The 72,089-nt window shown below is 37.3% G+C and overlaps 2 protein-coding genes across 7 annotated transcripts in view; both read left to right on the top strand.

The window, feature by feature from the left end:
- The window catches only part of srgap3 (SLIT-ROBO Rho GTPase activating protein 3), a 92,041-nt gene extending 83,694 nt beyond the window's left edge, over positions 1-8,347 (top strand). For both annotated transcript variants that reach the window (XM_058055004.1, XM_058055002.1), the window contains exons 19-22: positions 1,078-1,258; positions 1,352-1,501; positions 1,583-1,898; positions 2,966-8,347. In XM_058055004.1, coding sequence (XP_057910987.1) covers positions 1,078-1,258; positions 1,352-1,501; positions 1,583-1,898; positions 2,966-3,412 — 1,094 coding nt within the window. In that variant the 3' untranslated portion in view covers positions 3,413-8,347. The remainder of the gene's footprint in view (positions 1-1,077; positions 1,259-1,351; positions 1,502-1,582; positions 1,899-2,965) is intronic.
- Positions 8,348-14,237: 5,890 nt separating this feature from the next.
- rad18 (RAD18 E3 ubiquitin protein ligase) lies at positions 14,238-52,562 on the top strand. 5 transcript variants are annotated; one of them, XM_058055682.1, is made up of 13 exons: positions 14,238-14,390; positions 15,884-15,962; positions 17,693-17,754; positions 19,479-19,549; positions 24,762-25,156; positions 26,292-26,391; positions 29,506-29,684; positions 31,488-31,558; positions 31,735-31,795; positions 38,184-38,315; positions 42,587-42,713; positions 44,173-44,214; positions 51,828-52,558. In XM_058055682.1, exons 1-13 carry the CDS (start codon positions 14,283-14,285, stop codon positions 51,937-51,939), a joined length of 1,539 nt encoding a protein of 512 aa, XP_057911665.1. In that variant the 5' UTR covers positions 14,238-14,282; the 3' UTR covers positions 51,940-52,558. The 5 variants fall into 5 exon arrangements, with proteins under 5 accessions (XP_057911665.1, XP_057911668.1, XP_057911669.1 ...); XM_058055685.1 differs by lacking the exon at positions 51,828-52,558 and adding an exon at positions 44,836-45,069; XM_058055686.1 differs by lacking the exon at positions 38,184-38,315 and having other exon boundaries at positions 51,828-52,562.
- The last annotated feature ends 19,527 nt before the right edge of the window (positions 52,563-72,089 follow it).

Genomic DNA, 72,089 nt, shown 5'->3' with positions numbered 1-72,089 from the left:
CTTTCTACTAATAAAAAATGACTATCTCCAAATGAGGCCATAGAATCCATCATTTTGGCCTAAATTGACTGGCCTTTGTTGGCTTTGCTGACAAGGCTGCTACTCCACATTACTGAACCATTACTGCCCTCTGCTGGTTGGGTTCGCAAAATACACTAACAGGACTTCATTTTTAGTTGGTCATATTTATTTTAGTTTCTGTATTTAGCCATTTTTGGTTTTATTTAAATTTTCGAAATTTTTTAAAATAATTTTTAATCACAATTTATCATGAAAAATTGAAAAATACATATAATACAAATACAAAATTATACAAAATTTTACATCATTTTAACTAATTTGTAATATTCATTCATTCATTTTCAATGATTCACAATTTTGACAAGGTCAATAATTTAATATAATAAATATATTTAATATTTATTTAATATAATGATATATAATAATATAAATTTAATATAATACATATTTTATTATATTATATATAATAAATATATTTAATATTTATTTAATATAATGATATATAATAATATAAATTTAATATAATACATATTTTATTATAATGTATATTATTATACATTATTATATATTATATATTATTAACATAATATAATAATATATAATATAATAATAATATAATTTGTAATATTCATTCATTTTCAATGATTCACAATCTTGACAAGGTCAATAATTTAATATAATAATAATAATTTTTATTATTATTTTATTATTTATAATATAATATAATAAAATATAATAATAATAATATAATAATAATACAATAATAATATATAATATAATAATAATATAATTTATAATATTCATTCATTTTCAATGATTCACAATCTTGACAAGGTCAATAATTTAATATAATAATAATTTTTTTTTTATTATTTTATTATTTATAATATAATAAAATATAATAATAATATAATAATATAATAATATAATAATATAATAATATAATAATATAATAATATAATAATATAATAATATAATAATATAATAATATAATAATATAATACTTAAAGTACTAAACATGATAATAATGTGAACATTTTGTGTTGTTATTCCCAGAAGTGGAACAAATCGAAGCCATCGCCAAATTTGATTACGTGGGCCGCAGTCCGAGAGAGCTGTCCTTCAAGAAGGGGGCGTCTCTGCTCCTCTATCACCGAGCATCCGAGGATTGGTGGGAGGGTCGACACAACGGCGTGGATGGCCTCATCCCTCATCAATACATCGTGGTGCAAGACATGTGAGTTCCTTGCGACGACGTTGCAAAGATGCGCTGATCAATAAAAATAAAACTCACCGTGTCAAAATGGATGCCATGTTTGTCTCCACTCAGGGATGACGCCTTCTCAGATAACCTCAGCCAGAAAGCAGACAGCGAAGCCAGCAGTGGGCCCTTACTGGATGAGAAAGGTTCATCCAGGAACGAGGTTCCGTCTCCGTGCGAACAATCACCTGAGTACACCTTCGGAGGAGTCATGGGCAGGCAAGTACCGTAAAGACCAGTCTATGTGCCCCCCCCCCCCCTCCACACCCAAAATCCATCTGATCTGATACATATTCTTAGGGTCAGACTGCGTTCCGACGGAGCCGCCATCCCACGCCGCCGCAGCGGTACAGATACTCAGAGCCCAACCAGAGGTGCAGATACCCCCCCGCGGGCCGCCGCCTGTCCCAGCAGCCCACTCAAGGTGTCGGTCGGTAAGCCGCGCATGGAAAGCCCGGAAAAGAGGCGACTCGGGACCTTCGGGAGCGCAGGAAGTATCAACTACCCGGAGAGGAAGGCCTATCCTGAGGGTCACCCGCTGAGGCCCATGTCGGGGGCCACACGGCACAGCAGCCTCGGGGACCACAAATCCCTGGAGGCGGAGGCTCTCGCTGAGGTGAGCGGCATGCACCAAAACACCAAAACACCAAAACTAAGACCACATAAATCCTCCTGACCTCCATAGCGGCACACCGGCTGCTCGGAGCATGTGTCCGAATACGGTGCACTTTGCTGGGCTGCAGCAAGTGGCTCCTTCCCCCTCTATGCTCCGGTTGTCCTGATAGTAGTTGATATTTGATGAGGTACAGTTGGTCAAAACCTAATTTGTTCCAGTCCTTCTTACCTCCAGGTTTGCACAAACTACATTTAAATCTGAATTTTGAAAAAGTAGATATTGAAAGGTTATTAAAAAGTACAAAGTTATTTGGAAAAAAAAAGCCGTTGTGCATCAGTGGTTAACAATCAGTGAGTATTTGCACCTTATTTTTATTATTTTTTTATTTTTTATTAATGTTTTTAATTTTTTTAAAATTTTTTAAATTTACAATTTTTTAATTTTTGTATTTTTTTTATTTTGATTTTTTAAATATTTTTAATTTTTAATTTTTAATTTTTTTTATTTTTTCTCAATTCTTTTAATTTTTTAATTTGTATTATGTTTTTTATTTTTTTTTATTTTTTTATTTTAAAAAAAAATTAATTTTTTTAAAAAAAATTTTAATTTAAAATTTGTTTAAATTTTGTAATTGTTTTATTTTTTTATTTTTTCATTTTTTCATTTTTTCATTTTTTCATTTTTTTTCTTTTTTTCTTTTTTTTTCTTTTTTTTCTTTTTTCATTATTTTAAATTTTTTAAATTTTTTAAATTTTTTAAATTTTTTAAAATTTTTTCTTAATTTTTTTCTTAATTTTTTTGTAATTGTTTCATTTTTTCATTTTTTCATTTTTTCATTTTTTCATTTTTTCATTTTTTCATTTTTAACATTTTTTAAACATTTTTTAAACATTTTTTAAACATTTTTTAAACATTTTTTATTTTTTTTAATTTTTTTTAATTTTTTTTTAAATTGAAAAAAAATTATATATTTTTTTTAATTTAACATTTTTTTTATTTAATTTTATTTTTTTCACATGGAAAAAAAAAAGTATTTGCACCTTACACGTCCATGTCTCCTCAACCAGGACATCGAGAAGACCATGACCACAGCTCTCCACGAGCTCCGTGAGCTGGAGCGACAGAACACGGCCAAGCAGGCACCCGACGTGGTCCTGGACACCCTGGAGCCCATGAAGAACCCCGTCAGCTCGGAACCCGGCAGCCCCCTGCACACCATCATGATCCGCGACCCCGACGCGGCCATGCGGCGAAGCAGCAGCTCCACCTCCGAAATGATGACCACCTTCAAGCCGGCCCTCTCGGCCCGCCTCACCGGCACTCAGCTACGCCCCCCGCCTATGAGACCGGTGCGCCCCCCTCCGACTCAGCACCGCTCCAGCAGCTCCAGTTCTTCCGGGGTGGGCAGCCCGGCCATAACGCCCACCGATAAAATGTTCCCCAGCAGCAGCCCGGCGGGCGGCGCCGGCGTGAACGTGTCAGGTGACGGAGCGGACAAGTCCGGCACCATGTAGCAAAGGTGGAATCCGGAGCACAGGGCAGGAAATGCGGCTGCAACTCAGGATTATTTTCCGGTTTCCGACCCGAATGTAGCGCTGAGTGATCCCCGACATTTCCAACAGCTCAGGGAGACTTCAGCTTTACAGATGCCATGTGGTGCTCACAGTAATGCTGATGCTAATGCTAATGCTAATGCTAAACAGAAGGAGGCATCTCTTGGAGGAATCTTCTATTGGAACAGGGGTGTCCAAATTGAGCATGCGGGGGGAGGGGGGCACCAATCCAATATAGTCTGTGCATGCTAAGCTTGTGATCCCCAACCAGTACCAGCACCAGTACCAGTACCAGTACCAGTACCAGTACCAGTGCCAGTGCCAAACCAGCCCGTACAAAAAATCAGTTCCAGTAGCTCCAATTTAAACCAAAACTGACTTTAACCAAGGCAAGTATCCCTATATAAAAATAATGTAAATGCAATTAATTAATTAATTAATTAATTAATATTATAATTAATTAATAAATGCAATTAATAAGTAAAATGTTCTACTTTTTTTTGTAGACAATAATTATAGTTTTATGTGCAGAAAAAAATGCAAATAAATAAATATAAATAAAATATGAAAACAGGCATACAAAGGTTTTAGTTATGAATTTAATCACTTTTATTAAATTTAATTAACTACAAATATTTTAATAAGTTTAATAAGTTTTTTATATTTAATAATTTTTTAGTTTTAGTTATTAGTTAACATCATTAATTTTAATGAAGTTAAGATGAGGCAAGTATCCCTATATAAAAAATAATGTAAATGCAATTAATCAATTAATTAATTAATATTATAATTAATTAATAAATGCAATTAATAAGTAAAATGTTCTACATTTTGTAGACAATAATTATAGTTTTATGTGCAGAAAAAAATGCAAATAAATAAATATAAATAAAATATGAAAACAGGCATACAAAGATTTTAGTTATGTATTTAATCAATTTTATTAAATATAATTAACTAAAAATATTTTTATAAGTTTTTTATATTTAATACATTTTTAGTTTGAGTTATTAGTTAACATCATTAATTTTAATGAAGTTAAGATGAGGCAAGTATCCCTATATAAAAAATAATGTAAATGCAATTAATCAATTAATTAATTAATATTATAATTAATTAATAAATGCAATTAATAAGTAAAATGTTCTACATTTTGTAGACAATAATTATAGTTTTATGTGCAGAAAAAAATGCAAATAAATAAATATAAATAAAATATGAGAACAGCCATACAAAGGTTTTAGTTATGAATTTAATAAATTTTATTAAATTTAATTAACTAAAAATATTTTAATAAGTTTAATAAGTTTTTTTATATTTAATAAATTTTTAGTTTGAGTTATTAGTTAACATCATTAATTTTAATGAAGTTAAGATGAGGCAAGTATCCCTATATAAAAAAATTATGTAAATTCAATTAATTAATTAATATTATAATTAATTTATAAATGCAATTAATAAGTAAAATGTTCTACATTTTTTGTAGACAATAATTATAGTTTTATGTGCAGAAAAAATGCAAATAAATAAATATAAATAAAATATGAGAACAGGCATACAAAGGTTTTAGTTATGAATTTAATCAATTTTATTAAATTTAATTAACTAAAAACATTTTAATAAAACTAGTAATTGTGTTATTTTTTAGTTTAAGTTATTAGTTAAAGTCATTAATTTTAATGAAGTTAAAATGAAATAAAAAAATAATCAAATTACTTTATAATAAAATATTTATACAAACGTAAACTTTTGTGTTGACTTACATATCTCATCTTTTTTTTTCCGTACGTAATTAATATTAACTCGAAATGAATATGCTAATTTTTGTGTTTTGTATTTTTGGTTTACATGCACTGTCCTGGTTTTGGTACAAACTAGCAATTCACTAACCAAACTGTTGGCAGCTTGTATTCTACTGCGGTGTAATACATTTCGTTACATTCGTTAATTCCACGTATGGATTATTAATTAATATTTGTCATTATGCCAGGTACAAGTCAAAAAGAGCTGTGGGCCAAAAAGGCCCCAAAGTGTGGTGCTGCACTTTGGACACCCCTGGATTTTTTTTATTTTTTTTTGCACTTAAAAAGAAAATTGCTTGATAAATTAGGACCTTTTTTTTGGCCGCCTGACTTGACTCGTATGTTGAGGTAGGTCCTGAAAATGTGTTGCCATGGTGATGCGGAGGCGGTCTGGGCGCTGCCGAGGAGCCGTCCTTACGAGCTTTGCCTTCTTTGAAAAAACCGTGTGGCGGCGGAATAAATGTGCGTAACATGATGCATCCTTTGAGTTTTTACCTCAAGGTCAAGCGTCGGCCATGTGATTGACAGACCGACCGACTGACTGATTGATTGACAGACAAGCGCTGAGACGGACGCTGAAAGACGCAGCCTGCTTGTGTTGCCGAGCACGTCCGCTACCTGGTGTAAATATGCTCGTTTGTTCATTTTTGTACAGACTCCTTTGGAAATGATTGACATGATGAAGGGTACTTGAAAAAATATCTCAACCAAACGATCTTCTTCCATACGATACAAACATATGTGTCAAATCTTAACGTTGCTCTACTGTACCGTGTACTCTTTTTGCCATATGTCACTTCTGCTCTTACTTTGAAAATCCTCCAACCGCTTCCTGTACGATGATATCTGACAAAGTGAACACGCCCTATTAAAATGTCATTCTTCTCAACGGACGATACTACAGAAAAGTAAACCCGGACACTAGAGTAGTCAGTGTACAGCTGGTACGCCTTGATCCTCTTGGGCGTGGAATCCAGCGTAGCTGCGCGTGACATCACTTCCTTCTTCTTAGCTGGCTTTAAAATCTATCTCTCTGTGTCTGCTATACAAGCTGTACACAGACTACTCTAATGCAAGTATTATTGGATTTTTAGTGATACCACTATACTGCATATTGATCTCAGTAGTCAGCATCCCAAAGAGATTACGCTCTAATGCATGCATGCATTGCACTGCAACGGTACACTAGTACACTAATATTGCAGTATCAGGCTTTTATTGAGAGGGGGGGGGCACCTATACATTGGTTAATGAATTTGCTTGTAGGAATTTGCTCCTGTAGAATAAAATATAATATTTAAGCATGTAAAATCCGTTCAAGCGAGGAAAGTCATGCAGTGCTTTTTGCACCCCCTGCTGGTCACTAATGGCACTGCTGTCATGAGTCATCAATTGTAGAGGAGTCATTTGAATTCTTTACATTTGAAAAACACACTTTTTCAAACATTGTATGCATATGTTCTTGAGAAATACAAAGAAAGCACATGTTTTTTTATTATTATTATTTATACAGTAACATCTCCAGTGCCTTTTGTGCACCGCTTTGTAACTTTTTCTTACTATGTTTTCTATTAGTTGTCATATTTATTATTCTGAATGTTACTTTTGTATGCTTTTATGTTGTCTAGACTGCTTTTCCGTGTTCGGGTGAGAGATTTTAAGTAAGGGTGCACGATATCAGCTTGATATTAGGGAGTTATTACGTCCGGAATGGCTCCGATAATTGATAATATAAGAAAATACGTTCCAATGAGGCAAGATTATCCATACTGTGCCGGTGAGCAAATCAAGCGTTAATTTGTTTAAAAAATTGTAATGCTTGAAAAGTGCACCATGACCTCCGTGGCGGCACACAGAGCTGGTCGGAGCATGTGCCCGAATACGGTGCACCTTGCTGGGCCACGCCAGGTGGCTCGCTCCCCTGTTTACTCTGGTTCTCCTGATAGTAGGGATGTGGTAGAGCTAATGTTATGATATTTGATTAGAATAATTTAAGAGGTACACTACGTCAAATCTGAATTTATATCTCCAAGTGTGCACCATCTACACTGAAATATAAATTGAAAAAGTTATGTTTTTTTTAAGTAAGGGTGCACGATATCAGCTTAATATTAGGGAGTTATGACGTCCGGAATGGCTCCGATAATTGATAATATAAGAAAATACGTTCCAATGAGGCAAGATTATCCATACTGTGCCGGTGAGCAAATCAAGCGTTAATTTGTTTAAAAAATTGTAATGCTTAAAAAGTGCACCATGACCTCCATGGCGTCACACAGAGCTGGTCGGAGCATGTGCCCGAATACGGTGCACCTTGCTGGGCCACGCCAGGTGGCTCGCTCCCCTGTTTACTCTGGTTCTCCTGATGGTAGTGATGTGGTAGAGCTAATGTTATGATATTTGATTAGAACAATTTAAGAGGCAGACTTGGTCAAATCTGAATTTATACATCCAAGTGTGCACCAGCTACACTGAAATATAAATTGAAAAAGAAAAGTTATGTTTTTTATGGATATTGTGCATCTCTAATTTCAAGTAAAGAGGGAGAAAAAAAAATCAAACCACTATGCATCCAATCTGCTGCTTACCACTTGAGTAGATCTGAGCTGGGAATATTTATTCCATCTTTGTGTGGTTTTCCTGATGATGTGTCTGTGCTGTGCCTGAGCCATAATGTCCTCTTCTTCATCCAAAAAGTATTGCAGTATTCTTAACACACACCAGTGTTGGGCAAATCACTTTTAAAAAAAAACCACTGGAGGGACATCTAGATTGTTGATATCCATATCAGAGCATTATAACGCACCGGTACAGTAACAATAACAAATATTGTTTCAACACTATTACTCTGACAAACACACTAAACCTACTATAGGAAGTTTTCCATTCACATGATGTAAAAAGTCATTTTTCCCTGACCTGGTGTGACGTAATCATAATAATAATAATAATAATAATGATAATAATAATGTCCTGATGCTAATTGCTGTAAGAGAAATGATGACTGTGTTGTGATGCTGGAGTGTGATTCTGTTCAATTGTCTTGTTGATGATGAGTGTGTGTTGGTGCATCCAAATAAAAACATTCATGCTCTTTTTTTTTTTTTTTTTACTTTTTCGGTTTGTTTTCCTTCCTCCCACATTCCAAAAACACGTTTTTGGAAGAAAAAAAAAAACGTTAACAAGCTTTTTATTACACAACAATAATGGCTACTGTCGCCACAGCTAGCAACTCAACGGTGCTTCCGCATCAACAACACGTCCCCGCCCCTGGTGCATTCACAGTCCCCCGGAACAGTCAGACACTCAAGAGCACAACATGTCAACATGAACACATCAGGGTCGCTACAGTATCAATGCTTGTTTGAATGTTGTTTGGCTGGACACCAGTCCAGAGTGTACCCCACCTCTCGCCCTAAGACAGCTGGGATAGGCTCCAGCACCCCCCGCAACCCTTGTGAGGATAACCGGTAGAAAATGAATGAATGAATGGTTTGTTTTCCCCAACAATAACACACCTTTGTGTTTGTAAGCTTGCAGTTTGTTTTGTGGACACATGGGGGCGACATTGCAGCATTTGAGCAAACTAGGGCAAGTTCTTGGGAGATTTTGGTATGGAGCCGATACCGGGACCGGATACGGGACCGGTATAATGGTCCTGTAATGTAGAAGATCTTTGACAAGCATCTTAAAAACAGCAGAGCACTTCTGTCATGTAAATTACCTTTAAAAAAGATATAAATAATCGTTGACAAGCATTTTTGCTGTTTTTTTTATTAGTTGGTACTTAAAAACAGCGGAATGGTCCTGTCATAGACTGGCATTTTTGTTGAAGGTCTTTAAAAACTGGACTCCTGTCATATAGAGGATCTTTGGCTTGCATTTTAGCTGGTGGTGCTGTCATATAAAAACATGCTATTTTACTTATTTTTGGTTTTTGCAGCAGGTCCTTAACAAAAGCAAAGCACTCCTGTCAAATGGAGGATCTTTGACTAGTGGTGCTCCTATCATATAAAGGATCTTTGACAAGCATTTTGTTGGTCTTGTTGGTCTGTCCTCAAAAACAGTAGAACAGTCCTGTCACATAAAGGATCTTATACTAGCATTTTTTTGAAGGTCTTTAAAAACAGTGGAGTACTCCTGTCATATAGAGGATCTTTGATTGCAGTTTTGCTGTTGGTCCTGTCACATAAAAAATGCTCTTTGACTTTATTTCGTAGGATTAGGATAGTAGTCAACGTAGGATTTGACTACTTTACCCTCCATCAAAGGTAAAAGCTCTTTAATCACCACTCCAAATTAAAACTGACTTCCATAAATTTTTTTTAAAATAATATATAATATTAAATTAAAATATATAAAATATATCATATTAAATATTAAATTAAACATGAAATATTAATTAAAATAAAAACACAAAAAAGTGTCTTTAAAAAATTTGAAAAATTATACAGATAAAAGTTAATATAAATGTCTTAAATAATAAATAAAAATAAATAAATAAAGTGTGACAACACTTTAAAATAAATTAAAAAATGATACTGAATTAAATAAAACAAAAATAAATTAAGTAAAAGTGTGAAAAAATAAGTAAAAAAAAAAAGACTTAAATAAAAGTGTTAAAATAACCTGAAACAAAGGTTAGTTAAATAAAATTAGTTAAAATTAGTAAATTAGTTAAAAAGTGAAAAATCTAATGATAAAAATTGTTAAAAATACTGAATTACATAAGTGTTAAAATAACAACAATGAATTAAAATGACTTAATTAAAAGTGTGAAAAAATAATAAAAATAATTTAAGTGTAAAAAATAACACTGAATTAAATAAAAAGTGTTAAAATAACAAAAGATACATCCAAATTAAAATGACAAATGTAAGCATGATAAAATTATAAAAATAATTGAAGTGTAAAAAAATACTCTGACCTTTATAAAAGTATAAAAATAACAAAAACATAAATAAAAATGAAAACAACTTAAAAGTACGGGAAATTATTTAAGTGTAAAAAAAAAAAAAAAAAAATTGGCTTTAATGGAAATGTTAAAAATAATAAAAAACCACAAGCCAATGTGGTTGAGACCAGGTGAGAAGCCCTGGTTTATCATGTGGGTGGACCAGCCAGGACACCAATAAAGTCTCGCTATGTCAGCATCGGTACTAACTACTTTTCCTACACGCTTCTTTCAGTCCATTTCAAGAGAAGATATTTGAAAAGTTTGATCAATTTGGGTCTCCGCTCGTCTTTGAGGTGTGACGGTGGCCGCCGCAGTCAAACCACTCGACAAGCACCGACGTCCATGACCGTGGCATCCAAAATGAGAACAATATTTACAGAACAGAAGAAGCTGGGCCCTCGAGTAGATGAAGACATTGGACGTTGATTCTCAGTTTGCGTCAGCATGGATCCGAAGCCTTCCTGCTCAAGGATTTTACTTTCATGCCTTTTAACGTTAACTCTGCTCTCGCTGAATGGTAAAAGCTTCTTAATTGAAATGAATCACAAGTCGCTTCAGTGGAAAGAGTCGTGGTGCTTTCAAGGACTGAACATTGACACCCTCGCTCTCTCGTACACGCACACAATGACGTAATGGATGCACCATGGAGAAATGTCATATTTATTATCAATAAAATAACACCGTCAATGTCTATAAATGTCTCTAAAATGCACTTTTACATATACATTGGCTTGGTTTGATTGGAATAAAAGTGTAACACAATACAAATATTTTTTTAATTGCATGAATGAATACATAAATATAGAAATAAAATTGACTTAAATGAAAGTGTAATAAAACAATAATAAAACAAAAATAACTTCAATAAAAGTGTAAAAAAAATACAAAATAAAAATGACTTTCAATAAATAAAAGGAAAAAAACATGTATGACTTCAAAATGATATAAATAAATTCCAAAATGACTTCTATAAACATGTAAAAAATACTACAAATACTAAAAATACTCAAAATATTAAAAATACTAAAAATACTAAAAATATTAAAAATATTAAAAATACTAAAAAATATTAAAAATACTAAAAATATTAAAAAATACTAAAAATACTAAAAATGTTAAAAATACTAAAAATATTAAAAATACTAAAAATACTAAAAATACTAAAAATGCTAAAAAATACTAAAAATTGTAAAAATCGTAAAAATTGTAAAAATACTAAAAATACTAAAAATGCTAAAAATACTAAAAATACTAAAAATACTAAAAATACTAAATACATGATAAAATAATAAAATAAAGAAAAATAGAAATGACTTAAATAAAAGTATGAAAGTAACAAAGTTAAAATAATTAAGAAAAAAAAATATATATATACATACAGCCAAGCTGCCAGTGATGGTAAAGAGGAAAGGTGTGATAATAACCTAAACGCAAACGTGTTGTGTTTACATTTCTGTTGAGTGTGGAAGTAACAGACAAATAGATACATAAAAAAACATAAAAAAAATATAATGATAATAATAACAATAATGATAAAATAGAAAACCTTTCAAGTAAAAGTGTGGAAAAAATCTTAAAAAAAGAAATAATTTAAATGTAAAAAAAAAAGCTTAAATAAATACAAACAAAATTAATTTATGTTAAAATAAACACATTTTTTAAAATGACTTAAAGAAACGAAACTAAATTTAAGTGTTACAATAATTAAAAAAAATTGTGCTCACTAGCAAAGAGTAAGGGTGTGATAATAACCATAGAACCGGAAACAGAATTATTAAAAAAAATAAATAACCCTACTTCGACAAAATACTCCTCAATATCATTAGGACTCGAACTCTGTGCTGCCTTTGATACCGTCCATCACTCCATCCAACTGGAATGCCTTCAAATGCATATTGGTGTTACTGGTCCGGTACTCTCTTGGCTTAGATCTTGACTATTGAGGTGAGCTCATGGAAGGTAGGAGCTAAAAAGCAGGTGCAACAGAACATGACAAACGCATCGTGATCTAATCAGCGTTGCCTGCCACGAGCATGTCGTCTGATACCAGATGCTTCTTCAGCTCTCGTCTGTCGGGAATCATTTCCAGCTGTTCCGGCCAGATCCCACACAGGTGGCACTCGTGCACGACCTACAATAACATAACAAAAGCCTGGATGCTGACTAACCTGCTCAGGGCTTCATTAGGACTCCCCCCCGTCTGTGTGTTCGGAGTGTTTATGGGATTGCCAAGATGACATTCCAGCATCTTCTCATGCAACTACTTGACATGTTCCAATCTCACGCTGTCTGGATTTGCTTTCACACGAAGGCTACGTCGTCCCGAGGCCAAAGAAAGTTAATGAATTTGTTGCAGGGATTCACGGTGTCCCGCTGAAGTCGCTCCAGGCGGGCATTTAAGTGAAAACTCATTGTCTGCCCACAAGACCGGCACAAAGCCGGAAAAAAAAAAAAAAAACATCAGCCGGCGGAACTCCAGTGGATGTTTCAATGGAGTCTTTTTTCATGTGGAACGCTCGATGCGTTACACATGCCACACTGAACATGAAGCTGCTCTCGTTCCTGATGAAGATGAGCTTTCTGCTTTGATTAGAAAACGCCAGAAACGGGATAATACCAAAAATACATCTTTACTCTGATTTGGGGGTGTCCAAATCCAACAATGCCACTGTGATATTTCGTAGAGATGACATTGACATCGTACAGTATGAACCATGGCGTGTGCGGCCATTGGTCGGCCATTGATGGGCCATCGGTGGGCCATTGGTGGGCCATTGGTGGGGAATCAGTGGGCCATTGGTGGGCCGCAGCTGTGTTTTTATTGACACGAGTCACATTCCAAAAATATCCTCTAACAAGAAAACAAAAAAAAAGTCAAATTCTAATGAGAATAAAAAGTAATTTTATGAAGTTAATGCAATATTAGTAGAAAAAGTAACTATAATTTTAATTTAATTTAATTAATTATAATTTAACTAAATCATTTTAGTTGCATAAAGTTCAAATATTATAGTATAGTATAGTATGAAAAACAAACAACACATTTATCGGCCTACGGCACTTTTTAAAACTGTGATCTAACAAGAAAACAATTTCTAAGAATAAAATATTAAAACAAAAAATTGCAATTTTGCTAGAATACTGTTGAAAGATTATGAGGAAAAATAACATTTCAAAATGAAGTTGAAATATTCTTGCAATATTATGAGAAAGTAAATAAAATAAAAGTTGTAATTTTGGGGGAAAATTAGGTTGTGAAAAAAAGAGTTATTATGCTATGAGAATAAAGTCTAAATATTTTGGGAATAAATTCATAATTCAGAGAAAGAATATTAGGGTCACAATGACAAAAAATAGGAGATTTAGAGAATAAAAGTTGTACATTTACAAGAATAAAAGTTAAAAAAAATAGGTAATAGGTAATAGGTATATTGCGGTAATAACACAAGAATAAGGTCATACTAATTTTACAACAATGAAGTAAAATGATTAAGGTGAAAAATCATATTTTAACATGTGAAAAATGAAAAAAAAATAGCAAAGTAAGAGTATTAGAATATTATTTTTTATTTTTGGGAATAAAGAATATTCCCAAAAAAAGTTGTAATTTTTGGGGGAAAATTAGGTTGTGAAAAAAAGAGTTATTATGCTATGAGAATAAAGTCTAAATATTTTGGGAATCAATTCATAATTCAGAGAAAGAATATTAGGGTCACAATGACAAAAAATAGGAGCTTTAGAGAATAAAAGTTGTACATTTACAAGAATAAAAGTTAAAAATAGGTACATTGCGGTAATAACACTTGTAAATGTACGAATGTCATATTTTGTGAAAAATGAAAAAAAATTGCTAAGTAAGAATATTAGAATATTATTTTTAATTTTTTATTTTTTTTATTTTTGGGAATAAAGAATATTCCCAAAAAAACAATATCACTAAATTTTTTCTTGAAACAATTTACATTTTTTATTTTCCAAAAATAAAATACGCAAATCCGGAAGCATGACGTCACCGAGCGGAAGTTGTCAAATGACGCCACCGCTGTCTGTCTTTCGAGCGGGACTTTAGTTTATGAAACCCCGAAAAAAAAAGTTTTGTAACGCCGACATCCAGCTCGGTTCCTCCAGCATGGACGTCCAAACCGAATCGGATCCACCACCAACTATAACATGTTTAAAAGTAAGTCGGCGCTGCCCAGGTAGTACTACTTTCACCTCCCCGTTTTGCTAGCATAGTGGCTAACTTACTAACCTTTCGGTGAATGATAATAATAGCTAGCTAGATAATAGCTACAGCTAGCAGTGGACTTGTTGCAAGACATATGTTTAAAACACATATGTGTTTACTCACACTAATCTTACATTTGCTTGCGATTCTAAGTATGAGGTTCTCTGCAACCGAGAATGAAAGTGAAACGGAAACTGATCAAGACTAAATGTAAACTAGCTAAACTACTACTATGCACACTACTCTTCAACCTTTCATAAAACTGTGCCTTCATTTTGACAGCACACTGGAGTAGGAATTACGGTAAATACGTATATAAACTAATATACTGATTCCAAAACATTTTTCAATAGAATTGTAGGCTTTAAAGGAAAAATGCGCTTTATGGAAATTTTGCTCACCATCAACATCCTTATGTGAGACACAATAATAATAAATAATAATACATTTTATTTGTATTTGTATTTTCAAAACACTCAAAGACACTTTGCAGACGAATGGAGTTGAATAAAAGCAAGTAAACAAGAGTAAAAGATTTATTAAAATACAACATTCATTCATTAATACACAGTTAAAAAATGAGAAAAAGCGGGTCGGGGCACAGCAGTCAGGTATAAAAAGTTAGACATTAAAAACAGATTTTTTTTTTGACACACGTCTCTTCTCTGAGTTCTAAAGATGTAAAAAACGCTAAAAAAAAGAGGCAGCCAAGAATGCACGTAATGGGACACCTACAAATAATATTGTGACCTAGCTACAGTAACATTGTTATTAACATTGTTATGCCCAACAACTGCGTTACTTACATAGTGTCTTTGCTGTTTTTATATATTTAGAACACATAAAATAGAAAGACGTGGGTTCATGTCTCACATAAGGATTGTGGATGATTAAAAAAGTGCAATATTCTTTTAAAATATAACTATTTGAATAAAAGTGCTCCTGATGTATAATTGAGATCGGTGATTCCCACAGGACTGGAATCTACCTGTGGTGGTTAATTCCCGGGGGCGTGGCTGATTGACATCACCTTCTGATTTGTCATAATTGGCCATGATGATGCATGAACGTGTCATTTTTATAGATGCCTTTATGGACCTTTATTACAAAACGGATGCTATCTGCCGGTACACAGGAAAAAACACGACAATGAAGAACCACTGTACTTTTCTTAAAAGCAAGGTTAAAATCTGGTCTTTTCCATTCCGCTCCACTCAGTCTATCGTCTATCGTGTTGTCTTGTGACACCCCTAATAAACATTCATAAACATGGAAATAGAGGTAGAGCCATAGCTTAAATTTATTTGTGGCAAGTCACCACAAATAAATGAGTGTATGAACAATCTGGCTATTTGTTTTTCATATAACCTTCTGCACATGTGTCATTTTTGTAGTTTGTGTTTATGTTTTGTACTTCACTGTTGTCATTTTCTTCCCATTTCCAGAATATTGATGCCCTGCTGCGATGTCCGATTTGTTTTGACTTTCTCAATATTTCAATGATGACCAAATGCTCTCACAATTGTAAGTACAGCGGTTGTTTTCATTTTCAAAGAATGATTAATGTGCAGGGTGGCCTTGTGGTTAGCACCTCAGATTCCCAGTCTGGATGTCCCTTGCTGTGGTAGAATCCCAGTTAATGCTGCCATGCTTTTATTCTAAGGCTGACTTTGCTCTGAGCAGGAAGTTGAAGTTGACCTACTACCCAATATCGGTGACATAAAATCAAATCAAATCAAATAATACATATAGGACATAAATAAGGCTTGTGCCTGTGTGTGTTGCTGTTGCTAGGGAAGATGAGTAGGAGGTGGACAGGAAGTGTTCAGAGTTCAGTTTTAGCTTGGTGTGGGTTGAAGGTTAAGGTGTTATTGTGTTTGATGTAAAACTATTCAAAGCCGGTGCTCATGTCTGGTGCTTGTGTGTCTCGTCCAATATTACAGTCAGATTCCTGACACCTCGAGACAAGTATAGAATACTACATGTCATTACAGCATTTTTGGATGCGTCTTCTGAATGCCTTGTATTTGTATTTTCAGTCAGCAATTAATATGCTTGAAAAGGCACTTAAGCAACAAATACGTAGCATTAGCGTAAATATGATTTTTTTTCTGTGATAGTGTGAAGTTGCTCCAAGTGCAGAGTGGCGAGGGCTTACTGTATTTCTAAAAGGCCAATTGAAGAGCTTGCAACCAAAAGGCGCTAAATCCATTTTGGCTGATTTCGAGAAAATCAATTATTTTTAATTACGCACATATCAATCTATTTGGTCATCAAGTCTATATTGCAAATGAAAGAGCTATCAATATAGGTCATAAAAATGCATGCTATAAAAATCCTGCACACACCATGTATTTTATATATTTTTTTTAATTAATTTTTTTCTCGGATTTAGCGCCTTTTGGCTGAAATAAATTTGAAGTCACCTTTAACTTCTTCAATGGCATTGTTGTAAAAGAATGTAAGGTGCTTTAATGTGCTATGCTAATAAAATAATTACAACACAGAAGCCATTCTCAACATACAATACAAAATAATTATTATGAATTAAATGAATAAAAATGTTATTAAAAGCAGTGCTCATATTTGACTGCACCATGAAGGTGACAGTGACAAAAATCATCTCATTCCAAACTCTTTACATTGTATGTTTTTTAGTACAAGTAAAATCATGTTTCTCATGAAAGTTGGAGGTGTCAAGGTAGAGTAAAAAAAACTTCCATGTTACAGAATACTGTAAAAACACAATTTGTGTTCTCCTGAATTGCATAACATACTGTAACTATCATATGTGTACTTCATGTACACAAAGAAAACAGGATGCGCACTGATACTGGCTTTCTGTATGTGCAGTGCCAATTGTATTCTTCTCTCTGATTGGTCAGATTATCAATAGATGGGAAACTTGGGCCAATCAGAATAAAGAATAAAGAAAGGGATTTAGCTCCTTTTGGTTGAAAGCATACATTTCATATCACTTTTTTTCATATTTTTTAAAATGATTTCAAGACCAAAATCTGTGATTTGGATACACATGACAAAGGTCTATTAAACTCATGAAAAACATGCAACTTAGTGAAAATTGGATTTAGCGCCTTTTGGTTGCAAGCTCTTCAATTATAGACCTGATTGATATCAGAAGTATCCTTAAATTACTTTTGTTGTGATCTGTCACTGTACATCCATCGGAGCGTATTTTCAATCTAACAACAAAAAGTGAGTAATGATGCTTTTGAACTGTCTTTGCATTACAGTCTGCTCCTTGTGCATCAGGAAATTCTTCTCCTATAAGCTGCAGTGCCCAGTTTGCAACGTGGTGAGTTTGCAACGTTATCCCCATGTTGACTTGATGTCATATGCCACCTTGACACTTCCACGCATCTTGTATCATTGTTCTGCATTTCGCCGTGGCAATGGGTGTTATTTAGTTTGGCAATTTGTCACCGAAAAGGGCGTGCATTGACACGAAAAACCACGCTCCCGCACAACTTATTTAAACCTAAGTACTATATACATCCAACATACTATATTGTACTACCACCACTTTCTGCATCTGTGAAGCAGTCTGCTTTGTCCAGCGTGAAGTTCTTCTATTAGCAAGGGACCTATCTGCAAGATGTTGAATTCACAGAAGAAAAGAAAAGGTAAGTCTGTATCAGGGACCTGCAACCTTTACTATAAAAAAAAAATAGTTGTACTCGTCTCATCTAGAATTGCAACAAAGCGGAATTACTCCTATGACAAAATATCAGGAAAATGTTGACTGGGAAGAGCCGTATCGGTTGCACAGAAATGTTCCAATATTATGTTGGCTTGTCCTCGAAACTCACTTCTGGTCACATGGTGGCGACGGATCGGTTATGTTATTATTTCTAAAAAAAACAGTGGTTCGACTGTATATGAAAACGACACCTGGCCTTTTCAGATTTTGCCATTTTCTGCAAGCAGCTTAAAAAAAAAATACAGTTTCAGGGCACCCAGAATGCCAGATGAGAGGCTGAAATGGCGAAATCCTTTGCCATCTTTTCAGAAATATTGCATTTTGCATTGCATTCAAAGATATTCAAGCATTGTGAAGGACATCACAACAACAATGTACGGGTTGCCGACCTCTGGTTTAACATATCTCACAGCTGCAGAAAGAGCAGGAAGGAGGCATTACAGTAAACCTCGGATATATCGGATTCAATTGTTCCCACTGGTTTTGTCCGATATAAGTGAAATCCGTTATATGCGTATACCGGAAAATGTCCGTTTTACGCAAATATGGGATTTATATCCGGTATATGCGTAAATGGGATTTTATCCGTTATAAAAAGGCACTTCCTTGACTATGTTTCCAATGTACCTGGACGCGCAGGCAACGCTGCAAACGCTGCAAATGACGTCGTATACCGATTCGGCGAATCGGAGCGCCACGATGCGGCCATCCGATATATGCGAGGGAAATTTAATGGAAATGCATTGGAACGGGACTGGAGATTTTGTCCGAAATAGGCGAAATCCGTTATAAAAAATCCGATATATGCAATGAATTTTTATTGGAAATGCATTACAGAAAAATTGCTTCTTTTTTATCTGTCCGTTGTGAGCGAATTTCCGATATATCCGAGTCCGATATATCCGAGGTTTACTGTACCTTAACTAGAAAAAGAGAAAGCATGGACTACCCTATGGGTGAGGGAATGATGATCAGTTATTATTAACATAACATCACAAAGAAGGTCCGAGAGGCTGCAGAAATGACTCGAAAATTCCCTCCCCACATGTTCCAAGAGTCCTTAACTCATTCATGTGAACAAGACACGCTTTAATGCACACCCACTGCATGCATAGCGAAATGGTGACAGTGACAGAAATTGTGAAGATTCCAACATGTCCTTTTCCCCACGCAGTTTACACATGCTTCCCCTTTGCCACCAGTTTTCTCATTGCAAACCACGACAGGGACAACATTTGTGCAAGGGTCAAGGTGGCTGTATTTATTATTTTTGCAAAAAAAAAAGTGCATTTGCTTACAATATTTGTGCTTTCATCTAGCCAGCGACTGAACAAGATCTGCGAAACAACCGCTTACTGGATGACTTGGTAGTGAGCTTTCGCGCTATAAGGTAAGCTGATGTAGTTTTCTGGTCCTTTCCTTTCCTTCCCGGCTGCTGGTTCACCTCCTGTTGTGTGCTGCCCGTGGAAACGATCGAATACTTCATCTCAATGACTCATCCAGCGTTCGCGTGGGAAATCTGATTAAAAAGTTTTCCTGTTAGCTCGTCATTCAGCAAACATCGCTGATTTGTCAGCATTAAGATGTTAACGAGAGGACTCGTGGAGTCGCCCGGATGCATGTTAATGTTTTATATAGTGTCATCTCTTCCTCCGCAACGCTAACTGCCGCCGTGACTCCCTCCAGACTCCGGTGGCTCCCTCATGTCATTAAAGCGCACGTAAGGGATAATTGGATTTCTACGCTCCCAGGCTTCCCCCTACAGTGCCGGATTGTATTTTGCTCTTGTTAAGCTACACAAAAAACATTAAAGCATTGTCATACGCTAAAGGAGCCAAGACAACGGAGCACCAAGAGTGAATTTGTAATTTCACGTGTTGAAGCAAACAACAGCTTTCAGTAGGTCATCCTGGGTTGTTGTGGTAATGACATTGTTTCTGAGCCCATTATTAAAAAAATTGACAGTGATAGTTTTGTTTTCATGGATTGTTTTTAATTATATTTGCCTGAGGCTTGATGGTAATGAGGACATTGTCTTTCTTGCTTGAGCTTCAGTCTCTACTGTCTTACTGCTTTCCTGGAGGTCTGCGTTCTGTGACATTTATTCCATCCACTACTGCCATTTTCTTGTCAGAGCTTTTTCCACTTTTGTGACTGATAACTGTTAGAATGTTGTATTTAGAGGTTATCACATGGTTTGTCTGGTATCAGGCCCAGTATCATGACACTTGGGGGCATGATACGGGGGCCCTAACCCTAACCCTAACCCTAACCCTAACCCTAACCCTAACCCTAACCCTAGCCCTAGCCCTAGCCCTAACCCTAACCCTAACCCTAACCCTAACCCTAACCCATGTGATGATCTTATTATCACATACTATTTAATCATGAGCTTATTATCACGTATTTTCGTTTTTCCATCATGTAACGTGCCAGAGAGTTGAATTTTGATTTGAGAGAATGAGGCTCGTATTCATCCCCATTTTCTTTTCTGATTGATAAAATAATGTAGCGACACTGACGTGTTCATGTTGACATGTTGTGCTCTTGAGTGTTCCGCGTGACTGTGAATGCACCAGGGGTGGGGGCGTGTCGTGTTGAGGAAGCACTGTTGCGTTGCTGGCAGTGGTTGCAACGGCGTGGTTACGGCCGACAGTAGCCAGTATTGTTGTGTAATAAAAGCTCGTTAGCGATCACAGTCGTGTCCTTTCCATAGCGTCGGCAACGACGTTACAATAAACATAGACACGTATTTGTGTAACTTTCTACCAGTCTTCGTTCGTTCTTGCAGTTGCAGTCGCCCTTGGTTTTCCGACTTGTATTTGCATTTTTAGTTTTTTCGATCATTTCAAGAGTGATAAAACGTTCCATTTCTAATATTCTGTTTGCTGTTTTCCCTATTTGTCTTTCGCCGGGAGTGTCAACCGCTGACATGTTGACAGAGCACAGACAGCAGCAAAACACTCGTGCGCTGTTCTCTGATTGGTTGTTTCACGGGCACGATACCAGAGCAGCGCGCTCTGATTGGACAGCTACAGGGGCTGATACTAACTGATGGTTAAACTCTATAGTTTATCACTGTAGTATCACTGCCCTGGGCATTGACACAGTATCATTTCGGCCTTTTCCCATATCATTCATGGGCGTTTCTAGGGTACAGGGCCAATTAACACTGTAGTATGTGATAATGTGTTGTATCGTGTTGAACCACGCCAAAATTTCAGATATTGAGGTTTGCGCGTTTGGAGGTCAGCCATGGAAAAAAATTTAGGATGCTCTGAACGCTCGGTTTCAGAGAGCTTTTTTCTAACACGCGCTGTTTGTCCTTACATAGTCCTTATATGGGCATGTGCTGTAGGCCAGATACGCTCTAAGACTGCCCTCCCTACGGTTGATAGCTACGGCTCTGAGGAAGTCTTTCTACGAGGCAAGCTCAGGCAGAAGTGGTTGGAGTTCATGATTCCCAACAAAAGAAAATATTTTCATGTTTTAGTGAACATGAACGTGAAATATCCGCCAAGCTGTTGCCGAAGCCAGAAGCGTTGCGCTTGCGCTGCGAAAGGTTAATTAATTAATAAATATTTTTTAATTAATTAATTAATTATCAATATCGGACACTGCCTGCACTCAGTAAATGCAGACCTACGTTACCTTTCTTTGAGTTCATACACGGTAAGTCAGGGGTCTTCTGCCAGTAGCTCATGAGCTACCAGTAGCTCCTAACCACTTTTCAGTTAGCTCTCCAAAGACTTTATTCATTTATTATCAACTCCCACTTAGAAAGTGGGTTTCGGCAGTAGGCCGGAAGTACTTGGGAGTGTGACAGTGGAGTAGGTGGAATAAATTAAAATGTTTTGGAAATCCAAGGAACCACAAGTGGAATAGGTGCAGATTCTGAAAGATCTAGAAAGTTTTCTGTGTGGGTTATTGTGTGTAGCTGCTCTACACAAGTTCACAACTCAATACAAAAAGTTAGTTATTTAGTTAGAAAGGCTAATGGATCCACATCGAGATGGCCGTCCAGCTTTTGAGGACCGACTATTTGAATTCAGCAGGAGTATAGAAACACTTCCACGCTAACTGACTCCCAATAAGTCATCTCTGAGTGAAGGATTTTCATCCAATCCAACGGGGATTTTGTTTTCATTAGCCGAGGTTGTCGAGCATCGTATATTGTTGTTATATACGCGTTCTGTCGCTTTAGGGCAGTGTTGTTTTATTAAGGCTAAATGTCAGCAGGCTGCTGCTCTCAAGGAAATGTGTTAGTATTGTAAAATCAGGGCGGTATTTGTACCGGCGCCAGCCACATGGCTGCAAATATGACTTTTTCACTTTACTTGACACATTTTTTATATACAGAATGTTTATGTATTAGAGTTTGACTCAATTGCTTTGACATAATTGATACCACAAGTACCAGCTAATTGTCTGACTTGGCAGGAAAAAAAGAACTATTTTACGAGTTTCACATTGTAAGAATCTGTTGCCATCTGTTGGGACAAAGAGTATTTCATTTTTAGCACAAACACATTTTATTCCAACAAAACAAGCGGTATTTATTTTATTGATAACCTCTGTGTTATCAGATCTGCAAAAGGTCTTAAACCTGCGTTCGTATTTTCTCAGCTGACCTTTTTTTACCCTTCCTCTCATGGGTGTGCATTGTCTAGAAAATGGGTTTCTGTCGGAAAATATTAGTATAGTTTTGCTGAGATGATTCAGGACCACATTAGTCCTAGTTGGTGTAGTCTGTGCATTTGCTGAACTTGACGAATTGATTTGTATCTATCTTTTCACACGAGACACTTTTCCAATATTAATAGGCCGTACTTTGTGCTGTAGATGGAGGTGGAAACTAAATTATTCAGTGTAATTTAAAAATAGAAGATAATATGACAAGGTTTTGGATACCTGGGGTCTAGGTCCTTATATTTCAAGTTTCAAGGTATAGCACGGCAGGAAAGAAATTTGTTGACATGAGTGTGTTACACTGGCCGTACTTCTTGTACTCGATGCAGAAAGAAGGTGGGATATAATGGCTGCAGACACATTTAAATGTTAGAGCCCTCTCGGCATCATGGAACCTGTTACCGACTCCCTTTTAAGAATTATATAATGAAGTCATTGTGTAAATGTCTGCTTTATTTGGTGATATACCACTGACGACATTGTTGGGACTGCGTTAGAGTGGCTCATTGTGCAAAGACGTGTGCGTGTGAGTCTGCGCTAATGGAGGCAATAAGTTCAAATATCAAGTTTTAAATATGGGAAAGCACGGTGTTGCACACCTCATTGGTTCCGTTTTATAGCGATGTAATGGACCTGCTGCCGTTTGTTTGCCTCCCCACATTTCCAAGACTGCAGACAATGAGTCGCCTCGGTGAAAAGGACACTCCTGCTTAAGCTAGAAGGCATCATATTTAAAAGTCTCGACTCATTGCTTACATGATTTGTTATCACTTTATCATGCTGATATACCGTATATGCAAATTGCTCAATGTGTTTCAGGGCTCTACGTTAAAAACAAAAATGACTTGCCCATGGGGAATCCTTAAGGTGAGAACTACTTGCCCGAACTTGCCCCATGTAAAATGAAAAGACTGCCATAATGATATCATATATCAATATATGCTGATAATTCATTAGATAATAGTACTGATGCATTGTATTTGGAGGAATGTCTGAAAATTTGTGGAGATGTATGTTAACATGGCAAGCCATACTACCTTACACATGGTAGTCGTAGTAAGCAGTGATATTTAGAAGTTGTGCACCACAATGAAACATTTGACACATTTGTGTACTAGTAAAGTGTTTTTAATCCAGAAAAAAAAGCTCAATGGTCAAACAATAATTTGTGAAGCAAAGGTGAGAAAAATACACAGAGAAATGGAAGCGCTAGATTTTGTAGCTTGTGCAAAATCAGCACTTGGTATTGGATCTAATGGGTGGTGTTTCATTGTGACCACTTCAAATTGTCACGGCAATGTGATTCACTCACCTGTGCCATCATTTGATTTGCTAACCGCTAATAAAATACTTGTTTAGGAGGCACTGTTTCATCACTTTTTGGTGTTGAAGAATTAGACCATGTTGGCAGGGACGCCATGATAGATGTTTTCCTAGTAAAACGATCGCTGATTGGTTGATCGCGAACAAGAACGGGTGTGGGTAAAACGCTGATTGTGGACTGCGTACCGCGGTCTAAATAAACGATTCTGATTGGTCCATTTCAAGATTTGCAAGGATTGGTTTGCAAATTACCACCGGAATTACTTAGTCCGTGTTTTACCAACACCCAACAAGAACCGCTTTAAAAAAAAACTCTTGGCAGTACGGCATGCTAAAGTACACTTGCCCGATGGGAATATTAATGATTGGATTTACTTGCCCCAATTTTGTTTTAACTTGCCCCGGGCCATCGGTACAACGTTATTGTCGAGCCCTGTGTTTTATCCTACCTGACAGTCTTGTAATACTGTACTATTGGATTGTTGGCTTGCTGCAGGTATGGCCGTCTCCTTATTGTAATTCCATACACGCATACCCACACACACACACTTCCTTTCACATGCACTTTGCCTTTCTCTTTTTTTTCCCAGACAACCATTGTCAAAAACTCATTTTGAGTCCTCACCGATACCCCCAAAGAACCCAGCTTCAGCAAAATGCAAAGCTCCCAGAGACAAAGGCCAGAAGTGCAGCAGCTCCGTCGCGAGTCACTTTTTCCAGAAGAGGCCCAGAACGTCTCCTGCCAAAGAAAAACAGACAGACGGTTCACTAGATGTTCAGAGGAGGAGTGCGCGCACGCGTAATGCGAACGACGCCGATGCACACTTGGTGACTGTGAAGGAAGAGGCCATGGATGTGGAGGAAGCATCCATCCAGGGAGCGGTGTCAGTCAAATGTGAGGACGCGGCGCCACACAGCATCAGCACCGCGGAAGAGATGCCGCATTCTTCATCATTGTCAAACGAGGAAAAGCCTGCAATCAAAGGTAAAGCCTAACTTATAAGGATCCATACAGTCCCTTGTTTACAGCGGTTATTTGGTTCCAGACCCGACTATGTCAAATTAATTTCTGCGATATAGGATTCAATGTTAAGAGCGAAAAAATCTGTTTATTCATTCATTCATTTTCTACCGCTTTTCCTCACGAGGGTCGCGGGGGGTGCTGGAGCCTATCCCAGCTGTCTTCAGGCGTAAGGCGGGGTACCAGCCAATCACAGGGCACATACAGACAAACAACCATTCACACTCACATTCATACCTATGGACAATTTGGAGTCGCCAATTAACCTAGCATGTTTTTGGAATGTGGGAGGAAACCGGAATACCCGGAGAAAACCCACGCATGCACGGGGAGAACATGCAAACTCCACACAGAGATGTCCGAGGGTGGAATTGAACCCTGGTCTCCTAGCTGTGAGGTCTGTGCGCTAACCCCTAACCACCGTGCCGCCCAAAATCTGTTTATGACTTTCAATATTACTAGAGCCCCGTAGACATGAATAACACCCCTATAGTCACCATTACACTTCACTTATTCATTGTTTACACATCATTGCATCTCTTACGGTGCAGGGGCTCAAAATGGCTATTAGCGAGCAAGCTAACCACTTAGCCTGTAATTTATTTGGTCTGAACTTTTAAGGAAAACTGCACTTTTTTGGAGGAATTTTGCCCATCTTGCAGACTTGTTATATAAAACATGAACACATACTGTATTTATTTCTCTTTTCACTGCGTTCCACTGAGAGAAAAGTTAATATGAGCTAGCCAACAATGTGCAAGGTACCTATTTTGACTCTAAAACCCTAACAAAAAAGGTAAAAAAAAATGCCAACAGTGTTCCACATACATAACTGACTTGTATATTAACCAAGCTACAGCGATATTGCTATTGTAGCGGCTAACACGACACCTCGCTAGCTAGCTCGTCTCCGCGTCACTCACAGACAGAAGAGTGGATACCTCGCTGTCAATTTCGCTACAAAGACTCAACAAGATGCTCATTTGCTGCTTATTTGTGATAGGTGAAATTCCCCCAAAAGTGTAACCATTTTGTAACCTTTGACCTTTTTTGTATGTATGTTTGTTGTCATGATGACATGAAATGCGCCTTCTTGCAGTGGAGTGCCCCGTGTGCTCTGTAGGCGTGTCTCCGCATTTCATCAACAAACATTTGGACATGTGTCTCACGAGCGGAGAGAAGAAGGAAAGCTTGAGGAGGTAAATATTACGGCTGGAACTAATGATTATTCTAATAACCAATTAATCGCTCGATTATTTTTTTTTTTATCCGCCTCTTTATTCAAAAATAGATTTGAACTTAAAAGAGCAGATAAGTGCACAAACACCAGGTTGCCGCTTGAATATTCTGTTAAAACAACATTAAATAATAACAAATCAAAATGTTTGTCATTTAGCTTCCCAATCAAAGATCATAATGTTTTTTTTAGTCGATTAATGTGATGCGTTAATTGAGTAATGGCTTGTACCGTTGATTGAATGAATGACTATGAAGCAAACACCTACAGTTAGCGGTTGGGTCAGGAACATTAACCATCGATTAATTGTTGCAACTCTATGGAGGACCAAAACTCCCAAAATAATAAATAAATAAATAAATAAAAGTGAAAATAAAAAAAAAAATAAATACACAAAAATAAATAAATGGAAATACAAACAAAAATAAAAAAATATATATACATAAATAATTAAATAAAAGCAAAAATAAATAACAAAATAAAAAACAAGATTCAAAAATTTAAAATAAATACAAAAATAAATGTAGAAATAAATACAAAAATAAATATATAAATAGAATTACATATCAATAAATAAAAAAAAAGCACTCTGCTCTCATATGTATTTATTTCATGCTGCAGACAATGTCAGCTTGAAATGCAGAAGGAAAAACTATTCAAATGAGGGGGCGGTCCTAAGTGTGTCTTGGGTTGAACTGTTCGCCTATTGGTTGATCGACATGCGAGTGCGAAAATCGACTAGGTATGCCTGCAAACGGCCACAGCAAGAGGAAGTCACCACACCACTCTCAATGGCGGTAAATATGGCTGCAATCTCCAGGGATCTCCGTTTGCTAGCAGATATTTCGGATAATGCTTCCCCGGATTACCTGCTTTTCCGGGTGGAAGCCTTATTGGAGCCTGATCTCTCTCCTCCCCGACGGAGCTTTTTCGCACTCACATGTCCATCAACCAATAGGCGAACAGTTCAACCCAAGACACACTTAGGACCGCCCCCTCATTTGAATAGCTGACATTGTCTGCAGCATGAAATAAATACATATGAGAGCAGAGTGCTTTTATTTATTTATTGATATGTAATTCTATTTATATATTTATTTTTGTATTTATTTCTACATGTATTCTTGTATTTATTTTAAATTTTTGAATCTTGTTTTTTATTTTTGTATTTATTTTTGCTTTTATTTTTGTATTTATTTTTGCTTTTATTTATTTATTTATGTATATATTTTTTTATTTTTGTTTTTATTTCCATTTATATTTTTGTGTATTTAATTTTTTTTATTTTTTTTTATTTTTGTTTTTATTTTCACTTTATTTCTTTATTATTTTGGCAGTTTTGGTCCTCCATACAACTCTAGTAAATACAAATGAACAGATTGTAATCCAGATATTTGTAACATTGGTGATAATTGCACATGATTGCATTGTGAAACACATTGCCGACATAGTGAGACATCCGAGGTAATCCTCTCATCTCTTCTGATTCCTACTTCTTCTAGATCAGGGGTCGGCAACCTTTACTATGAAAAGAGCCATTTCACCCACTTGCCCACTAAAGAAAAATAGCCTGGAGCCGCAAAACGTTGTATGTTTAAAACAACATTGGAGGGGAAAAAAAAGACGAGTTGGAGTACTCTTGCTAGTACTGGAGATAAACTTTTGTTTTTAAATGAGCTCTAATTTATTTTTTAGAATCGTCAAATAACTCATTAATAATAATTAATAACTCAAATAACTCAAAGTATTACTCATTTCCCTTCATGTTAACCTGTCAGAGAGAACTGGATAGCATCCTGTCTGCTCATTCAGTCACCAGTCAGAACTCAGTCAGGATGCATTCATGGTCTCACACAAAGTTGGATTTTTGTAAACTCATAACAAAGACGTGCATTTTCACCACACGGGTGCTAAAAAATATTCAAGCATTGCAAAGGGAGCCGCAACAAAGAGGCTGGAGAGCCACATGCGGCTCTGGAGCCGCGGGTTGCTGACCCCTGTTCTAGATGATTAGAACTGCAGCGTCTGCTGCAGTTTGATGGTCTTTTAATGATTGGTCATATTTTTTTTTTTTCTCTGGCACAGAACATCACCTTAACGTCACAGTGATGAATGGCGGCAGCTTTTATTCTAGCCAGCCTGCATAAGTGGGGGCGGATGGGGATGAGCATGCTATAAACTCGGTTATTATTATTTGATGATTTTATTGCACCCACCGTGCCTTTTGCCATTTTAAGAGTACTATAAACTTTATAAGAATATTAAACTTTAGTCAAACTCAATTTACCTGGGCTCCCACTGGAGTCACAGTCCAGGTGAGGCTGGGCTACATGAAATATTCCACAAAAAAGACTTGTTTGGTTGGCGTCAATAATCCTTCCCAGAAGGTGTGATTTGAACCAAAACATGCTTGACAAGTTTCCCCATAGAAAGTAATGTAAATCCAGTTCATTTGTTCCACACACCCAAAAGGAACATTACAATAATTACGCTTTTACATGCAGAAAATGACTATTAATTAATTTTAACATGCTTGGAAGCCAACCCCTTTTTATTTCTGCACTGAATCTACAAAATAATGTATGCAGAGAGGTCCATTAAAGGCTTTTTAACAGTTTTACATTCCAGAAACTTTATATATGAAATGGGGAAATTAATATTTAACACCTGTAATGGACACCCTTGGATAAAAATAGGATTCCCACTTGTACTTGTTCACCCAAAAAACATCGAGCTGTCAAATTTGACTCATGTAAAATGCATTGTTAGAGTTAAATTCCACTCAGAGATTTTCTGAATTAGGAAAATGCCCCACTTCATAGATACGTAAAGAGAATGCTAAATGCTGAATGGATCCCAGGCTTAAAATAGAATTTGTCCAGCAGATACCAAACATGTTCGTCAAAAACAACACCAGGTAGGACAACCGTGCGTTGCTACCTCATACCTCAGAAATGACCAAATTCAAAATTTTTCCTTTAAGCCTTAAAATTCATAGTTCTTGCACCCTTTCACCGCCAGTCTGCTGCTTAACCAGTTCAATGGCTTGTCTGTCACTGTCACATTTGTCCTTCAGCAAATCGAGGCGCCCAATGGGGAAGCTGGTGTACAATCTGATGTCCCTGCTGGAGCTGAAGAGGCGACTCAAGGAATGCCAGCTCTCGGTGCACGGCTCCCGAGATCAGCTGATCAAAAGGCACAAGGAGTTTGTGCACATCTACAATGCGCAGTGTGACTCCCTCAACCCAAAATCAGGTGAGCGATGGTGGGCGACCGACGTGCAAACCAAGTCTGCTAGCCCTGGCCTGTGTGGTTGTTGTATGAAAATGCACCGTTAATCACCATTAACTCATTCACTGCCAAAGACTAGTTGTAAAGATCAAAAAGTTTTGCTTTTCTTCACGGGAGCTACAGATCAAAGTCTCATGCATCTTGTGTGTGAATTTCCCGATTTGTAGGGAAGGGATTTCTGCCCCAGTAGGGGGCAACAGTTCTGTTTTCCTTCGATCGGCAGCAACAGCTTGGATATGAAGAAGATGGAAGTTGCTGATGGCGACGAATCCAGCGGAGACAAAAAAAAAAATTCAGGCAGCTTACACTTTCTGTGGATGTGTCGCCATCGCGAAGGATAGGGGTGATGTTGGTGATGTAGTTGTTGTTGTTAGCCCATAAATACCGCACGCATTCACACTTATCTGTAAATAGTTGAAACACATGCAAACATCTGAAAATAGATGATTAATTATGTGAATAAATGCTTGTTTTGTCATCAAAACATTTTATTCCTATGTCGTATTTGTTGTTTCATAGAAGTAAACAACTGCTCAGATGTTTGACGTGTCACTAAAACAAAAAAATATGAACATCAGTCACCGTTCTGCTTGAATTTCCTTCTCTGCAGAAAAAGCAAATTTTCTGTGTTTTGGTCAAAATCAGATGCTTTCGCTGAAACCAACCGATGTTCCACCGCTGATTTATAAAGACCCCAAAATGCTAGAAAAAAAACTTTTTCCTGGATAAAGAGTCTAAAGTTCTCCTAAAATGGCTGGCAGTGAATGAGTTAATAATGGCAGCACCGGGTCTGCTCAGAGCAGATGTCCAACTACAGCGCACCATGGCGGCCACAGCAGGTGTCTCCCTCTGCGCCGTACCCTCATGAAGGCGTGATGCGGCGACCACAACTCCGCTTCATAGAACACCTCATACTGAGAGGACATCCATGTTGACAATTTAGCAGCATGTTCAGTCATTGGTCAGCCATATTTTCATTGTACTTTTCTGAAAATTTGTTTGTTAATCTTGTCTTGTTTGCGTGGACCCAATCTTGTGTGTCCTCTCATCTCTTTACTACAGTAAACCTCGGATATATCGGACTCGGATATATCGGAAATTCGCTCACAACGGACAGATAAAAAAGAAGCAATTTTTCTGTAATGCATTTCCAATAAAAATTCATTGCATATATCGGATTTTTTATAACGGATTTCGCCTATTTCGGACAAAATCTCCAGTCCCGTTCCAATGCATTTCCATGAAATTTCCCTGGCATATATCGGATGGCCGCATCGTGGCGCTCCAATTCGAATCCGAATGGTGACAGGCCGCTATACGACGTCATTTGCAGCGTTTGCAGCGTTGCCTGCGCGTCCAGGTACATTGGAAACATAGTCAAGGAAGTGCCTTTTTATAACGGATAAAATCCCATTTACGCATATACCGGATATAAATCCCATATATGCGTAAAACGGACATTTTCCGGTATACGCATATAACGGATTTCGCTTATATCGGACAAAACTAGTGGGAACAATTGAATCCGATATATCCGAGCTTTACTGTATTACAGTAAATACTATATTTACTACTATATAGTATATTTGGTATTTACCCTTTGAAGTCCAGGGTAGATTTGAGCATTTTTAACATACTTTAACATACTTTTTTTCAGTGCAGTCTCACGTGTGTATTTTTTAGCGAGGTCATGATGGCTACAAAGTATGCCCCACTGGTGAATTAAGGCTTGGTTGACGTAATTATTTATTTGTAATTCCTTAACAGCTGCAGACATTGCCAAAGACGTGGAAGCTAACGAGAAGATCAGAAATCAGCTTCAGAATAAAAGCAAACCTGTGAGTTACGACTACATTGCTTCATGTTTTGGTTGGGGAAATGCATTCATTGTGTTTTTATCATCTGCAGTCCAAAGCAGAAGGGACGTAAATGAATTGCTCTGCTGATATTTGCCTGTGATTATGTTATGTTGCATATTCCACTTTATGCTTACCTTTTTCATTTCAACCCACAGGTTATGGTTTTCTCCAAGAATCACTCTGAGGAGGAGATTGATGAGGTGCATTCAAAGTATCGTAAGTGGGATTTATTACTTTTGTCTTGCAACTGTTTACATGCCCGCCCTGTGACTCACAAAGATGACAGACATTTCTTATTTAATAAAAAAAAAACATACACTAGTGAGACAACATCAGGATGAAAAGCAAAAATCCAAGCACAAATAAATAAATGACTTCAAATGTTCCACTGATTGCTCATCATAGCAATTAATATGATTAGAAGCTGCTGTGTGCGTGAAAAAATGACATCAATATTTAGTAGAATCTCATTTATCACAAATAAATGCTTCCAATGAGGGTTTGGATTCTGGTTGAAGGTATTTTCTTTCTTTTCTTTTCTTTCCAGCCAATTTCTCCAGCAGGTGATTTAATTGACAGCTCCTTCCCTCAAACCTTAGTAGAATCGGAGCAGTGTTTAGGGCAGGGGTGGGCAAACTTTGACTGGCGGGCTGCATTGATTTAACAAAATTGACGGGGGGGCCAGACTCGATATTTTACATGTCACAGTCCAGCTGGAATTATTGTATCTGTAAAAGTGTCATGCAATCTGCTATATGGGCACTTTGAGATCATTTATTGGATGTAAAGTAAGATATAAATTTATAATAATAAATTGATTATTTGTTATTATTATTATTTGTTATTATTATTATTTGTATTATTATTATATGCTTGTGTCAGACCACAGACCACAACAGACCACATCAAATAACGAAATTATTAAATCTGTAAAAGTGTCATGCAATCTGCTATATGTGCACTTTGAGATCATTTATTTGATGTAAAGTGTGTTATAAATTTATAATAAGAAGAATAAATGTATTATTATTTGTAATATTATTATGTGCCTGTGTCCCTTTTTTCAGGAGCACTTTGTAAATAACAGACCGCATCAAATAACGAAATTATTGTATCTGTAAAAGTGTTATGCAATCTGCTATGTGTGCACTTTAAGATAATTTATTTGATGTAAAGTGCATTATAAATTTATAATAAGAATAAATTTATTATTATTTGATATTATTTGTTATTATTATTTGATATTATTATTTTATTATTATTATTTTATTATTATTATTATGATGTAAAGTGCATTATAAATTTATAATAAGAAGAATAAATTTAGTATTATTTTATATTATTTGTTATTATTATTTTATATTATTATTATTTGTTATTATTATTATTATTATTATTATGTGCCTGTGTACCTTTTTTCAGGAGCACTTTGTAAACAACAGACCGCATCAAATAACAAAATTATTGTATCTGTAAAAGTGTTATGCAATCTGCTATGTGTGCACTTTGAGATCATTTATTTGATGTAAAGTGCATTATAAATTTATAATAATAAGAATAAATTTATTATTTAAAATTATTATTATTATGTGCTTGTGTCCCTTTTTTCAGGAGCACTTTGTAAACAACAGACCACATCAAATAACGAAATTGATAAAACCGCCAAACCATGAAAATGTCGTCTCAAGCCATGATGCCAGCTTGTATGTTGACTTTAAATGAAATACGTACTTTGGAACTTTGGGCGGGCCGTATTCAAACACTTGGCGGGCCGGATGTGGCCCCCGGGCCGTAGTTTGCCCACCCCTGGTTTAGGGTCATTGTCTTGTTGGAAGTATCCAGCAACTTCAACTTTGTCACTGATTCTTAAAGACTGTTGGCAACAATCTTCTCATACTGACTGGAATTCACTGAGCGTGGCTGGGTTTGGAACCAATGAACTTCCATAAATGAGGGATGACTATCAACATCAGCCGCGGACTTTATCTTTGCAGCATTTATAGACGCGGCCTCAGGAGACTAAAGAATCACACATTTTAGAAATGGAAAAACTGAAAAATGACAGTCCTGATGCTGGACTGCACAATTGTTCTTCTATTAAAATGTATGAACGCAAAAAAAAAAAGATTGATGAAAGAGAAAGAATGACCTTGTTTTTTTTGTACTGAGCAATGTTATATACTGGATTTGTAGCTCACGTCTCCATTTTTCGCAAGGCCTGTATAATAATGTGTGTTATATCTACCAGAACCTGCTCGATATGACCCTCCGCTGGGGGGCTGGTTGTCTTTTGTGCGCAGCAGTGAGTCACCTGGGGTCAGCACGTCTTCCACAGACAGATAGTCAATATGAGCAGACAATGAAGCAAGCGGGGAAGATGTCCTCTGTCGCAGTAAAAGGCAAAATATGATTTCATGCCTCGTGTGTGCATACGTATGAACCGCTACACATACAAAGTTCTGTGCAAAGAACACTTATGTCATCGCCCACGAGACAAAGAAACAAACTCAGGGTATTAGCACAAATTTTTCGAGCATGGGTATCCAAATGTTCACTCTCTAGAGCAAGGGTGCTCATTAAGTCGATCGCGATCTACCGGTCGATCGCGGAGGTGGTACTGGTCGATCGCGGCGTGACATTAAAAAAATATCATCCCAGCATCAATGCCGTCACTTGATTGACATACAGGACAACCAGTCAGATGACAACTGAATTTTGACCTTTAGGTCACCGCTCATGCGTAAACAACGATGCAAAGTGCTAAGCTAGTCGGCGAATTGCGTCAGATTTTAAGCCCTCGCTAAAGTTTATGGTCACTAAAATGAGTGAAGGAGCTGGACCAAGTAAAAAGGCAAAAACATATCACTTCCATACGGATATGGAATATTATACGGATATTATGATACGGATATTATCCATGACTGATAAACATTTGGAAGTGTGCTTGAGGCTGGCTATCAGCAGCTACTGTCCGGACTATGCATCCCTGGCTGGTTCAATTCAGTGCAAGTCATCAAAGTAAACTCAGGTAATTACAAAAAATGTTAATAGTTAATTATGTGTGTTTTGCAATATTGGCTCATTTGGTTATGTAAGGTACATCAACATACATTGTACGTACAAATAATCCTCAATACATTTGAAAATAAATAGATGTTTTGCATTTTTGTAGTGGGTAGATCATTTTGACTCGCTCATTTTAAAAGTAGCTCGCATGCTGAAAAAGTGTGAGCACCCCTGATTTAGAGATTTACATTTTTATCTCAAAAGTTAGAGTTCCTAACAATGGAAAAGTCTCTAGGATTTTTCAGGTTACGCAAGTCCATTCTTCAACACTGGACACGGCTTACAGGGGCTCTCACTGACTCGCCCAACAAACTTTTGACAAATCAAGCCTCTCAAAGGTTTTTATGATCAAATGCACTTCTGTCTTCTTAATGGCAGCCTTTTATGTCCACCCTGAAGGCAGCAGGTTCGGTAAGAAAGAAAGTGCAGGCCGGGATCCTGTTAAGAGATCATCATCTATCACAGAACCATGCAGGATTGATTCAAGCGTCCCTCACATGATTCACTAACTTTGCTTAAAAAAAATTATATATTGTTTGTAATTATGTTCTACATTGTTTGATTTTTGGAAGTCAACGGTAAATTAATTTATAGTTGACGGTGCCAGCCATGACGAACTAGCTCTTGCCTCATTTCCAAAAGGTAAACAAACATGGTGGTGTACGAGACACAGGATGTTTACAGAGAAATTTAAGGAATGTGCCAGTGGTTTTCAAGGAGGAAGAAACATTTGGAGACGAACATTGGATGCTTGAACACATTTACAGTAAACCTGGGATATATCGGACTCGGATATATCGGAAATTCCTTCACAACGGACAGATAAAAAAGAAGCGATTTTTCTGTAATGCATTTCCAATAAAAATTCATTGCATATATCGGATTTTTTATAACGGATTTCGCCTATTTCGGACAAAATCTCCAGTCCCGTTCCAATGCATTTCCATGAAATTTCCCTCGCATATATATCGGATGGCTGCATCGTGGCGCTCCGATTCGCCGAATCGTGACAGGCCGCTATACGACGTCATTTGCAGCGTTGCCTGCGCGTCCAGGTACATTGGAAACATAGTCAAGGAATAACGGATAAAATCCGATTTACGCATATACCGGATATAAATCCCATATATGCGTAAAACTGACATTTTCCGGTATACGCATATAACGGATTTCGCTTATATCGGACAAAACCAGTGGGAACAACAATTGAATCCGATATATCCGAGGTTTACTGTATTTCCCTTTCCTGTGTATTCTAACGAGAGAAAACGAGTAAATATGAGCTAGCTAACAATTAATGTCATGGGAGGTACCTATTTTGCCGCTAAAGCCCTGTTGACGCTAAAACTGTTGACGCAAGTAGCGTAAGCTCCTGGGCAAAGTATGCCAGATATTTCGGTTTTAAATCATCAAAATACGTCAAGATACTGTAAGCATTCCATGTTATCGTCAATGTACTTTGTAATGTGTGATCCCAGCAAGTATATCAAATGATACAATGTTGGTAGAGCTTCTTTAGACCCCTCAATGACGTGCATTGTTAGCTAGCTCATACTAACTCGTTGTCTCTTGTTAGTATGCACTGGAAAGGGAAAGAAATATGTGTTTATTTTTCACGTAAGGATCGGTAATCCGGTAATGATGAGAAAAATTCCCAAAATTTGCCATTCGCTTTGAAAAAATGGAACAATGTAGAACATAATCACAATGTATATCATGAATAAGCGGCTGCACGGTAGTGAGTGGTTAGCGCCACACAGCTAGGAGACAAGTTTGATTCCACCCTCTGTGATCTCTGTGCGGAATTTCTTATCCTCACTCGGGTTGCGGGTATGCTGGAGCCTATCCCGGTTGACTTCGGGGTACACCCTGGACTGGTCGCCAGCCAATCACAGGACACATATAGACAAACAACCATTCACACTCACATTCATATCTATGGACAATTTGGAGTGGCTAATTAACCTAGCATGTTTTTGGAATTTTGGAGGAAAACTGGAGTACCCGGAGAAAACCCACGCATGCACGTGCAGGGAGAACATGCAAACTCCACACAGAGATGCTCAAGCGAAGATTCGAATCCAGGTCTTTCCGATCTCCTGACTGTGTGGCCTACATGCTAACCACTCATCGACCGTGCTACTTTTAAAATGAGCGAGTCAAAATGATCTACCCACTACAAAAATGCAAAACATCTATTTATTTTCAAATGTATTGAGGATTATTTGTACGTACAATGTATGTTGATGTACCTTACATAACCAAATGAGCCAATATTGCAAAACACACATAATTAACAATTAACATTTTTTGTAATTACCTGAGTTTACTTTGATGACTTGCACTGAATTGAACCAGCCAGGGATGCATAGTCCGGACAGTAGCTGCTGATAGCCAGCCTCAAGCACACTTCCAAATGTTTATCAGTCATGGATAATATCCGTATCATAATATCCGTATAATATTCCATATCCGTATGGAAGTGATATGTTTTTTGCCTTTTTACTTGGTCCAGTTTTTGCCTTTTTACTTGGTCCAGCTCCTTCACTCATTTTAGTGACCATAAACTTTAGCGAGGGCTTAAAATCTGACGCAATTCGCCGACTAGCTTAGCACTTTGCATCGTTGTTTACGCATGAGCGGTGACCTAAAGGTCAAAATTCAGTTGTCATCTGACTGGTTGTCCTGTATGTCAATCAAGTAACGGGGATGGATGATAGGCTGACATGGTAAGTTCTGCTGCACTTAGAGACGTTGTTTGATTTGATTGGTCGCCCGAAGGGCAACATTCAGTTGTCATCTGAATGGCTGCCCTGTATGTCAATCAAGTGACGACATTGATGCTGGGATGATATTTTTTTCATGTCACGCCGCGATCGACCAGTACCACCTCCATCGCGATCGACTTAATGAGCACCCCTGGTATATAATAATTGTACAATACATGCATTTTCACGCTTTTTCAGCCCCGTACTGCAGACCAGAAAACAAACCGGGTAAGCAATTTAACAGCTAAGAATGGAATAAAAATGAACAGACTTAAAGAGCTTTATTTACCTATGGGGCAATTGACAAACACGGCGGCGTGCACCCCCCTGGAGAACATCATGTTGACGCGAACAACCTGTTTGGAAGGAGAAAAGTGGTTGAAAAATGAATGTGACTCACAGGAGGGGGGGGCTCTATTAATAGCTGCACCGCTGTGATAACCTCTTGATTTATCACAGGAGGATGTGGATGAGTCACGCCGCCAGCACACGCACCGCATGAGCAGGCAGACAAATCAACGCGTGCGCTCACGTGCGATCGCGGCTTCTCTTGGCAGCATTTCGTTTATTCAGTTATTCGGCGCTGTCAACAAACGTGCTCTATAAGAACCACAAACATAACTGGGTCAATCAAAAGTATCTGGTCTTTTATTGGATCATGCTGAAAGTGGCTGAATCTCGAAGGTTCAGTATCCTTCGACGTGACTGAACCAACAACCCCAAACCAAGCTAGCCCCCGTGGCCCTTCTCACGCCTCACTATCTTCACAGGAAAGCAGCACAGCAGCGACTTCTCCCGCTTGGTTGCCCAGGTCCGCGGTCGCCTGGATACCACCAGGCAAACTCGGATAAAAGACAAAGTCACTGCGGGTGGAGACGATGTCGAGAAAACGCCTTCGGCGGGTACGGCAACGCTCAAGATACTCCTTCACATCGGGAAGTTTATTTAAACCGTCTATCGTTTATTTAACCCTTGTATTATGTTACGGGTCAATTTGACCCGTTTCAGTTTTTGTGTTGACCAAAGTACTGGTTATCCTTTCTTTTTCTTCATGAAATTTTGTGACTTTTCCTCATCTAGGGTCATGAACACAAAAACTGAAACGGGTCAAATTGATCCGTAACACAATACAAGGTTAACTAGCATGATTTGTTAACCCTTGTATTATGTTACGGGTCAATTAGACCCGTTTCAGTTTTTGTGTTGACCAAAGTACTGGTTATCCTTTCTTTTTCTTCATGAAATTTTGTGACTTTTCCTCATCTAGGGTCATGAACACAAAAACTGAAATGGGTCTAATTGACCCGTAACATAATACAAGGGTTAACAAATCATGCTAGTTAACCTTGTATTATAATAACATAATACAAGGTTAACCTGGGCAACCAAACTGAAACGGGTCTGAAACCCGTAACATAATACAAGGGTTAACAAATCATGCTAGTTAACCTTGTATTATAATAACATAATACAAGGTTAACTAGCATGATTTGTTAACCCTTGTATTATGTTACGGGTCAATTAGACCCATTTCAGTTTTTGTGTTCATGACCCTAGATGAGGAAAAGTCACAAAATTTCATGAAGAAAAAGAAAGGATAACCAGTACTTTGGTCAACACAAAAACTGAAACGGGTCTAATTGACCCGTAACATAATACAAGGGTTAACAAATCATGCTAGTTAACCTTGTATTATGTTATTATAATACAAGGTTAACTAGCATGATTTGTTAACCCTTGTATTATGTTACGGGTTTCAGACCCGTTTCAGTTTGGTTGCCCAGGTTAACCTTGTATTATGTTATTATAATACAAGGTTAACTAGCATGATTTGTTAACCCTTGTATTATGTTACGGGTCAATTAGACCCATTTCAGTTTTTGTGTTCATGACCCTAGATGAGGAAAAGTCACAAAATTTCATGAAGAAAAAGAAAGGATAACCAGTACTTTGGTCAACACAAAAACTGAAACGGGTCTAATTGACCCGTAACATAATACAAGGGTTAACCCTTGTATTATGTTGCGGGTCAATTTGACCCGTTTCAGTTAAGGTTAACAAGGTTAACTAGCATGATTTGTTAACCCTTGTATTATGTTGCGGGTCAATTTGACCCGTTTCAGTTAAGGTTAACAAGGTTAACTAGCATGATTTGTTAACCCTTGTATTATGTTGCGGGTCAATTTGACCCGTTTCAGTTAAGGTTAACAAGGTTAACTAGCATGATTTGTTAACCCTTGTATTATGTTGCGGGTCAATTTGACCCGTTTCAGTTAAGGTTAACAATGTTAACTAGCATCATCATGGTAGTTAACCCTTGCATTATGTTACGGGTCAATTTGACCTGTTTCAGTTTTTGTGTTAATGACCCTAGATGAGGAAAAGTCACAAAATTTCATGAAGAAAAAGAAAGGATAACCAGTACTTTGGTCAACACAAAAACTGAAACGGGTCTAATTGACCCGTAACATAATACAAGGGTTAACAAATCATGCTAGTTAACCTTGTATTATGTTATTATAATACAAGGTTAACTAGCATGATTTGTTAACCCTTGTATTATGTTACGGGTTTCAGACCCGTTTCAGTTTGGTTGCCCAGGTTAACCTTGTATTATGTTATTATAATACAAGGTTAACTAGCATGATTTGTTAACCCTTGTATTATGTTACGGGTCAATTAGACCCATTTCAGTTTTTGTGTTCATGACCCTAGATGAGGAAAAGTCACAAAATTTCATGAAGAAAAAGAAAGGATAACCAGTACTTTGGTCAACACAAAAACTGAAACGGGTCTAATCAACCCGTAACATAATACAAGGGTTAACAAATCATGCTAGTTAACCTTGTATTATGTTATTATAATACAAGGTTAACTAGCATGATTTGTTAACCCTTGTATTATGTTACGGGTTTCAGACCCGTTTCAGTTTGGTTGCCCAGGTTAACCTTGTATTATGTTATTATAATACAAGGTTAACTAGCATGATTTGTTAAATGTTTCATCAACTTTGCTAAATACACTACCGCTCAAAAGGTTTCGACCTCACATTTCTCTGGATTATATTTGTAGGTGTTATGATGGTCTGTCTCTCTTCCATTTCTTAACTCCCCCCTTTTTCTCATTTCTGTAGCAACAAATTACAGTAAACCTCGGATATATCGGATTCAATTTTTCCCACTGGTTTGGTCCGATATAAGCGAAATCCGTTATATGCGTATACCGGAAAATGTCCGTTTTACGCATATATGGGATTTATATCCGGTATATGCCATGCCATGTACCCACTTCTCCTGCACATTTAAATAACAACTTTTTATGTTAATTATAGGTAGATATGATATTGGCTTTTTTTTTTGCTGAAAACTGACACGCCGATATTGTCCAACTCTCAATTTCTGATACTGATATCACCGATATCGATCTCCTATGGTCGAATGAACATGTGTTGTATACAGCATTTAAAAAATATCTATTTTCTTGAGTGGGAAAATAGGACCGATATCACATGTTTATGCTGATATCGGGCTGATAATTATAGGTTATCACATGGTTTGTCTGGTATCAGACCCAGTATCATGACCTTCCGTCTCAAAACCTCGGATATATCGGATTCAATTATCAGCATAAACATGTGATATCGGGCTGATAATTATATCGGATTCAAATATCAGCATAAACATGTGATATCGGGCTGATAATTATAGGTTATCACATGGTTTGTCTGGTATCAGACCCAGTATCATGACCTTCGGTCTCAGGCTAATACTTGCACTGGGCCTGATACCAGACAAATCATGTGATGATCTTATTATCACATACAGTAAACCTCGGATATATCGGATTCAATTGTTCCCACTGGTTTTGTCCGATATAAGCGAAATCCGTTATATGCGTATACCGGAAAATGTCCGTTTTACGCATATATGGGATTTATATCCGGTATATGCGTAAATGGGATTTTATCCGTTATAAAAAGGCACTTCCTTGACTATGTTTCCAATGTACCTGGACGCGCAGGCAACGCTGCAAACGCTGCAAATGACGTCGTATAGCGGCCTGTCACCATTCGGATTCGAATCGGAGCGCCACGATGCGGCCATCCGATATATGCCAGGGAAATTTCATGGAAATGCATTGGAACGGGACTGGAGATTTTGTCCGAAATAGGCGAAATCCGTTATAAAAAATCCGATATATGCAATGAATTTTTATTGGAAATGCATTACAGAAAAATCGCTTCTTTTTTATCTGTCCGTTGTGAGCGAATTTCCGATATATCCGAGGTTTATTGTACTATTTAATCAAAAGACCATTTTATTTCCAGACATTTTTCAGCTTATTACATGTATATGTAAACAGTGTAAACACAATAATTTCAACAATATTTCAACAATTTATCAACAATCTTATCAATATATCTTACAATTAAATTTCTGATCTAAATCTGAGGTTTACTGTACTTTCATGGGATGGTATAGTACCACAGTTTTTATGCACACAGGGGAGGTAGGAGGTACCTCAGAATTTGGAACACACCTATATAAGGAATAAAAATAAAATAAAATTGAAAATTAAACCTAAAATTGAAATTAAAATTAATATAGTAGGTCAAAATAAATTTACTGTAAAAAAAAATTTCCAGTGACAGAAAGTTTGGGAGGTTTTCCACCAGCTACTTATAATTATTTGTCATGTAGCATCTCATAAACTACCGTTTTTGCCTTTTTTTGCATACATTTCCTATTTACAACCAATATTGTGTCAACACACTGTATTTTCCTTGTAGACCATTGTATTCAGAGGCATGATGGATACTTTGTGTGTATCAGTATAATAATAACTGTACATAAAAGTGTTCGAGGCAGTAAGTAAGTGACGACGATGATGGCTGAGGAAGACTATGACGAGCAGATCAGACATTTTGATGAGGTGGTATCGTGGAGACATGGATGTGACAAATTCTGAGCCTGGTGATGTCACGTTATGCAAGTTAGATGAGTACATTTACTCCCGTCACAAACTGATGGAACCATTTTCCAGTTACAGCCTTTTGAAATAGGAATGTCAAAACTGAAAAAAAAAAAAAAGAAAGTAAACGTCTTGTTCCTCAATGTGACAACGTAGGCGAAGTCTTTGTTTGTTTTTGAACTGTGCTTGCATCCTCATTCAGATCAAGTTGACGAATCAAGGAGCGGCATCGATATCAGTGCGGAAGAAGTGATGGAGGAGAAGGAGCCGTCAGCGAGGCGCTACGTTTTGTCAAACAGCCCCACTTACAGTGATGTATCGGTCAGCAGGTAAGTTAACTCCATAACTCTGTGGCGAGACCGAATGCCTCTGTGCTCCCTCGGGGTCTTCTTGTAAGCGCCCGATATGTTTGAGGACATCGCTGGCTGTCTTTACTATGAGAGATGCGTGGCACGGCTGGCGGAATGCTTCCACATTTTTTGCACTCAAGTGCTAAATGACAACTTGACTGCAAAGTAGATTGCACTACTTTGCGCGTGCTTGGGTTGTTTATGAACTAGAATCATATTTTCGGGTAAAATACCGCCGTAAAGTCACCGAAAACTGAAATAATCGGAGTCGTGCAACTCACTGGTACCACTGAGTGCAGGGGTGTCCATTTTTTTTTTTTAAATTAACCCTTTTTAAAAAATACGATTAAAATATTAACAGAGCAACAACAGCCAATCCCAGGGCACATATAGACAAACAACCATTCACACTCACATTCATATCTATGGACAATTTGGAGTGGCTAATTAACCTAGCATGTTTTTGGAATGTGGGAGGAAACCGGAGTACCCAGAGAAAACCCACGCAAACTCCACACAGAGATGCCCGAGGGTGGAATTGAACTCGGGTCTCCTTGCTGTGAAGCCTGTGTGCTAACCACTCATCCACTGTGCAGCCCTGGTTCAGTATATTTTTCATCAAAATAGTAGTCATGGCAAAATGTTGTGTTGCTGCTGGATGTTCACAGTATCCGAGTGATACTTTCATGGGGGTGCTGGAGCCTATCCCAGCTGTCTTCAGGGGAGAGGCGGGGTCCACTCTGGACTGGTGGCCAGCCAATCCCAGGGCACATATAGACAAACAACCATTCACACTCACATTCATATCTATGGACAATTTGGAGTGGCTAATTAACCTAGCATGTTTTTGGAATGTGGGAGGGAACCCACGCCGTGCAGCCCTATTAACAGCGCAACTTTTGCTAAACTATTATTTTTGGCACAGAATAGGTGTGTCCCATTATGTGCATTAATTAGTTGCCTCTTTTTTAGATGTTTTTATAGGTGTGTCCCATTTGACCTGAAGCCATGTACCCACTCCTGCACACTTAAATAACAAAACTTTTTATGTTAATTATAGGTAGATGTGATATTGGCTTTTTTTGTGAGGAAAAGCGGTAGAAAATGAATGAATGAATTATTATTAAAAAGTGTTGAATTCCTTCATGTTCTTTGTCTTTTGAGTGTACAGCGTTTCGATCCTGCGGAATGCTTCTGGCGGCTGCAACGGATTCAGTGTGATCCGGGGTAGCAGTAGCTAGTTTGCTAGTTTTGATCCTGCTTGTTGACACATCTTGTTCAATGTCACTGTTTACATTTCGTGTTGACTTTTCGAACTTTCAGAGAAAAGTCTGGCCGCAATTAAAATTCAGTGCAATGAAATTCCATTCTGCACGCTTTGTTTATGAATCTGCGTAATTAAATAAATTGCTCTCTCTCTCTCTCTCTATCCTTGCAGTTCCATTTCAGACATCTTTGCACCAGACTCTTCCAGAAATAAGTGAGTCATTTCCACTGGCTTATAATCTCATTCTCATGACTTCATTCATCCGCTTTCAAGTGGATGTAATTGCAGGCAAACTTTTGGGACTGGACACATGGTACACAAGGTCTGCATCATTGCCTGTGCAAATAAAACCCAGTTTCATTTGTCAAACAAGCAAAGTGAGGTGAGGGTTCACCTTGTGCAGGAAATTTGCAGTCTGGGTGTGTGTTTTCTTTTTCTTTTTTTTTTTTTTTTTTAAGAGATGGGGACAGTGGGCCGGGCAAGGTAGCGGGTGGGCAATTCATTGTTTCCACGTACGTAGGTCTAAGTGGCACTTTGGAGACCATTTTCAATTCCGGTCAGAAACAGTGCAATGTGACATTCAACTATACTTATTCACATTCAGGTGTGGTGCGGCCTTGCATCCTTACATACCAGTACCGTCATCCCGAGCTATAGTACGTTTTGTCAGAAATTAATTAAGGGAAGCTATTATGCTAATTGTTCATGCCTTTGTATTGAGTTGTGGACTCCTATAGAGCAGCTACACACAATAACCCGCATTGGAAGCTTTCTCGATCTTCTTGGTTTTCCAAAACTGTGTTTTAATTTATTCCACCCACCGCCCACCTCCAGGCATGCTCACTCCGCGGTAATTTGTCACACTTCCAAGTGCTCCTGAGGACTTCCAGACTACTGCCGAACACCATGTTTTAATTTTGTGGGTATCAAAGTTGATAATAAATGAATAAACACTTTAAAGAGTTACTTGTTAAGTAATTAGGAGCACTGTCTGGAGATCCTGACTTACCGTGTATAAACACAGGATGCTAACGTAGGTTTTGTAATAGAAATATGCTCATTGCATGTTTTTTGCGGGGCTACCTGTGGTTAAAAAAAAAACATGGGACTGCGGTGGGAACAGGCTATTAGGAACTCCAGACATATTGGTGAGCATTTAATTTGCTCCCTGTATGCACACTCTATAGTGATACACAAACAGCCACTTACAGTGCATCCGGTAAGTATTCACAGCGCTTCACTTTTTCTACATTTTGTCATGTTACAGCCTCATTCCAAATTGTATTAATTTAATCTCTTACCTCAAAATTCTACACAAAATACTCCATTATGACAATGTGAAAAAAGGTTTTTTTGAATTTATTAAAAATAGAAAACAAAAAAATCACATTTACATAGGTATTCACAGCCTTTGCTTAATACTTTGTTGATCCACCTTTGGCAGCAATTCCAGCCTCAAGTCTTTTTGAATATGATCCCACAAGTTTAGCACACCTATCTTTAGGCAGTTTTGCCCATTCTTCTTTGCAATAAGTCTCAAGCTCCATCAGGTTGGATGGGAGACGTCTGTGCACAGCCATTTTCACATCTCTCCAGAGATGTTCCATCGGATTCAAGTCTGGACTCTGGCTGGGCCACTCCAGGACATTCACGGAGTGGTTCTGAAGCCAATCTTTTGAGATCTTGGCTGTGTGCTTCGGGTCGTTGTCCTGCTGAAAAATGAACCTTCGCCCCAGCCTGAGGTCAAGAGCGCTCTGGAGCAGGTTTTCATCCAGGATATCTCTATATATTGCTGCATTCATTTTTCCTTCTATGCTGACTAGTGTGCCAGTTCCTGCTGCTGAAGAACATCCCCACAGCATGATGCTGCCACCACCATGCTTCACTGTAGGGATGGTATAGGCCTGGTGATGAGCAGTGCCTGGTTTCCTCCAAACATGGCGCCTGGCATTCACACCAAAGAGTTCAATCTTTGTCTCATCAGACCAGAGAATTTGGTTTCTCATGGTCTGAGAGGCATTCAGGTGCTTTTTTGGCAAATTCCAGACGGGCTGCCATGTTCCTTTTACTAAGGAGTGGCTTTCTTCTGGCCACTCTACCATACAGGCCTGATTGGTGGATTGCTGCAGAGATGGTTGTCCTTCTGGAAGGCTCTCCTCTCTCCACAGAGGAACGCTGGAGCTCTGACAGAGTGACCATCGGGGCCTTGGTCACCTCCCTGACTAAGGCCCTTCTTCCCCGAAGGCCGGCCAGCTCTCGGAAGAGTCCTGGTGGTTCCAAACGTCTTCCATTTACCAATAATGGACGCCACTGTGCTCATTGGGACCTTCAAAGCGGCAGAAATGTTTCTGTATCCTTCCCCAGATTTGTGCCTCAAGACAATCCTGTCTCGCAGGTCTACAGACAGTTCTTTGGACTTCATGCTTGGTGTTTGTGCTCTGACATGCACAGTCAACTGTGGGACCTTATATAGACAGGTGTGTGCCTTTCCAAATCATGTCCAATCAACTGAATTTACTGTAGGTGGACTCCAATTAAGCTGTAGAAAGATCTCAAGGATGATCAGTGGAAAAAAGATGCACCTGAGCTCAATTTTGAGCTTCATGGCAAAGGCTGTGAATACTTATGTAAATATTTCTTAGTTTTCTATTTTTAATAAATTCAAAAAAAGTCAAAAAAAAACTTTTTCACATTGTCATAATGGAGTATTTTGTGTAGAATTTTGAGGTAAGAGATTAAATTAATACAATTTGGAATGAGGCTGTAACATGACAAAATGTGGAAGTGCTGTGAATACTTTCCGGATGCACTGTGACAGAGTAACGTTGGAAAGCCACAGTTTTGCACAAAACTGTCCTATATTTTTTTTCTTGCTGGCCCAACATCAACTCCAACTACTTCTGCCTGACACCTCACAGGTAAACTTACTTGTCCCTCAAACCTGAGCAAATATGTCCTGGAAGAAGCTAATGCTAATGCTCCTTGCTGTGTGCAAACCTCATCATCTGAAACTTGGCATCGTTTGAGAAAGAAAAGGAAGTCATCGTTTAACAAGAAGAATAACATAACATTCTCACACAACATTTATAGGTCAGAAAAGGGAAACAGTTTAATCGCTCCCATTTTTTAAATCATAAGTTAGTGCAGACTCGAATCTTCTACAGATGGAAGTGTGAAAAGCAGGAGACGTAATCTCCACATTGCAGACTGGCACGGTTGGCAGGTTAAGTGTTGATTGTTCTTTTTTTTTAACGATGTATTTCTAATTCACGCGGGCACACTTGCCTGATCACCATCCGGCTTGGTTGTTCCTCCGACTTCTACTTCTCCTTATGTTGACCCAAATTCCAGCGCTGGAATGTTGTTTTTTTTTCTGCCAGTACAGTCAGCGCAAACGGACACGGGACACCTTGTCACTTGGTTATCAATCTCCTCTCCGCTCCCTTGTTTGCGAACATTTAAGGGGTTCCACATGTGGTCGGCAGCACGACTCATTGGTGGGTTCCCCGCACGTGTCATCTCACAGACATGGTCCTCTGAGAACTTTTCACTGTCTCTGCGGTGATGTCAAGGCAACCCCTCCTCGTGCAGATGGAAGCTTATGCTATAATATGCTAATATGCTAATATGTCACCATTTATCTTAAAGTAGTGGCCTCAATTGGAATAGACACCATGGCTTTATGAATCGCTGCATGGGTCGCCTCCTTCTCCCCCTGAGAAAAAAGTAGCTACAATTACAGTAAACCTCGGATATATCGGATTCAATTGTTCCCACTGGTTTTGTCCGATATAAGCGAAATCCGTTATATGCGTATACCGGAAAATGTCCGTTTTACGCATATATGGGATTTATATCCGGTATATGCGTAAATGGGATTTTATCCGTTATAAAAAGGCACTTCCTTGACTATGTTTCCAATGTACCTGGACGCGCAGGCAACGCTGCAAACGCTGCAAATGACGTCGTATAGCGGCCTGTCACGATTCGGATTCGAATCGGAGCGCCACGATGCGGCCATCCGATATATGCCAGGGAAATTTCACGGAAATGCATTGGAACGGGACTGGAGATTTTGTCCGAAATAGTCGAAATCCGTTATAAAAAATCCGATATATGCAATGAATTTTTATTGGAAATGCATTACAGAAAAATCGCTTCTTTTTTATCTGTCCGTTGTGAGCGAATTTCCGATATATCCGAGTCCGATATATCCGAGGTTTACTGTATTATCTCGCAATTTGGACTTTTTATCTGATGATTATGACTTATCATAATAATGAGCTCATAACTTTGACTTTTTTTCATTATTATTACTTTTTATGTTGTGATTATTACTTTATTTTTATTCAGTTTTTATCTCATAATTAGGACTTTCTATCTCGTGATTATGGCTTTCCTATCCCATAGTTATAACTTTTTATCTTTAGGACCTAGTGTTAACATTTCTCAAAAACAAAAACGGAACGGGACTGGAGATTTTGTCCGAAATAGGCGAAATCCGTTATAAAAAATCCGATATATGCAATGAATTTTTATTGGAAATGCATTACAGAAAAATCGCTTCTTTTTTATCTGTCCGTTGTGAGCGAATTTCCGATATATCCGAGTCCGATATATCCGAGGTTTACTGTACTTTCATGGGATGGTATTGTACCACAGTTTTTATGCAGACAGGGGGAGGTAGGAGGTACCTCAGAATTTGGAATAAAAAAAAAAAAATTGAAAATAAAAATAAAATAAAATTGAAAATTAAACCTAAAATTGAAATTAAAATTAATATAGTAGGTCAAAATAAATTTACTGTAAAAAAAAAAAAAAAAAAAAAACTCCAGTGACATATTGCAGCCAAGGGCTTTGCAGGAGATTCGGGAGGTTTTCCACCAGCTACTTATAAATATTTGTCTCATCTCATCTCATAAACTACAGTTTTTGCCTTATTTTGCATACATTTCCTATGTACAACCAATATTGTGTCAACGCACTTCTGACTGTATTTTTCTTGTAGACCATTGTATTCAGAGGCATGATGGATACTTTGTGTGTATCAGTGTAATAACAACTGTACATAAAAGTGTTTGAGGCAGTACTGCTTTTCAAGATACCGCCGTAAGTGACGACGATGATGCTTGATGACGAGCAGATCAGACATTTTGATGAGGTGGTATCGTGGAGACATGGATGTGATATATCCGAGGTTTACTGTAACCTTTATGCTCCAAGCTAGGTTTCCACCACGCGGGGCAGTTTCCACTGCGGTGTGTGTAAGCTGTGTACACATGAGCTATGAAAATAGCATGAGAATATAGCATGGAACTCGGCAGTGAATTCAACAAACATTCAATATTATTTGTAAACATGGAACCAAAAACGCTCCTGCAAAAATCCAGAGGTTATCATAAAAACTTGGGCAACACGAGCCTGTTGTGTAATTTCAGCAACGGTGCATGTTGTGTATTTTAATAATAATACCGCTCCTATCTGGGCACAAATAAATGAACATATTTTTATTTCCATGGACCACGTTTGCTGATATACAATCAGCGTCTCAAAATTGAAGCATAAATTACCCCAGGTCAGAGATAATGCGCTTTAAATTGACCCAATTTTTTCAATATAGCAACATTTCACCAGAGTGAAAATAATATGTCGCTGTGCTGGGAATAAATCAAATCATTGACTTTCACTTGCCCCAAGGCCAATTTTGGTTATTTTCTCTCCCTTGTCACTAAAAGAACTGCCACTACTGCAAAAGCTGTGTGTGTGTAGAGTAGAAACTCTAATTGTCTTTTAATTAGATGGCATGAACTCTGTTATCAACAATAAAACAACAATTAGACAGATTTATTAAACGGTATTGAATTTGTTAGCGATACATTAGGATCAGCCAGCAGTAGAACACAGGTAAGTTTCAGGTAAATATCAGTTCCCAACAAAAATAGGGAGGAAAAACAGCATTTTGTGAAAAGATACATTTCAAGCATAATATTACAATTAAAAAACAAAATAATAACAGCTGGGGAAAAAAACAACGGCACAAATGAGAATAAAATATACATCTTAAAAAAATGTTTTTTGCAAGAAAAAAATCTAATTTTACAAGAATAAACTTAAAATGTAATTTTAGTGGCATACTGTTAAAATATATATTTTTTATATTAAGAAAAATCTTAATAAAGTTATAACTTGAGAAACAAAACAAAAATTATGAGGTGTTTCACTCGTGTTTGCGTTGACTGATATGAGTCGAGTTGCTCGCAAAGCCGATAAAAACATTAATTATTATGCTAATAACGTGAAAATATTATGGAAATAAGGTCATAATATTACAAAAGAAAATTTTAATAATTATTTAAGAAGAAAGCTGAAATATTTGCAACATAAACAACTGCGATAATAAGGGAGAAAAACAATTTTATGCAAATATAGTACAAATATCATGCTCATTTTGGGCCCTTTGTATTGAGTTGTGGACTCCTATAGAGCAGTTACACACAATAACCAGCACAAAGCTTTCTAGATCTTCCAGAATCTGCACCTATTCCGTCTGTATTTTCTTGGCTTTCCAAGTTTTTCTTGGTTTTTAAAATTTATTTACACCCACGGCCCGCCTCCGGGCACGCCCGGTCCGATGATTGGTCCCACTCAGCTTGTTCAGGGCCATCCCAAACCTCTTTGACCTTGGGGATCTCTTTGTGGAGTTTGCATGTTCTCCCCGTGCATGCGTGGGTTTTCTCCGGGTACTCCGGTTTCCTCCCATATTCCAAAAACATGCTAGGTTAATTAGCCACTCCAAATTGTCCATAGGTATTAATGTGAGTGTGAATGGTTGTTTGACTATATGTGTCCTGTGATTGGCTGGCCACCAGTTCAGGGTGTACCCCGCCTCTCGCCCGAAAAGAAAGAATGAATGAATGAAAAATAATAATAATAATAACAAAAACAGGGCTGCACAGCGGTTGAGTGGTTAGCACGCAGACCTCACAGCTAGGAGACCAGGGTTCAATTCCACCCTCGGGCATCTCTGTGTGGAGTTTGCGTGGGTTTTCTCCGGGTACTCCGGTTTCCTCCCATATTCCAAAAACATGCTAGGTTAATTGATGTCTCCAAATTGTCCATAAGTATGAATGTGAGTGTGAATGGTTGTTTGTCTATATGTGCCCTGTGATTGGCTGGCCACCAGTTCAGGTTGTACCCCGCCTCTCACCCAAAGACAGCTGGGATAGGCTCCAGCATCCCTGCTGACCCTCGTGAGGATGAACACTAGAAAGTGAATGAATGAATGTTGTTTCTATTGACAACTGTCAACAGGTATTCCTCAGGGATCAATCTTAGGTCCATTATATATTTGTTTATTATTTATGACGAAGCAATCATGTGGCTGTTCAATTATGATGCTGAAGAAGACAACTTGAGTGGACAGTGATGACTGACTTACTGACTGACTAAGAGACCAGGGTTCAATTCCACGCTCGGCCATCTCTGTGTGGAGTTTGCATGTTCTCCCCCGTGCATGCGTGGGTTTTCTCCGGGTACTCCGGTTTCCTCCCACATTCCAAAAACATGCTAGGTTAATTAGCCACTCCAAATTGTCCATAGGTATGAATGTGAGTGTGAATGGTTGTTTGTCTATATGCGCCCTGTGATTGGCTGCTCTCAGTGGCTACATATGTATGCTCACAGGACTTTTTTTTTTAATGCTCAGTAATTAGATGAAGAAGAGCAATGAGAGCAGTTAAAGCAGTTTTCCATCTGCTCAGGGAAGCTAATGTGCCAACAATAACCGTCCTCTTTTAAGCTAACTCACAACTGTTCCTTTTTTACAGTGTCACAGAGAGGACGTCGGTCAAAAAGCACGCCACTCGCCCCAGGAAATCCGTCGCCGCCTCATCGTCCGCTGCGGGGGAACGTCGCCGTAAATCTCGACCGACTGATTGAGGACTCCAAATGTGCCAGACGAGACTTGACTCGGATGTGAAGAAAAGCGTTCTTTCTTTGAACCCAATGTGTTTGTGTACTTCCCTTTCATTGCCGTTACTTCACGCTGTACTCACCGAGGTGAGTGCAGTACCAAGGTGAGTACAGTATGGTGTCGCGTACCAACGGCGGAAGTGAGACGCCCTAGCTCAGGGGTGGGCAAACTACGGCCCGGGGGCCACATCCGGCCCGCCAAGTGTTTGAATACGGCCCGCCCAATCTTTCCAAAGTATTTCATTTAAAGTCAACATACAACCTGGCATCATGGCCTGAGCCAACCTTTTGATGGTTGTATCAATTTCGTTGTTTGACATGGTCTGTTGTTTACAAAGTGCTCCTGAAAAAAGGGACACAAGCACATAATAATAATAATAATTATTATTATTATTAGATTATTATCATTATTATTAGAACTATTATGATTATTATAATTATTATATTAATCTAATTATTATATTAATTATATATAATATTGTTGTTATATTTGCACATTTTACATAATAATAATATAATTATTATTTTAATTTTATTGTAATTATTATATTTTATTATTTTTAAAACATGGTCTGTTGTTTACAAAGTGCTCCTGAAAAAAGGGACACAAGCACATAATAATAATAATAATAATTATTATTAGATTATTATAATTATTATTAGAACTATTATGATTATTATAATTATTATATTAATGCTAATTATTATATTAATTATATATAATATTGTTTATATTTGCATATTTTACATAATAATAATATAATAATTATTATTTTCATTTTATTGTAATTATTATAATATTTTATTATTTTTAAAATATTTAAATATAAATATAAAATAATAAATAATAATAGCAGATTGCATGACAATTATTATATTAATGCTAATCATTATATTAATTATATATAATATTATTGTTATATTTGCATATTTTACATAATAATATAATTATTTTAATTTTATTGTAATTATTATAATATTTTATTATTTTTAAAATATTTAAATATAAATATAAAATAAATAATAATAATAATAGCAGATTGCATGACAATTATTATATTAATGCTAATTATTATATTAATTATATATAATATTGTTGTTATATTTGCACATTTTACATAATAATAATATAATTATTATTTTAATTTTATTGTAATTATTATATTTTATTATTTTTAAAACATGGTCTGTTGTTTACAAAGTGCTCCTGAAAAAAGGGACACAAGCACATAATAATAATAATAATAATTATTATTAGATTATTATAATTATTATTAGAACTATTATGATTATTATAATTATTATATTAATGCTAATTATTATATTAATTATATATAATATTGTTTATATTTGCATATTTTACATAATAATAATATAATAATTATTATTTTCATTTTATTGTAATTATTATAATATTTTATTATTTTTAAAATATTTAAATATAAATATAAAATAATAAATAATAATAGCAGATTGCATGACAATTATTATATTAATGCTAATCATTATATTAATTATATATAATATTATTGTTATATTTGCATATTTTACATAATAATATAATTATTTTAATTTTATTGTAATTATTATAATATTTTATTATTTTTAAAATATTTAAATATAAATATAAAATAAATAATAATAATAATAGCAGATTGCATGACAATTATTATATTAATGCTAATTATTATATTAATTATATATAATATTGTTGTTATATTTGCATATTTTACATAATAATATAATAATTATTATTTTCATTTTATTGTAATTATTATAATATTTTATTATTTTAAAAATATTTAAATCTAAATATAAAATAATAAATAATAATAGCAGATTGCATGACAATTTTACAGATACAATAATACCAGGTGGACTGTTACGTGTAAAATATATAGTCGCCCCCCCCCCCCGTAAATTTTGTCATATCAATGCGGCCCGCGAGTCAAAAAGTTTGCCCACCCCTGCCCTAGCTACTCGCTCCACCCCCTCCAAACCAAGTACTAGACCTCTACAGAAGACTTTGGAGAGGCCTAGGTCTTGTTTTTTCTTCAGCCATCAGCAATGGACTTGGGCCCGCCGTGGTGTAGTGGTTAGTATTCTGGACTTTGGAGCGGACGCCTCAAGTTCAAATCTCCACTAAGCATCATCTGTATTCATCAGGAAGGGCTTCCGGTATTTAAAGGGCTCAAGCAAAAAAAGAAAAGATCCGCTGTTTGGACTCCGTAATCAGGGAAAAACTGAAAGAAACAAATCAGAGGTGGACTTGCTGGTGTGTTTCAGATCATTTTGTCTGTCAACGGACAGATAAAAAAGAAGCGATTTTTCTGTAATGCATTTCCAATAAAAATTCATTGCATATATCGGATTTTTTATAACGGATTTCGCCTATTTCGGACAAAATCTCCAGTCCCGTTCCAATGCATTTCCATGAAATTTCCCTGGCATATATCGGATGGCCGCATCGTGGCGCTCCGATTCGAATCCGAATGGTGACAGGCCGCTATACGACGTCATTTGCAGCGTTTGCAGCGTTGCCTGCGCGTCCAGGTACATTGGAAACATAGTCAAGGAAGTGCCTTTTTATAACGGATAAAATCCCATTTACGCATATACCGGATATAAATCCCATATATGCGTAAAACTGACATTTTCCGGTATACGCATATAACGGATTTCGCTTATATCGGACAAAACCAGTGGGAACAATGGAATCCGATCTGGTCTGGTAGTCTGGTATTTCTTTGACATTTATGTGCTCAAATTGAAGTTTTATTTTCTCATAATACTTACAATTTTTCCTAATTTTCCCAATTTATTCTCATAACTTTGTGATTTATTATTTAATATTACAAAATTATGTAGTGAATTTTGTGTCGTGTATTTTTTTTTCATAAAAATGACACATTTTTACTTGTAAAATTATGATTTTTTTCTTTTCAAATCAGGACTTTTTGCTTAAATATTCTATATGTTATTTTACTGAATATTATTATTACTTTTACTATGTTATTACTATTCAATAATGTTATTTATTTTTTAACAACAACAATTATTACTCCAAATTGTCCATAGGTATGAATGTGAGTGTGAATGGTTGTTTGTCTATATGTGCCCTGTGATTGGCTGGCAACCAGTCCAGGGTGTACCCCGCCTCTCGCCCGAAAAGAAAGAATGAATGAATGAAAAAAAATAATAATAATAATAACAAAAAAAGGGCTGCATGGCGGTTGAGTGGTTAGCGCGCAGACCTCACAGCTAGGAGACCAGGGTTCAATTCCACCCTCGGGCATCTCTGTGTGGAGTTTGCGTGGGTTTTCTCCGGGTACTCCGGTTTCCTCCCACATTCCAAAAACATGCTAGGTTAATTAGCCACTCCAAATTGTCCATAGGTATGAATGTGAGTGTGAATGGTTGTTTGTCTATATGTGCCCTGGGATTGGCTGGCCACCAGTCCAGGGTGTACCCCGCCTCTCGCCCCAAGACAGCTGGGATAGGCTCCAGCACCCATGCGACCCTCGTGAGGATAAGCGATAGAAATTATTAATATTGGTAGCGGTACTAGTAGTAGTAGTAGTAGTATATTATTATTATTTCCTTGTGATAATATTAGTGATAACACTGGGGAACAATATTTTTTCAACTCTCTGTTGCATTGGATTTTTTAACTGATTCTGAATGATTTTTAGGTGCTGATTTCAAATCTGAAATTAGTTTTTCTCCATAAGCTCTAGTTTTCATGCAATTTGAGATAGATGAAATAGTCTAAATATATGAACTTACGTAACCCAAATCTATGCGTTTTGAGATTATATACATAGATTCCATTCCTGTTCCAGTTTTCAAAGGTTTGCCTTCATTAAACGATAAAGACATTGGACATGATACGAACGAGGAAGACAGTTGTGACAATGAATTGCCAGAAACTGAGTGGGAACAATCCAAGGAATGTTCTTCAGAGACTGAATCTCCCCCAGTCCCCAAGCCTCTTCACCAAACTGAACTGAATGACTTCTTTCGGGATTTAGGTCTTTCAAAGAAAGCAGCTGAGCTTTTGGCATCAAGATTACAAGGCAAAAATCTTGTTGATCACACTGTTAAAGTGTCATATTACAGAAAGCGCGACCAGCTTTTTGTGACCTTCTTTTCTGAAGACAGACAGTTTGTTTACTGCCATGATATCCCAGGTCTTCTCAAAGAACTGGGTGTTCCTCACTATGATCCAACTGAATGGCGGCTCTTTATAGACAGTTCTAAACGCAGTCTCAAGTGTGTTCTTTTGCATAATGGCAATGTTTACGGGGCAGTGCCTGTAGGTCATTCAGTTCATCTGCGGGAAGACTATGATGACATCAGAATGGTCATGGAATTCTTAAAATATTGTGAGCACAACTGGATCATTTGTGTAGACTTGAAAATGGTGAACTTCCTTCTTGGTCAACAGAAAGGTTTCACCAAGTTTCCATGTTTCCTCTTCATGTGGGACAGTCGAGCACGAGACAGACACTGGGTCCAGAAGGACTGGCCTGTTCGTGAAACCCTTGAAGCAGGCATGCCAAATATCACACATGACCCAATTGTTGACAGAGATAGGATCATCTTTCCTCCTCTGCACATCAAACTAGGTTTGATGAAACAATTTGTCAAGGCACTGGATACCGAAGGTGAATGTTTCCAACACATAATCAAAGCTATAACAGGGTTGTCGTTCGAGAAGATCAAAGCAGGTGTGTTTGATGGCCCACAGATTCGAACCCTCATTCGTGATGATCAGTTTGTTGCCAAGATGACCGCCTTGGAGAGGGCAGCATGGTTATCCTTTGTGGCAGTCGCTTAGAACTTCCTTGGAAACAACAAGGCAGAGAACTACAATGAACTTGTGAACAGAATGCTCCTCGCTTTTCGTGCTCTCAGGTGCAACATGAGCATCAAGCTCCATTTCTTGAACAGCCACCTTGACCAGTTCCCTGAAAACCTGGGGGCTGTGAGTGACGAACAAGGAGAGCGGTTCCACCAAGACCTAAAGATCATGGAAGAACGCTACCAAGGTCGCTGGGACAAAAGTATGATGGCCGACTACTGCTGGAGTATTAAACGAGATTGCCCAGATGAAGTGTACAAACGCAAAAGTTACAAACGCAAATTCCTGCCTGACTAAAATACTGTACTGACAGAAAGTGATAAGCGTTATTAGCTGTGATTGACCCTTATCTGAAGAACGTTGTAAATTATGCTTATTTCACGTTGCGATAAAGACTGTTTTCTGAGAAACGCTTCCAGAAAAACATATGGCACTTCTAACAATGGTGTACTTTAATCTAAAATCACATTTTAATGTTCTGTTTCTTTTGCCTTGTTAAATATACTGATTTGTGGCTGACATTGCAATATCCTATAATAATGCTCGATTTTTTTCTATTTTTAATAAAAATTAAAGATTGCATAAAATCTGTAGCTTGCAGAAAAAAACTAACTTCAGATTTGAACTCAGCACACTTAAATTGACTAAAAACAAGTCTTACTTTAAATGCAACATTTTGAGTGTTCCCCAGTGTAATCAGTGATTCAATTATTATTTTTTTTATTTATGCTAAAAATAATTATTAATTACCCACAATAAAGATACAATGATACAATAATAATCATAACAATAATCAAAAACATCGACACGCGGTGGATTGGATGACTTTAATTCAATCAACGGAATGCTGATGGAAAACCTCGGGTCAAAGCAAAACGTGAGCGAGAACTTAATCTTGATGGAAAACAGAGGCGGCCTGGAGCCTGGACAAAAGGCGGCGCTCCAGATGCGCTTATCTTTCCCATCAGATACAGAAGACACATGCTGGACTCAGACCTACGTCGGTCCTCTGATCCCGTCCCCCCGACCTTGACTTCTCCTTCTGTTTACCTTCCTCACAATTAGCATGTCTCGCTTCTTGGAACAGCACCGTCCCGACTAGATGTTGGTCCCTGACCTCATTTCAGAGACGACAGAAAAATCACACACACATATGGTCTCCAGGAATGACCTGCAGTGACTGAAAGCCTTAATTGGAAGCCAGTTTGAGAAGATGTGCTGATGTGTCGTTAACATATTAACGACAGGAATGAGCACACCAGGTCCTCATTCCAAACCTCTTCCCTCCAGCCGGGGTCACAACCTGAAAAATGAAAGGATCCAAGTTCACTACTTGGATCATTTGTACAGCAACATGTAGATAGCAACACATACGTAGATACGCTACTTTTGAGATATTTACTGAAAAAATGATTTTTAAAAATTAGTATGAGCTTTGCACTTTTTCAAATAAAACATTCTTTAATAATTTTTTTTTAATGACTTTACTCTCATACTATATAACAGGGGTCTCAAACTCAATTTACCTGGGGGGCCACTAGAGCTAGGGGTCTGGGTGAGACTGGGCCGCATCAGGTTTTCAAAAAAAAACACATTTATTAAAAACAGAAAAATATACAAACTTTTTCAGTGCTTTGGTTCCTATTTTCTACAATAAAAGCTCTGATAAAACATTCCACTCTTCTCAAATATCTTACTTTTTCTTAATTTTTCTGCACAAAATGAGATGAAAAATAAATAAACAAATCAAGAATAAAGAAAATCAATCAATCAGTAATGAATAAATATAATAATAATAATAAAAAGTTAAGAAAGCACATATAGTTGGTGGGTAGACAAATGATTTTTTTCATATTAAAATGAACAAAGCATTATTAGAGCCCTGTAGACATGACAAAACACGACTATAGTCACATTTATACTCTTTTTATTTACAACATATTGCGCAACTGCAGGGTCTTGAGACACATGCTAACTCGCAAACTAGAGAGCTAGCGACCTAAACGGTAGCCTTCAAGTTATTTCCTTTCAACTTAAATAGCCCAAAACTTACCACTTCCACACGGATAGGGAGGATAACTATTAACAGTTATTTAACCTTTAACATGAACATGAATCAAACGTAATCATTTTTTCTGGGTACATGATACCATACAGCATCCATATCATAACATTAAACTTTCATATCAAGGCGGGGGCCGCAAACTAGTGTCCTGCGGGCCATATTTGGCCCGCGGACCGCGTGTTTGAGACCCCTGCTGTATAACTTTTAAAAAATATTTTAAATATTTGTAAATAATTCAATTTGATGCTACTAAAATGATATTATTTTTCCTGAAATGACTTCATTCATTGAAAGTTTTTGTTTTTTTCCTCTTACAATACAACTGGGCTGCACGGCGGTCGAGTGGTTAGCGCGCAGACCTCACAGCTAGGAGACCAGGGTTCAATTCCACCCTCGGCCATCTCTGTGTGGAGTTTGCATGTTCTCCCCGTGCATGCGTGGGTTTTCTCCGGGTACTCCGGTTTCCTCCCACATTCCAAAAAAACATGCTAGGTTAATTAGCCACTCCAAATTGTCCATAGGTATGAATGTGAGTGTGAATGGTTGTTTGTCTATATGTGCCCTGTGATTGGCTGGCCACAAGTCCAGGGTGTACCCCGCCTCTCGACCGAAAAGAAAGAATGAATGAATGAAAAATAATAATAATAATAATAACAAAAATAGAGCTGCACGGCGGTTGAGTGGTTAGCGTGCAGACCTCACAGCTAGGAGACCAGGGTTCAATTCCACCCTTGGGCATCTCTGTGTGGAGTTTGCATGTTCTCCCTGTGGATTTTCTCCAGGTACTCCGGTTTCCTCCCACATTCCAAAAACATGCTAGGTTAATTAGCCACTCCAAATTGTCCATAGGTATGAATGTGAGTGTGAATGGTTGTTTGTCTATATGTGCCCTGTGATTGGCTGGCCACCAGTCCAGGGTGTACCCTGCCTCTCGCCTGAAGACAGCTGGGATAGGCTCCAGCACCCCCTGCAACCCTCGTGAGGATAAGTGGTAGAAAATGAATGAAGAAATGAGTTCTCCTCCTATTTTGTGTGGAAGTGGTAACTTTTTGGTTTCTTATTTTGTCTTTCCCCACCCTCTGCATCTTTGTGGAGTTTGCATGTTCTCCCCGTGCATGCGTGGGTTTTCTCCGGGTACTCCGGTTTCCTCCCACATTCCAAAAAAACATGCTAGGTTAATTAGCCACTCCAAATTGTCCATAGGTATGAATGTGAGTGTGAATGGTTGTTTGTCTATATGTGCCCTGTGATTGGCTGGCCACCAGTCCAGGGTGTACCCCTGTACATCCTGTCATTTTTCCTCAAGAACGCTGAGAGAAGTCAAATAGGTCAACAATAATCAGTCCAAAGTCAGCATGCTAAGAGCTAGCCACGGCGGCGATGCTTCCAAAACAACGTCAAGCATAATCAGTCCGTCAGGAGGCAGGAATGTAAACAGATCGCTGGGAGTTTAGATACACGCAAACTTCCCTCTGGACGGGTGACCCACCAGGGGGCAGGGGCCAGGGGGGCGCAGTCAGTAGTCTGCTGGTGAAATACTTGAAATACTTCACATGATGTCAATATCGGATACAAATACTGCAGTAGATTCCGTTTTATTGGCCGATTCTGGGATTTGGGTAACAAGAAAATCACAGTTCCGATATTTCTGGTTATGATAAAATATCATACAATTATTTAATTATATAGCTTATTTTTATTGTCAATGTTTTATGATTTTATTTGAATATTTCATCATTTAAATATAAAATAATCATAATACAATACATCTAAATAAAATATAATATTTTTTTTATTATTGTATATGAAGGACTGTAGTACCACTTCATTAATATTAATATTTTATTTTAATTTCAACTTCATGCTCTTCACATTTTTGGTCATTAGTGTAATTAAACTTTTAATTGAGGATGGAAGATGGAGGATGGAAGATGAAGGATAATTAAACTAGACTTTTTCCTCATTATATTCCAACTTTTTGATTTTAATTTTGATTTTAATATTTTTGTAAAATGTTTTTCTTGTTTTTCCCCAATTTTCTGTTTTTCCTGTTTTTCCCTCAATTTCTGCTGTTTTTGTAAAAAATTATTTAAACTTTCTTGTAAATCTCTATTGTATTTAATTCTTTGACTTTATTCTTATACATTTATGATTTTTTATATTCTGCTAATATAACTTTTCCCCCAAAACTTTATTTTCTTTTGTTTTTCAAAATCTTTATATGTAACAATATTTTGAGAAATTTCTCTTAAAATTGCGAGTTTTTTTGTCATTAGAATATTTTTTTTCTTAAGGTTTTGATCAGGACTCTAGTACGACTTCATTAATATTAATATTTTAATTTCAACTTTATGCTCTTCACATTTTTGGTCATTAGTGTAATTAAATTAAGACTTTTTTCTCATTATTTTCCAACTTTTTGATTTTAATATTTTGACTTCTTTCTCGTAAAATGTTTTTCTTGTTTTCCCCCAATTTCTGCCGTTTTTGTAAAAAAAATGTCAATGTTTTTCTCTATTTTATTTAATTCTTTGACTTTATTCTTTTTTCTTTATTCTTTCTTTTTCCACTTATTATAATATTACATCGCCTTTTCTTCTTGTTAGTATATAGCTTTATTATAGACAAATTATAGTTCCTTTTTCCATTTCTATTGTTTTTTTAATTTATTTTATTCATTTATTTTTCTAAAATTCATTTTAAAAAGTGTGTTTAATATTTATTAAATTTTACTGTATTTAAACTATTTCAACTTTCTTAATGTACATTTTTTAAATTTTAATTATGACTACATTCCCATAATATGTTGACTTTATTATCACAGCATTACATGGTCTTTTTTTGCAAACTAATTTTACAAAAATTTTAGTCGGGTTGGTTTTTCAGAATATTACGGAAAAAAAAATCATGAATATTTCAACTTTAAGCTACTAAAACAATATTATGGCATTATTGTTGTATTATTATGACTTTTTCCTTTGAGATTTTGTTAGATTTTTCTCTTTTTAACATTTTGATGGATTGAAGTGTTAAAGGGCAACACCCCCACCCCCTACCCCGTCTGTTTTGGTTAGAGTCGGACCTTCTGGAAGGAATGAATGACGCTAACCAAGGTTGCATGGCATTGTGTATTCGCATTCTACCTGCACCGACTAAAGCACTTTATTCCAGTCCAGCGCTTCCAAACTTTTTCTGGCCGGGAGCCCCCCAAAAATGCTGAGGGCAAACCAGCATCTCGTTAAGTCTTTGTAGCCAAATGGAGAGCTAGCTAGCTAGCTATTCTTTTCCGTCCGCTCTAATTTTTTTTTTCATGTTAATTGCTACAATAATAATATCACCGTAGATTTGATAATATATGTACAAGTTGGCGTTTTTTTAATTTTTTTTGTGATGGCTATAGCGTCAAAATTGGCATTTCCCATGACGTCCATTGTTAGCTACCTCATTATAACTCCTGTTATAACTGTTATAACTGTGTTCATGTTTCAGATAAGGATTGGGAATGATGGGCAAAAAAGTGCAGTTCCCCTTTAAGACATGGAGATGAAGATTGGTGGTCTTCTAAACACACAATGGTAAGTGTAAATTACTCTGGAGTTGCTTATGATTCAAATTTTATTTTTAATTTGGTTTATTAATGAGTGTAACGGGGTCATTATAGACTGTTTGAATGGAAAATGGCCACTCAGTAAATTGATCACTTCAAAGATCCATTTTTGTCTTAAACCTTCCTCTTTTCGACAAAAAAACAAACTTTCAATATGACTGGGATACTGTGAACATCCGGCAGCAACACAATGTTTTGGAATGACGACTGTTTTGATAAATAATGTACTGAACCGAAGTCCGCCATCTATGTCGAGGTCACCTCACTCGCTCTGCTGCACTGTTTCACTGCTCTGATTTCACCGTGTTAGCACGGCGCTAACGCTAATGGCTAATGGATTCCAGGAAATATTTGTTTAGGTTTGGTGGTTGAAGTTAGAGGAAGGAAAATATGGGACTGTTTAGTGAAGAGTATTTTCTGAGTTTTGTGACATCAACGTGGAACCTGGAATGTTGTTGATGCTGACCTATTCCGAGTTTTCCTCGGAATAGGTGTGTCCCATTACGTGCATTCCTAGGTGCCTGCTTTGGACTGTTGTTATATCTAAAGGAACACCACGTGTGTTCAAGTCTCGGGCATCATTCCAAAAGAATTCCTTGAAGGTCAAACAAAAGGCCTGCTGCGGTTTTCTCGGATTGGCCCCTGATGGAATCCAAGCCAGAAGCTCCGGCAGCGGTCCATTAATGAAGTGTCGTTCCTTGGCTTTGGAAAGGTTCAATGAACGCCGAGGAGGGTCGGGTTTCAGCTTTCTAAGGCGGATAGTCCGCCATAATATTATCTTCACAAGCAAGGAGCCAGTTTGACACGTTCAGATGAAGAGGCTTCATGTTGGAGGTACGCTCATTTTTAATCCTCTTTGGAGGTCCTCGTAGTCCTTGTAGAAGTTGGAGCAGCAGTTAAGTCTATGAGGGCTTGGCTCCGACATTTTGGATGAGAAACAGTTTGGTTGACAGCATTTTCCATCCTCCATCTTCCATCCTCCATCCTCCATCTTCCATCCTCCATCTTCCATCCTCCATCTTCCATCCTCCATTTTCCATCCTTCATTTTCCGTCCTCCATCTTCCATCCTTCATCTTCCATCCTTCATCTTCCATCCTTCATCCTTCATCTTCCACCCTCCATCTTCCATCCTCCATCCTCCATCTTCCATCCTCCATCTTCCATCCTCCATCCTTCATCTTCCATCCTCCATCTTCCATCCTCCATTTTCCATCCTTCATTTTCCGTCCTCCATCTTCCATCCTTCATCTTCCATCCTTCATCTTCCATCCTTCATCTTCCATCCTCCATCCTTCATCTTCCATCCTTCATCTTCCATCCTTCATCTTCCATCCTTCATCTTCCATCCTTCATCTTCCATCTTCCATCCTTCATCTTCCATCTTCCATCCTTCATCTTCCATCCTTCATCTTCCATCCTTCATCCTTCATCTTCCACCCTCCATCTTCCATCCTCCATCCTCCATCTTCCATCCTCCATCTTCCATCCTCCATCCTTCATCTTCCATCCTCCATCTTCCATCCTCCATCTTCCATCCTCCATCCTTCATCTTCCATCCTCCATCTTCCATCCTTCATCTTCCATCCTCCATCTTCCATCCTTCATCTTCCATCCTTCATCTTCCATCTTCCATCCTCCATCTTCCATCCTCCATCTTCCATCTTCCATCCTTCATCTTCCATCCTCCATCCTCCATCTTCCATCCTCCATCTTCCATCCTCCATCTTCCATCCTCCATCTTCCATCCTCCATCTTCCATCCTCCATCTTCCATCTTCCATCCTTCATCTTCCATCCTCCATCCTCCATCTTCCATCCTCCATCTTCCATCCTCCATCTTCCATCCTCCATCTTCCATCCTCCATTTTCCATCCTTCATCTTCCATCCTTCATCTTCCATCTTCCATCCTCCATCTTCCATCCTCCATCTTCCATCTTCCATCTTCCATCCTTCATCTTCCATCCTCCATCCTCCATCTTCCATCCTCCATCTTCCATCCTTCCATCCTTCATCTTCCATCCTTCATCTTCCATACTTCATCTTCAATCCTCCATCTTCCATCTTCCATCCTTCATCTTCCATCCTCCTTTTTCCATTTTCCATCCTCCATCTTCCATCCTCCATCCTCCATCCTCCATCTTCCATCCTCCATCCTCCATCCTCCATCTTCCATCCTCCATCCTCCATCTTCCATCCTTCATCTTTCATCCTCCATCTTCCATCCTCCATCTTCAATTCTCCATCTTCCATCCTCCATCTTCCATCCTCCATCTTCCATCCTCCATCTTCCATCCTCCATCCTCCATCTTCCATCCTCCATCCTCCATCTTCCATCCTCCATCTTCAATCCTCCATCTTCCATCCTTCATCTTCCATCTTCCATCCTCCATCCTCCATCTTCCATCTTCCATCCTCCATCTTCCATCCTCCATCTTCCATCCTCCATTCCTCCATCTTCATCCTCCACCCTCCATCTTCCATCCTCCATCCTCCATCTTCCATCTTCCATCTTCATCCTCCACCCTCCATCTTCCATCCTCCATCTTCCATCCTCCATCCTTCATCTTCCATCCTTCATCTTCCATCCTCCATCCTCCATCTTCCATCCTCCATCCTCCATCTTCCATCCTCCATCCTTCATCTTCCATCCTCCATCTTCCATCCTCCATCATCCATCCTCCATCTTCCATCTTCCATCCTCCATCTTCCATCCTCCATCTTCCATCCTCCATCTTCCATCCTTCATCTTCCATCCTCCATCTTCCATCCTTCCATCCTCCATCTTCCATCCTCCATCTTCCATCCTCCATCTTCCATCCTTCCATCCTTCATCTTCCATCCTTCATCTTCCATACTTCATCTTCAATCCTCCATCTTCCATCTTCCATCCTTCATCTTCCATCCTCCTTTTTCCATTTTCCATCCTCCATCTTCCATCCTTCATCTTCCATCCTTCATCTTCCATCCTCCATCCTCCATCTTCCAGCCTCCATCCTCCATCCTCCATCTTCCATCCTCCATCCTCCATCTTCCATCCTCCATCCTCCATCCTCCATCTTCCATCCTTCATCTTCCATACTTCATCTTCAATCCTCCATCTTCCATCTTCCATCCTTCATCTTCCATCCTCCTTTTTCCATTTTCCATCCTCCATCTTCCATCCTTCATCTTCCATCCTCCATCTTCCATCCTCCATCTTCCATCCTTCATCTTCCATCCTCCATCTTCCATCCTTCCATCCTCCATCTTCCATCCTCCATCTTCCATCCTCCATCTTCCATCCTTCCATCCTTCATCTTCCATCCTTCATCTTCCATACTTCATCTTCAATCCTCCATCTTCCATCTTCCATCCTTCATCTTCCATCCTCCTTTTTCCATTTTCCATCCTCCATCTTCCATCCTTCATCTTCCATCCTTCATCTTCCATCCTCCATCCTCCATCTTCCAGCCTCCATCCTCCATCCTCCATCTTCCATCCTCCATCTTCCATCCTCCATCCTCCATCTTCCATCCTCCATCCTCCATCCTCCATCTTCCATCCTTCATCTTCCATACTTCATCTTCAATCCTCCATCTTCCATCTTCCATCCTTCATCTTCCATCCTTCATCTTCCATCTTCCATCCTCCATCCTCCATCTTCCAGCCTCCATCCTCCATCCTCCATCCTCCATCCTCCATCTTCCATCCTCCATCCTCCATCTTCCATCCTCCATCTTCCATCTTCCATCCTCCATCTTCCATCCTTCATCTTCCATCCTCCATCTTCCATCCTCCATCCTCCATCTTCCATCCTCCATCTTCCATCCTCCATTTTCCATCCTTCATTTTCCGTCCTCCATCTTCCATCCTTCATCTTCCATCCTCCATCTTCCATCCTCCATCTTCCATCCTCCATCTTCCATCCTCCATCTTCCATCCTTCCATCCTTCATCTTCCATCCTTCATCTTCCATACTTCATCTTCAATCCTCCATCTTCCATCCTTCATCTTCCATCCTCCTTTTTCCATTTTCCATCCTCCATCTTCCATCCTTCATCTTCCATCCTTCATCTTCCATCCTCCATCCTCTATCCTCCATCTTCCATCTTCCATTCTCCTTCTTCCATCCTTCATCTTCCATCCTCCATCTTCCATCCTCCATCCTCCATCCTCCATCCTCCATCCTCCATCTTCCATCCTCCATCCTCCATCTTCCATCCTCCATCCTCCATCTTCCATCCTTCATCTTTCATCCTCCATCTTCCATCCTCCATCTTCCATCCTCCATCCTCCATCTTCCATCCTTCATCTTCCATCCTCCATCCTCCATCTTCCATCCTTCATCTTCCATCTTCCATCCTCCATCCTCCACCCTCTATCCTCCATCCTCCATCTTCCATCCTCCATCTTCCATCCTTCATCTTCCATCCTCCATCCTCCATCTTCCATCCTCCATCTTCCATCCTCCATCTTCCATCCTTCATCTTCCATCCTCCATCCTCCATCTTCCATCCTTCATCTTCCATCTTCCATCCTCCATCCTCCACCCTCTATCCTCCATCCTCCATCCTCCATCTTCCATCCTCCATCTTCCATCCTCCATCTTCCATCCTTCATCTTCCATCCTCCATCCTCCATCTTCCATCCTTCATCTTCCATCCTCCATCTTCCATCCTCCATCCTCCATCCTCCATCCTCCATCCTCTATCCTCTATCCTCCATCCTCCCTCCTTGTCCCTGGTGCTGCCATCATCCAATCCAGACACGTCAGGCCAACGTGTTCCAAGCAGGAGGTTAGACAGCAAGGTCTTCCTTCCATGGCTGGAATTGAATTTGCCGTCTTCTCGTCTGCTCGTGTGTCATCAATGAATGTGCTCCCTTCAGTCTTCCATGACTCAAGCGGGGGTGGGGGGGGGGGGGTCCATGACTTTATTCTCTGTTTTCCATAGGTTCACACACGCAAGTTATTTTTATTTTCATTGTTTCATTGAAGTCAATTCTTCTTTATTTACATTGTTTTACACCTTTTTTAGTCATTTTGATTTTTTTATGTTTTTACATTCATACAAGTCCATTTTTCTCACTTTAAGTAATTTTTTATTATTTAATTTTTCTTTATTTGTATTATTTTAGTATTTTATTGGTAGTCATTTTTATTTTTCGTTATTAATGTCATTACTTTTTAATAATGTATTATTTTTTACATTTTTATTCATCATTTTTTGTTTATTTTCTCATTGTTTTTTCTCACATTTTTATTTGTATTTATTTTATGATTATTTTTTTTTACTTTATTCAAGTTGTATATTTTTTACACTTTGATTGAAGTTATTTTTCAGTTCTTTACATTCCTTTTTTTTATTATTTTGACTTTTATTCAAGTAGTTTTCACGTATTTTTTTATTATTTTGTACACATATTGAGATAATTTTAGTGTATTTTTTAACTTATTTTGTACAGTTTAAATCATTTTCATTTTTCCTTATTTATTGTACATTTTTATTGTATTTCAGTCCTTTTTTATTTTAAATTTATTTTTAATTATTACTATGTATTTAATCATGTAAATTATTTTTTCCAGATTACGCCATTTATGCTTTGTTTTTATTGATTTATGTCTTCATTGAAGTCAAACCCAGGAAATGCATTAATTGGGTCAAGTGATTAATAGTCATTTTGGAAATGATGAGGCATAAACACGATGCACATAGCAAGATGAAATATGAACCATCAGATATTTCGCTTTTTCCTGCGCCGTACATCCACATGCCAAAATATTGACTAAAATATTGTGAGAAATCATTTGTATACTAATACATATTTTAATGTCAGTTTTGGCTTGAGTTGAGTTTACATGACTTCCTGTTAGATTTTTTTTTTTTTAACGATGAATTCCTGAATTGTGAATTGTGTTGGGGGGGTGGGGGGGGTTGTTTTGATTTGAGCATCATCCCAGCACTTTTGGCTATGAATAGTGAAATATGAAATATGAAATTATATATTATAATATGATATCCCCCCCCCCCCCCCCCCCCCCGCTCTTCCTGCATTGTGTGCACTCGTTTTTAAGACGCCTGGGATTAACAAATAATAATTTCTCCCCTCGAAAAAACTCAAATTTAGAAGCATCAATGCAGGTAGGATTGATTGAGTGCCCTGAAACGACAACGATCTAGAGCAGAGGTCTCAAACATGCGGCCCGCGGGCCAAATGTGGCCCGCAGGACACTAGTTTGGGGCCCCCGCCTTGATATGAAAGTTTAATGTTAGTGCGTCCCCCGCAAAAGTTTGATACGGATGCTGTATGGTATCATGTACCCAGAAAAAATGATTACGTTTGATTCATGTTCATGTTAAAGGTTAAATAACTGTTAATAGTTATCCTCCCTATCCGTGTGGAAGTGGTAAGTTTTTGGCTATTTAAGTTGAAAGGAAATAACTCAAAGGCTATCGTTTAGGTCGCTAGCTCTCTAGTTTGCGAGTTAGCATGTGTCTCAAGACCAGGGGTCTCAAACACGCGGCCCGCGGGCCAAATGTGGCCCGCATGACACTACTTTGAGGCCCCCGCCTTGATATGAAAGTTTAATATTAAGTTTGATATGGATGCTGTATGGTATCATGTACCCAGAAAAAATGATTACGTTTGATTCATGTTCATGTTAAAGGTTAAATAACTGTTAATAGTTATCCTCCCTATCCGTGTGGAAGTGGTACGTTTTTGGCTATTTAAGTTGAAAGGAAATAACTTGAAGGCTACCGTTTAGGTGGCTAGCTCTCTAGTTTGCGAGTTAGCATGTGTGTCAAGACCCTGCAGTTGCGCAATATGTTGTAAATAAAAAGAGTATAAATGTGACTATAGTCGTGTTTTGTCATGTCTACAGGGCTCTAATAATGCTTTGTTCATTTTAATATGAAAAAAATCATTTGTCTACCCACCAACTATATGTGCTTTCTTAACTTTTTATTATTATTATTATATTTATTTATTACTGATTTATTCTTGATTTGTTTATTTATTTTTCATCTTATTTTGTGTAGAAAAATAAAAAGTAAGATATTTCATTGATTAATGAATTAAGACTTTTTCTTTTGTTATTCTTGTCAAATTACTGTTGATTTTTATTTTCTTTTTCTCCATAAATTTCCATAAATTCTTGTTTTTTGAGCCAATAAAGAAACAGCCGCAAATTGGCCCCCAGGCTGCACTTTGGACACCCCTGATTTATATGTACATTGATTATTAGAGTATTGTCCCCTGAGAAGATGGACAAGACATCATTTTGGGTCTAGAAGTGGAAGATATCTGTAATTGATTATATGAATTTAGCAAATTAGCTTCATTACCTTAAAACTGGGTGTGCGTAATAATTATATCAATATTCCGGAATAAATTCTATAACATAAAAAAATAGCTCAGATGAAGCGAGATTACCCGTATTGTGCAGGTTAGCAAATCGAGTTTTGCCAGAGACCTCCATGGCATCACCCCGGCTGCTTGGAGCATGTGCCCGAATACAGTGCACCTTTCTGGGCCATGTCAGGTGTCTCCCTCCCCTCTATACTCTGGTTCTCCTTATAGTAGTGATGCGGTAGTAGTAAAGTCATGATATTAGATTAGGACAAATCAACAAGTACACTTGGTCAAATCCAGTCCTTTTTACCTCCGCATGTGTGCAAACTAACATCTAAATAAAGATAGAAAAAAAAATTATGAGTTATCTGTTCAATATCGGTCTTGAGAAACAGAAAGTTAAAAAGCATCTCCATTTAAAACCCGACTCTTCGGCACCTGAAGCAGCTCCTTTTTAGCGGTTATGCAACTCTGGCTGCTCCTTCCTTCCAAACACCAAAAAGAATGGAATCAGCGGCACAAAGAAAATCCCATTTAGTTTAATATAATCCTCTTAACGAGTGAAACTTAGCTGATTAGCTGACAGAGCCAAGACAGAGCCAAGGCGTATTATGTTCATACAGCTTTAAGGTCAGGTTTCTAACGCTCAGTCCAAATATCTTTTTTTTTACGACAAAGCCCAGAAGGACTTAAATGAACTTGTAAAGCCGTCGGGTTAATTTCTAGATACATAAAAAAATTATAATAATAATTAATAATAATAATATTTAAAGAATAATATATAAAATAATATTATAATATAATCTAAAATAATATAATATAATGTCATTTAATAATATTATTATAATAATATTATTAAAAATAATATTTTAATAATATAAAAAACAAAGAAAAAACTTAAACTGTATTATGGAAAGCAGGAAGTGAACAAATGTAACAGTTACTGATTGTAAAAGTACCAGACGGAGGGGTAGGATTTAATAAGCTTTGCTTCAAATGGTTATTGGTGTTTATATGGCCGTGCACAACCATGTTATTGCTAATTTCAATTCCAATTTCGATTCCAATTGAGTGCATCCCATAATAAGTTCCACATGTCCAAAAGGAGTAGGAAGAAGCAAAGCTTATTAAATCCTATCCCTACATCTGGTACTTTTACAATCACTAACTGTTACATTTGTTCACTTCCTGCTTTCATAATATAGTTTGTCTTTTTTTGTTTTTGTTTTTTAATTATTTTTTTTAATTATTATCTTAAAAATTATTATTATAAATTATTATGAAATTTTTTTTTTAAATAAAAAAATTAAAATTATTTTTTTTTAAATTATTTTTTAATTGTTTTTATTTTTTTGACCCGTACCGAAGTACTGGGTGATATGAGCATCCAATGCCATAATGGGTACCATAGTGCGTGTCAATATAGTGATATATATAGCACATCATGACTGGTTCAAGACTCTTCATCCTTGGATTTAGCAAATTTATTTTATTTATAAATTTATTAAATTAATTTTTATTAATTTTTTTTTAGTTTTTAAAAAAAAAAATAATTTTTTTAATTTTTTGTCTTGTACCAAAGTACTCAGTGATATGAGCATCCAATGCCATAATGGGTACCATAGTGCGTGTCAATATAGTGATATATATAGCACATCATGACTGGTTCAAGACTCTTCATCCTTGGATTTAGCAAATTTATTTTATTTATAAATTTATTTAATTATTTTTTTTAATTTTTTTTTAGTTTTTAAAAAAAAAAAAAAATTTTTAATTTTTTGTCTTGTACCAAAGTACTCGGGGATATGAGCATCCAATGCCATAATGGGTACCATAGTGCGTGTCAATATAGTGATATATATAGCACATCATGGCTGGTTCAAGACTCTTCATCCTTGTATTTAGCAAATTTATTTTATTTATACATTTATTTAATTAATTTTTATAAAAAAAAATTTAGTTTTTAAAAAAAAAAAATTAATTTTTTTAATTTTTGGTCTTGTACCAAAGTACTCGGTGATATGAGCATCCAATGCCATAATGGGTACCATAGTGCGTGTCAATATAGTGATATATATAGCACATCATGGCTGGTTCAAGACTCTTCATCCTTGTATTTAGCAAATTTATTTTATTTATACATTTATTTAATTAATTTTTATAAAAAAAAATGTAGTTTTTTAAAAAAAAAAATTAATTTTTTTAATTTTTGGTCTTGTACCAAAGTACTCGGTGATATGAGCATCC

Source organism: Doryrhamphus excisus, chromosome 18, assembly GCF_030265055.1.
Source record: "Doryrhamphus excisus isolate RoL2022-K1 chromosome 18, RoL_Dexc_1.0, whole genome shotgun sequence".
Lineage (NCBI taxonomy): Eukaryota > Metazoa > Chordata > Actinopteri > Syngnathiformes > Syngnathidae > Doryrhamphus > Doryrhamphus excisus.
This window is presented reverse-complemented; position numbering and strand designations above follow the sequence as displayed.

Excerpts from the sequence above, each read along its gene's own strand:
- rad18 (XM_058055682.1), top strand. The coding sequence starts at position 14,283 with ATGAAACCCCGAAAAAAAAAGTTTTGTAACGCCGACATCCAGCTCGGT. Across the intron at positions 31,559-31,734 it reads TTCAGAATAAAAGCAAACCT|GTTATGGTTTTCTCCAAGAA; the intron begins GTGAGTTACGAC and ends TTCAACCCACAG. Across the intron at positions 31,796-38,183 it reads TGAGGTGCATTCAAAGTATC|GAAAGCAGCACAGCAGCGAC; the intron begins GTAAGTGGGATT and ends CTATCTTCACAG.